A 72089-nucleotide genomic window follows, 5' to 3' on the forward strand; every position below is an offset into this window, starting at 1 on the left:
TAACAACAGTCATTTCTCAAAATATTTTAATGTTCTAATGTATTACATTTTTTAGTATTTTAAATTACATTAATGTTCTACAGAATAAAGAAATTCAAACAGGTTTGGAACCACACAATTTTAATATTTTTGGGTGAACTATCCCTTTAACATGTATAATCTGACAAGAAATAACTGTACAAGGTCGTTGTAACATGCTTGTGTGTGTAAATGTGTGTACAAGAGACAGGAACAATAATAGACAGGATTTTGGAATAAGATGCAGAGCAGCAGGCAGTCTTGGAATTAGAGCAGCGTGTGCCGTGGAAAATACTCAAGATTACTTTCCATTACACAGAGAGTTCTGCTGACCCTAATGGCCCTTCAATCCTAAACATCTATCAAAAGACTTAAAGGGAAGTTAAAGGTGATGTGTGTCATTTTTCAATGCTAGAATATTTTACTTATCGCAGCATAACATACAGTGAAAACTACAGGTGAGCAAACAGGTTGATTCCACTGAAAGATGTAAACACTGTGGAGCTATTAGATCGTTACTCTCTCAGCAACACTCGCCAAACCAATGGTGTGAGTTTGAGGCGGGGCTAGCCATTTATCCGGCCAATGGCAGTTTGCGGAGAGTTGAGGAAATGTTGTGGCTCAGGGGGGTATTCCAGAAAGCAGGTTATGCCACATACTTGGGTAAGTTTATTGATAAGTAAACAGATAACTTCAACTTTCGGTTCCAAAAACTGAATTAACTTCCATGGTATGTAAGTAGCATTCTCTAAACATTCAGAGCATACATTCCCTATTACTGAGGCTTCAATGGGAGTATACTTTTTTTTTTTTTTTTTAACTTCAACTTTTTTAAAGCAATATTAGCTTTTGTTAACAGGACATGTTGATTATAATTTTCTGTAGCATGTTATTTTTTTTTGTAATGTTTTTTTTTATTTAATTTAGATTTTGTTATTTTATTTTTTATTTATTTCTTATTTCTGTAATAAAAATACATAACAATATAATTCTTGAATTATTCTTCTCAGTAATAAAAAGCTGATTAAATATTAAAACATGAGATGATTGGAAAACCTCCCAAAGGTTAGGCAATATAGGAGGTGATATACCCTAAAAATATAAATTGACATTAAACAAAAGAAGTATGGTGCACTTCTTCTTGGCGTCCGTTTCAATGCTGACTCCTGTTGAGAATGTCTTTGTGTGTTCACCATGAACATACTCGGCTGAACTTAATCCCGGACGTGTTATTGGAACCGATAACCACAAGAAAGATTTGGGATTTATATGAAAGTTAACTCTTCTTTCTGGAATACCGCTCAGAAGCTCACTTCACCTTCAAATAATAATATTTAGACCGTGTTTACACTTGGCAGGTTTGGGTCAGTTAAAAGGAAATCTGGTACGATTGCTCTGTTAGTGCGGTTCATTTGAATAAGTGTGAATTCTGACATTTAAACCTTGGGGCACACCAAACAAGCAGATGATGATCCTACCATGAAAATATATATATATTGTATCTCTAGTGTGGTTCAACTGAAATATTAGCGTAACACAGACCAAAGACATCTAAACAGTGTTAAAAATAACAGTGTGAAAGCTAAGCAATCCAGGACTAAATGTATCATTTTCTTTTAATCAAGAGAACCGAACTACCAGTGTAAACACACCCTTAGACAGCAATACCACTGTAAAAATTTAATACTTTTAACCTCTTAAGAACCTCTAGGCAAATGAAAGTACTCCAGATATTGTGTATCATCTTCAATATATGTTTCAAATGCCTCAAAACCTTATGATGAGTTTACTAGAAGAACTACTGGAAGCCTAGATTTCTTCCAGGAACTTACAGTATGGGTTCCTCATGGAACCTTTCTTTTCGAAAAGCTGCCTAGAGAGTCTCCAAAGAGTTTTTACAAGAGTCTTGAAAACCTGTTTGGCTTGACCTGGTTGGAAAAGCATGTGTAGGACTTTCATCAACACACTAATACAGAAAGCATGATGAAGGGATGTATGCATTGGGCTTTTCTTCAGGCTCTCTACCCTATCCCTACTCTGGTCTTTGTCCTTGCCCTCTTCCTCTCTCTCACTTGTCAGTAGTTTTGCTTGGATCTTCCGCTTCCACCTCCTCCTCTGGCTCTGCCTCCACTCCCTCTCCAGGACTGACTTCCACAGATAGGATCTCTTCTCCCTCAACACGGGGAGTCATACGGATGATCATGGTGCTGTCGGTGGTCTCTGATACCATGTCATCCTCATCTGGGATGTGAGGCCGGGGAATGGGTGAACGGCGGTGCATGGGTGACGGAGGGGGTACTGGAGCTGTGGAGGTCCTGCCGGAGGTGGGAGTGGACGGCTGTGAAAGAAAGAGACATACGGGACAGACAAAAGAAGTAAGGGGCCTGACTGGTCAAATATCAACAAACTGTGCTACTTTAGACATGAGGGCCTTTCGCAGAGCAGGAACCTTTTCATAGTACCAGAACTAATTGTGGAATTACCCACTTTTTGGCGTTTTTAGTACCGGACTGCCTTTTTCGAGAACCAAATTGGCTCCTACTCCAGAGCAGGGTCTAACCGGCATAACTGGTACTACCCGTGACGTAAGTAGACATTGATTGGCCAGACGCATTCGAAAACGGCCTCACCCGCCATGATTTAAAACGCCGTGTAACATTTAGTACTGTACATTTAGTTCTGGAACTACATTGGTGCGAAAGGCCCTGTGAAGAACTTTCCCTGCACAAGAACAGAGCACTGTTATCATCAATTATCAAAAGAGATTCTGTTATCAGTTTCAAGGTAGTCACATACTAACTATTCATGTTAAACGAATACTGTTTGTATGTACTATATACCAGGGTGTTGGACTGTTTGTCACACAGTTTTAAAAGTTCCTGAAAGTTTTGTTGTCACAACGTAGTAATTCCCACACACATCTAAACTAAACAACCCAAAAAGCACATACTTTGTGCTCAAAATGAGCCTAAAAAATAAAAAATAAAATCTAATTAGGGATAAGCAAAGATCCACTTACAAAAGCAAAAACATTAAATAACATTTAAAAAATGTAAAATGTAAAAATACACAGTATATTAACAGTTTGTGAAAATGGAAAGATTAAATACAATTTATAAAAGGTTTAAAATAATTGTTAAAATATTATATCATATTTTCTATTATTTATTTTCTATTATTTATTTTATCTATTTGTAAAGTCATAACTTTGTTGTAAAATAATACTGTTTTGATCTGTTTGTTATTTGCAATGGTTCCTAATTGCTATTTTTTATGGTGTGTTTTATGAACTATTTGCATAGTGTGATTTTTGGTGAACTGAATTAAAACCAGTCCAAAAACAATAATGATCAAACTAACATAAAAAAAAAAATAATTAATTAAAAAAACTTCTTTTAATTCACATATAATAACAAGCAGGATGACGATATGATGTTTATCATAATGATATTTTAACTACTGAAATAATTTGGTCACCTTCTATAGTAAATATTCTCTTTTTCAAGCCAATTACTGTCAAGGTGAAGCAAATGTTTGAAGAGGATGTTGCTAACCATAGTTAAACCAGCAAAAGTTAGTTAATAAACCTTTGACAAACCTAAATAACAATATTCAAGTCTTAATTTGACATTTAAAGGGATAGTTCACCCAAAAATGAAAAGTCTGTCATTGATTACTCACCATCATGTTGTTCTAAACCCATAAGACCTACGTTCATTTTCGAAACACAAATTAAGATATTTTTGATGAAATCCGAGAGCTTTCTGGCCCTGCATAGACAGCAACGCAACTACCACGGGTCAAGGCCCAGAAAAGTAGTAATGTCATTGTTAAAATAGTTAATGTGACATCAGTGGTTCAACCGTAATTTTATAAAGCTATGAGAATACTTTCTGTGCGCAAAGAAAACATAAATAACAACTTTAATCAACAATTTCCAGACGCAGGAGCCGGCGTTTCAATTCTAGGGTGAACTATCCCTTTAAGTCTGTCTTCAGAATATGTTTTTGGCCAAAAGCATTATAAAGCCTTCAACACACTACACAATTTTAGCAATCCTATAAGATCATCGCTGGTCACACTATGTGACATGGATCTAATAAACTTGGGTACAACATGCATGTAGACTGTACGATGATGACATTGATATTGACTCATAGGCTACGACGCACGTTTCTATAGAAGAATGAAACGTCATTAGCATGCGCTTGTGGTAAACAAAAAGAGCATAATGAATCACACTTTGACAGTTGTAGTTTTTATGTGTGCTGAAAAAAATGGGAGCAGCGAAAGTAGAAGAAACAAGAGCTTGAGGAAAGCAGTTTTACGTTTTAGCGCCATGTCACAAAATTTCATGTCACATTTTTACTGGTTGGTCAGTAAATGTGGGTCGTATCTGCAAACACACTGTGCGATGAACATGCTGAATTTCTGACACTGCCAGAAAATTATCATAGGCTATTTTTGGTCGCAAGACTGTGACAATGGCCATCTTTGAACCTCTCTCACTGTACGACATAGGATCACCGATTAGGAGCCACGGTCACAGAAATCGCCACGATTGTTTCTCGATGCCAATCTTTTGTCTGGAACAGCCGAAAATCGTGCAGTGTGTCTCGGGCTTAACAGGGGATATAAATACCTCTAGAGTTGCTCCCTTATATGCCTCCTTCAGCTTGGCAAAAGTCTGTCCTGTGCCAACCTCCAGTGCAGCCTTGAATAGTTTGGGCGTCTCCGGCCGCTGAGGGATGACCTCACCCGTGTCTTTAGCCTGGCCCTTCTCATCTGTAGGCTTCTTATCTTTGGTCAACATTTTCCTATGGAAGAAGACAAACTCATTAGGATGACAGGAAATTGAGTTGTAAGCTAACATGTGCATCGCTGAGACTCTAAAACAGGAAGTGGATCTCCATAAGGTTTGAGATGACATCAGATTACACAACATCATTCACCAGACACACGCACACACACACACACACACACACACACACACAGAGTAAATTGGTCTCATGGGTGAATGCATCATGCGACTCATGTCTGACTACATTTAACTTCTTCAGTATCTCAATTACTAACAAAATCAAACACTAATCTCCCAAGTTCCTTGGGAGAGAAAGGAGGGAAAGAGAAGAGAAGGGAGGGAAAAAGAAGGATGTAGAGAGAAAAACAGAAACAGCAGAAAGACAGAAAACATGGGTAATCTATAGAGATCTGTGAGTGTGATACAGAGCTGTAAATGGCTCAGACCACTGTGCTGGATGAAGTGTGTGTGTATGTGTGCAAGGATTGCTGGGGCTCTTGGTTGAGGTTCGAGCTCCGATCCCTCTCACTTGGCCTTCTTGCACAGCAGCTTCTGGGACTCGGGGTAGTGCACTAAGATCTCTGCAAGGTCCTTCTTATCCAGGATGAAGAGGTTAGCAAAACCATGGGCCTTTACGTTAGCTGTTCGTCGGTTCCCACCACCACCCGCCAGCAAACTGATGGAGTGAACACACACACAAAACAACAGTCCAAGTTTGGCTCTTCACACATAAAGCATGATTTATCTTTCTCACACTAGCTATTTTTGCATCTAAAGTTGCAGATATCGCGTTAAACATTTGCGAATGAAGCACCATTTCCATCCCATGTGTTCAAAAGAACAAAATCGTCACTTTCTGGGAAACTGGTGGAAAATGTCAATAATAAATATTAAAGTTGCTGCAGCTGGGGAAGCCTGTAGCTGTCATTTCCTACATAATAAATGAATTCCACCAAACACTGTCATGTTATCTGGCGTTCGGATGACTGATGTTTGGAAACGCAATCATGTGAGAGCTGATTATACCAAATCATTTTGACTTTGGCTCAGATATTTCAAAATGATTAAAATAACATTTGATGGTGTGCGATGGTGTGCTGTGCAGTGTGCTGGTTAGTTCAGTTATCAGTCACATGATCTTTTGAGGCAAAGTCACATGAGTTTTTTGTTACACATTGAAGAATTTATTTGGTAAATGTGTTTCCAGCATTTTTTTTGCATGTCTTCTTATAGTATAAAACCACACATTTTAATGTGCATTTTAAGATTTTATGTGCATTAAGTGAAATATCTCAGTGGTCACCATAACTGTTTGGTTACCAACATTCTTCAAAATATCTCTTCTGACCCAAAGAGGAAAGAAACTTGTACAGGTTTATACAGTTATGCAGGAACAACATGAGGGTGAGTAAATGTTTACAAAAATTACATTTTTAGGTGAACCATCCCTTTAACATGAAAGGTCAAGTTGAGAGTACTGCATTGTGGGATACACAGTATATTTTGGCAAATGTACTAGGTAATGTTATATATATACACAGAAAAATACAGTATACAAATTGCATACTACAAAAATAATATATTAAAGCAGTACTTTTCCTATTAGATCATATATGATTTTATCCAGCTGTCCTCATCAGAATATGAGGTATAAAAAAGAATTATCACTCACCTAATTTCCCCAAACACAGAGCCAGCTCTGAGAGTCACAAACACCGTCATCCCATCAGGTCCTCCAACCACCTGCACCTCTCCAGCTTTGATGATGTACATCTCTCGGCCGATCTCACCCTGACCGGCAGAGCCAAGCGAGACAAGAGTCAATTCAAACCGCGAACAGATAAAAGGCTCTTTCATGGAGGCTATTTGATGTGACCTTTACTAAGACAACCTTCAAATATACTGGACATACAGAACACAGAGATTTTTGCAAGGCAGCAGCAAAGCACGTACAGTAAATCCCCAAAACAGTAAATGACATATTGCTCACTTTTTTACAGACAAAGTCTCCCGGAAGGTACACCACAGATTTCAGCCTCTTGAGCATGTCAAATATCATCTGTCTGTCACATCCCTGGAACGAACAAGAGACAAAGACTTTTCAACAGCTTTTGCAACCTGTTATAGTGTCATAGTGTGTCATTTTAAACAGATGAAACAGGATATTCAAAGAGAAACTGAATGAGTTAACCCATTGTGCACTGATTGGATGGTGAAAAGTGATCTCTATATGACAGATGTTTAGACAGGAGGCATTAAAAAATACCAGCGCTTGGCCATGTCAAGAAAGTTATTAGATTTTGATGAAAAATTACACTGAAACAATGGAAGAACACAGATTGTACATTTTACTCAATCACATTATTTGTGATAACTTAGACGATTGTGATCAAGTACTCGAAAAGGATTTTTGATGTTGGCATAATTCATCTGTAATTCCCAGCATGATTTGCAAATGTTTAAATTAAGTATTTTTTGTTTGTTTTTTAGCACGATGAGAAAAGGGGGAGACTTGATAGTGTTTAAGGTTTAATTATGTTGGGATTTAGAACCGTTTCAATTAATTAAACTGGATTACCAGTTACCTAAACAAATTACGTTTGTATTATTCAACTGATTCACGTGCAATTAAATCATGATTCATTTGGATTAAATCACATAAACACTTTTTTCTCTCTCACTTTTCAGCGCATGGTCTTTAAAATAAATTATCTTTTTACTTTATGAAATTTTTTTTCTATGGAAAATATGAAATCAATGTAAGGTTTGAACCAAACTATATACTGTACGTAATTTGAGAGAGAGAAAAAAAATGTCTGTAACAAATTATTATTATTATTTTTATTATTATTTTTGAGTATTTTTTTGAGTATTTTTTTTGAGTAGTTGGTAGAAAGTATCATTTTTTCCCCATATGGATCGATGCATCGATCAAATGACTAAGGCTATGATGTATCAGGTGTTATGTTTATATTATTTTGGTTATGCTATATAAGTTTAAGAGTTTTAAGTGTGTTTATTTATTTTTTTTATTTTATTTTTTTTTTATTTTTGATTGTATCTGGATTTTGTAAAATAGGCACATAATATTGTAATATTGATTTTAGCTCCCTGAATTGAATCAAATCATATGTTATTGTTGTTGATTTTTTGTCCCTGAATTGAATCAAATCATAATTGTATCACAGTGTGTTTTAAAGTACTGCATCAATTTTATGTCTGGTACATTTGTATTGGTCAGAGCTGGTCCTGTATGGTCATTAGTTGGTCCTAACATGTTAAATCAGCTGAACAAGCAGTCAGTGGAACTTGGTTCAGCATAGCAGATCATCTTGGTCTGGAGCAAGACTGCTTTGTACCAGCAACAAACCAGCCTTAAACTGGAACGATCTGCTTTTCCAGTAGTTTGACTTTCATTCAGACTGTCATTCTGTGTGTGTGTGTTCATGAAAGAAAGAAAAGACACTCACCTGAAAGAGTGCCACTTTACTGACAATGCTGTAGTTGACATCTGCAGCGATGTCCAGACGCATCTTATCTGGCAGCTGTATGAGTAACTCCTGTTCATCTAAAGACAAACGGATCATGAAACAGATAAAACACACTTATCATATGCAAACATCCGATGCAACAGAAATCTGCTTACCCAGCATGCCTTGCGACTTCCAGGTGTAATCGTACCAGATCTTGACACGGTTCTGGACCTCGCGGGGGATCTTGTAGGAGCTCATGTATTTGACAGTGCTGTCCACACAGTGTCTGTAATAGGCCTCACCTGCAGTGGCGGCTCCAAATACGTCTCTCATCTATGAGTGTACACACACACACACACTGCATGAAGTTGTATGATTGCATTGTTTAAAAATGGCATACAAACATGTCTTTGAGTTTTCTGTCGATGATATGGAAAAACAGCCATATTAAACTAGAAGGTGAATTTCACGAACGGCCGAGGCATTTTTCAGATCAAAAACAAGACACAAATAAGAAATTATAAATTGCACAAATTATAAATTGACATATTTCTTATGTCAAATATATATATTTTTAATATATTTGTGTTATTACTTTTTTATTTTTATTAAATTTTTGTTTCATTACATTCTATTCCTACAAGTCTAATTAACCAAAATCTTTTTTCTAATTAACCAAAATCATTTTTTTTTCCTATTCATTAGAAATAGAAAATCTCATTAGTGATTAGTGATTAGTGATTAGTGATTTTAGTATTATTTTATACTTTTTGTTAATATTTAAAAAAATATATTTTTTATATTTTCTGCTATTATTGTTTTTTGTATTTTTTTATTCTTTTTGTTAATATTTAAAAAAATATGTTTTTTGACATTATTATTATTTATTATTTTATATATATATATAAAGTCTTATTTTCTTTATGCAAAATGCAATTTCTTAGCTCTTTCTTTTGATTTTGGGGTAAAATATGACCATGACATGTTTTCGGCAATATATGAGATTCACCCAGAATTTCTCATATCTCGTATGACTCCCACCTGACCAATCATGATGGAGAAAGCAAAGACTCCCACGAAGTAGTTGAGCATCTGGAAGATGATTTCAAAGACAGTGGTGGGGTCAGGCAAACCTCCGATGGTGATCAGAGTCTTCACAGCAAAGTAGTAGCAGCGAATATAACTGTATGCCACAAACACAGCTTTATTACATTATATACACTGTCCACAATACACCACTGAGAAATAGACTGAGACTGATAAGCTCACCTGTTTCCTTTGCCATTATAGACCCATTTGGTAGAACCCAGTCCTTCATAGTCAGAACCCCAATAGAAAATACAGGCATTACAGTGCAGAGAGTACAGCAGGTACGCACTCGTCCGGATCACCCTGCAATGAGTTTCATTTTAGGGTGAACTGTCCCTTTAAGAGGTACCTGCTTTGTGTCATAGTGATCTCTAGTGGTGGCATCTGGTCTTACCTGTAAATATAGGCTTTGCTCATCACAGCTTCCAGACGATCATTAAACTCAAAGAATGCATTGTACTGCAAAAGAAGAACAGAAGAAGTGTGAGTATTGAGGATATGTGTGTGAAAATGCGAAGAGGTTAGGGATGGTGTTTTTTTTTTTTACTTTTAGAAGGCGAGGAAACCGCAAGAGAGATTTGACGCCTGTGAAGAAGTACAGGAGGTCCAGTGGAAAGAGACTGATCACATCCATCTGAAACATCCAACATCAATGGAAGGTTCTGAAACTGATTCACTAACTGACTGAAGTTATTTGTTCTGTGTCAAATCATGATTTTGTAGAATTTTTGTTTACCTTGAATCGCTCTGTTTGCCTGTAGTTGTCTCTCATTGCTTCTTTGTCACACTGAGCCAGACAAAATATAAAATACATCAATAGACATCAACAAAACAAACCTCAAAAAATCCAGATACTAACAAATTTACGAATGAAATTGCAGTATATTGCAACAAAACTTAAATCTTGTGACATTGATTTTAAAGAACGACAGTATGGAAGCCTGTTTAATACAAATAATAAAAACTAATTCTGATGACTTTTTATTTCACAACTCTGACCTGTTTTCTTGCAACTCTTGGTTTATATCTCACAATTTACACTTCTTTTTTTTCTCAATTCCGAGAAAAAAAATCTTGCAATTCTGAGTTTGCCTCAATTCTTAGAAAAAAAGTAGACACGTTGTGAGATATAAACTCAGAATTCTGTTTTTTTTTTTTTTCTGCCAAGGAATAAATAAATAAATAAATAAAAAAGGTTGCAACTTTTTTTTCTCAGTTCTATGCAATTGCGAGTTTATATCTTTTCTTTTTATAATTGCGAATTTATATCTCCCAGTTCTAAGTTTATATCTTGCAATTTGGCACTTTTGTAAGAATTGTGAGATATAAACAAGAAAAAAAAGTCTGAATTGTAAGATAAAATGTCACAAGAATGACTTTTTTTATTTTATTTTTTATTATTATCTGTTGCCAGAAACAGGCTTCCACAATTTCAATCAAAACATTTCACAAAATAAATTTGTGATGCTTGAAACACTAACATAGTAGATATACTGTTCAAAACTACAACAACAAGTGTTGCTAAACTTTCACAAGTTAGTTGAGACTGTGTTCATCGCAGCAGGTGCTTTCACTCACCACAATGTCCCCTCCTCTCACAAACTGCAATCTGGGCTGCATAACGAAGATGTCGACAATATAAATGCCGTCACAAAAGTAGTCCATCAGCAGCCACCAGTGAATGTTCTCAGGCGTCTGGTACGGAAAAGTGCAGCGCACAGGGATCAGCCAAACATTCCAGTTCCACGCGAGTGTCACAAAGAACAGCCACACAACGTAGATCAAGTCTGTGAAAGAAAGAATCAGCAGGCCTACAGTATACAGTATTGATGTCTTCATTTTGATGAGGTCCTACTATACAGTACATGCTTTTAATCTTTTTCCCTGTAATTTTAAGTCTACTTAACACACACAAAAATAGCTGCTCTGAGAGTCACTTCACCAGCATTTCAACATTTAATTTGATAAAAACTATCATCAGATAGGCTACAAAGAAACTCAAAGTTCTTAATGACAACTCATGTCAACTTGAAATGATTACTAAAATGTATTTCTATTGTACAGTAGAATTTACTTCTTGAAGTAATAATAGCAATAATAAAATTAGGAAAACATTTTAAGGAACATTACATTTTCTTCCATTATTATTTTAACAGCAAACCTCTGTTGTGCAGCACTTTGTTTGCCAAAAATAAAAGGAACTGTTACATTTTGATTACATTTTAAAATATTAAATTGACTGATCAATTAAATCAATGTTTTATGCTTTCGTTTCGTTTTGTATAATACATTTGTATTAAATCATAAATCCAGAAAAAATAAAATAGACAACACAGAATTTCTAAACACACACACACACACACACACACACACACACACACACACACACACACACACACACACACACACACACACACACAACTGGCTATTTTTAGTTTCCTGTCTTTTTGGACTAGGAAAGATGTTCAAAACAAGACAAAAATATATTTTATTTAAAAAAAAAAAATCAACTTCTTATTATATGACACTTTTAATAGTAATTAGGTAGTTTGCTTGTATATTTTATACAAGCAATATAAAGCTCACTCATAGAGCTCACTTACTTCAGCTGGTTATAGATCTCACCTGTGAAGGGATCAATGCTGGATGGGAAACGGTACTCCAGTATCACTCTCAGCCAGTCAGGAATCTGGGGCATTTTGAACTGGGGAACTGGGAACTTGTATCCCATAAACTCGTAGATTGTCACCTCCTCTTCAGCCTTCTCCTCATCGTCTTTCTTTTCCTCTGGAGGAGGTGGTGGAGGTGGTGCTTCACCAGGCTTTTTGGCTGGAGCTACAGTTAAAAGATCAAAGGTGAAGAAACGATCTATCCTTGACCTGACATCACTGAATTAATACAGTAAAATAAACTGCAAATAAACGTCTACTCACATGCCGAAGGGCTTTCATCATCAGACTCGTCTGGATCAACCATTCTCTCTTTTGCACGATCTTTGCGATCTTTAAATAGCTTGACCAGCTCCTGCAGACGCTCATTCACAACAATACTTGTCTGACTGGCCAGATGCAGGACGCTCAAGGCCTCTACAGGAAGTGACAACATATCAGATTGATCGCAAGAAGTTTGACATCTCAGTTGAGTCCAAGCAATTATTCGGATTTTAAAAAACTCACTCGTCTACAGCAAGTAGATCAGACTTGTTCAGGTCTTGTTCATCTTCCTCACCAGGAACCGTCTCCTCCTGCATCTTCTGAACAAAAACACACAACATATTAAAGTCTTTACTATAGCAGCTGTAGTTTAACTAAACTAGAGCTTTGTAGTTGAAGAGCAACTTACTCTGAAACCACAGCTTTGCTGAGGGTGGAAAAAACAAAACAACAACAACAACAAAATAAACCTTTCAGAGACACATCCTAAAATATTTAGCCTATAAATCATATTAATAGATCAGATGGATAAACACTGACCTGTGGGCCATCAGATTTGTTACAGGAACAGTGAGGGTCATTGAGTCTAACTCTGAGGGGACAATGATTTTGGGAATGGTCATCTCTCCATCCTCCACTTCCTCTACCTTCAGTGCTGGCTTCACATGGGTGCTTTCTGAGAGTACACACAATGACATTTTAGCACTGAAATCTAAAAAAAAAAAAAAAAAACCTTATGCATGTGAAAAACCATTTAGAGCTCCTTGAATGGCTTTTTTTTATACACCAACTACGATCGACACTCCAGAAAGAAATACATAAAATGCTAAATAATATATATATATATATATATATATATATATATATATATATATATATATATATATATATATATATATATATATATATATATATATATATAAAATGCTAATATATTATATCATTGAATCATGCTGTGGATAATAAATCTTAAAACACGAAAGTTGTACATTCATATTTCACTTTTTTTCCATGATTTCTCAGATCAGGGCTTTATACTTCCCCCCCTAAAGGAGCACAAGGGCGACTAAGTTGAAAAATTTAGGAATTTACTCATAAAAGAAGCACACCAGGCTTCAAACTGTATTTAATATTTATTTAATTTTTTTAAATATAATATAATATAAAGTGTATACATAGATTATTCTAGTAAATATATACACATATACACATACATAAACACACACACACACACACACACACACACACACACACACACACACACACACACACACACACATACAGTGGGTATAGAGAATCACCCCCTTTAAAATACATTTTGTTGCTTTGCAGCCTGAAACGAAGACGGACCAAATTACCAATAATAACCAAGATAAAAAACAAACAAAAAAAAAAAACATTTATGCATAATGCAGGACTTTTAATTATAAACAAGCCTGAAATACACCAGGACTCTTATTTTGAAATGTCTATCATTTAATATTGCTGGCTACAAATTTTAAAAAAGGAGGGACTTGAATTTCATAAAACTTTTTTTAAACAATTTACCCATTTTTTTTTTTTTTTTTTTTTTTTGTTGTGCAGATTTTTTATCTTCAGGATGATGTATTGTTTGTGGTATTATTGTTGTTAGTGGTGAATATGTTGTGGTGTTTTTTTGAAAAAGTAATATTATTTGTTGAGAATAGTAACATTGGTACTTTCATTAGCAACAAATAACTTGCACATAACAGACAGCAAAGCACAGCACAGCACAGCACAGCACAGCACTATCTAGCACATTCAGTTCACCTGAGAGATTGCTGGAGGTTTGGTTTCTTTCTGTAACTGTAGGGCACTTCAAAATCATGTCTATAGGTGTCAAGCATGGGATGATCTGGATTTTAGAGCACTTTGGCTTGGGATGACAGTGGGTCTCTTGGGTGTTTTAAGAATAAAATGCACTAGCTACAGATACTAAGTCCAAGACTACATGCTGCTGCTGAGGAGTTCTACATGGGCTTGAGGATGTTGAGGCGATGGAGAACATTCTGGAAGCAATGGTTGGCTTGTTTTGGAAGCTGGGATATCTCCTGGTATAGCAGCAGGAGATCGGAGGGCATCTTGGGCAGGGGAATATTATTGTTTTTCAGCAGATGTAAGCTGCTCAGACATGTGGAAGCATGGGGTATGCGACGAATCCAGCTCTTTATGCCAGTACAGCTAGCAGGCACTGCAGATAGGCAGACCGCTTCAATTACTGGACATTCACATTACATTGCATTGTTTATGTACAAACTGGATATCAGTAACCAGTCACTGGATACAGTAATGTTCGTTTAGTTTATACTCTGTTTTATACGGCACATCTTTCATTCTTGTATAGCTATAATGTGCATGTATGTGTGTGTTCATGTTCTCACTGACCTCCACATCCTTCTTCAGGAGGTTCCTCTTCCTGTAACAACAGAAGATGAAAAATGACATCATATGGCATACATAAGACAATAAAGACAAATATGACAAACTTAAAAAAAAAAAAAAATTATTGTAAATGTATATAAAATATTTGCCATTTGTAAATGTATATAGATGACTTTTTTGTTTAATCACTAAATAATTTTTTTTTTACGATTTTAAATTTGGGTTTAAAAATATTTTTAATTAGTGATTGCTAATAAATTTCATATAAATGATATGTAAACATTTGGAGTGTAAAGGAGAGTTCTGTGGAGAGTGAATATCAGTAATTATCAAAAAGAGTTAAACTTTCGACTAACCATCGCAACGGGACATCAGAATATTCGTAAGGGGCAGAGCTGCTTTTACTAAAATGCCTATAACTCTTGAACGGAAAGAGATATTTTCACCAAAAAATGCAGATTTTGGCCACTTGGGGGCACTATAACAGGAAAAAAACCCCCATAAAAACAGCTACAACTATGCACCCATTAGTCTGATCGACTTTCTGATCGAAATTTGTATGCCTTGTCTTTGTCCAAAGTGCCACACGGGTTTATGAGGACATTCGTGTATCTCAAAAAAACATGGCCCCCATCAGCAATAAATTTTGAGCACCTATTAGACAAGGTTAACGGAGGCTGATCAGAACAAAACTTAGTGGGCATGTTCGACTCATGGACCTAGAGGTCTGTAAGAATTTGAAAAGAAATCGGCCACTAGGTGGTGCTAACAAGTTTTATGCTTCTGTAATCACGTGGTGTTTCACATATCCACGCAATATTCATATAATTTGATATATCTCCTCATACTGAGCAACTTTGCCTCAAGAACCACTGCTATCAATCAAATCATTCATTAAATATTCTCAATTATATATAAAAAAACTAATTTTGCGAACTAGTCCAAGGTTTTTCACTTACCCTCAATATAACCACAGCATGACTCTCTAGATCAGGGTGTCAAACTTCATTCCTGGAGGGTCGGGGACCTGCAGACTTTTGTTCCAACCCTGCTCCAACACACATACCATGTAGTTTTCAAATAAGCCTGAAGGACTTGATTATTTGGACCAGGTGTGTTTAATTAGGGTTGAATCTAAACTCTGCAGGGCTCCAGACCTCCAGGAATTGAGTTTGACACCCCTGCTCTAGATCAATAATTATAAAAAAAGTTTAACTTTATCCTTTGGGTCGCACCATGTTTTTTTGAATGTGGGGTTGTTTTAATTTTCCCAAAAGCATATAAATCCTTAATGAAAATGAAAAGCATCACTAAACTAGATGACAGATGATTCTAAACAAGCATGCAAAGTTTTATGGAGATCGGACCACAGCTGGCGCCAAAGCAATTAAAAAGGCTTCAAAAACACAATATTTCTATGGTAAATTACATCAAATTGAAAAAAAAAAATAAAAAAAATAAAAGCTGATCCTTTGCATTTGGACAGCTATAACAGGGTCATTTAAAAATATTGTCTTGAACTAGTGTGTCCAAAAACCTATAAATCATAAAAGAAAACTCAAAACTGTGTAAACTCATGCATCGTATGATTCTAAACAAACATACAAAATTTTATGGCGATCGGGCAAAAAGTGGTACTATAATAGATATAAAGAAACACTGTAGTTCAGTTGTTCTCAATTCCACTCCTGGTGTCCCACTGTTCTGCACATTTTGTATGTCTCTCTTATCTAACACCCTTGGTTCACTTCATGGATCACCCTCCTAATGAGCTGATGATCTAAATCAGGTGCGTTAAATAAGGAAGTCATATAAAATGTGCAGAGCACTGTTACCCCAGAATTGGAATTAAGAACCACTATTATAGTTCCATGGTAAATTCCTTGAAATTGCAATTATAACTGCTAGATGGAAGCAGAGGATCACTCATTGACATTCACCACAAATCCAAACATGCGCTTCATGCATGTTTTGTGTACTTGACATTAATTGCATTGCATAAGTCACAATATAATATAAATCACAGCATGATTCCAACAATAAAACATGCGGCTTATATTCTGGAAAATATAGTAATAATGTTTTGGTTGTTTTTGATGAATTAAAAGTTGCCTTGGTGAAAATAAATAAATAAATTCCTTTCAAAAACATTAAAATATCTTCCCAAACATCTGAATAGAACTGTGCTAAAATGTTTTAAGCAATGCTACCTGGTCAGCATCAGGAGGTAAAGATGTGGCTCGCTGAGGCTGAGTGGTCACGGGCGTTGAGACTGGATCTGCTTGTAGTGCCTGATCTGAAACCTCAGACTCATGCGGGGAGGGCTCCGCCGGGCAGACGTCCACCAGGCTCCTGAAAAGGGGTTTGAGCAGAAGTCTAGTCATGGCAAAACAACCAGTTATTCAGAGGCTGGTAAGCCACCTATAAGATCTGTAGGTGTTGACCAGAAAAAAAACACAAAGGAGCTGACAAGAACGCATTATTGGATTATGAAAATGAACCATTCTGAAAGACAATCACATTTGTACTCATCTGAACGGATGTTTTTAAATCCAGCTGCAGTGAAAATTAATTTATGATGTTTTTAGGGTCTTTCATGAAGAGATTACGGTTACAGGAATAGTTCATCCGAAAATGAAAATATGCTGAAAATGTACTCACCCTTAGGCCATCCCAGATGTAATGTAGTTTGTTTCTTCATCAGAACAGATTTTTAGAAATTGAGCATTATAACCCTTGCTCACCATTGGATCCACTGCAGTGAATGGGTGCCATTAGAATTAGAGTCCAAACAGCTGATAAAAACATCACAATAAACCACAAGTAATCCACATGACTTGTGATGCCTTAATGTCTTATGATGGATTTGTTTCTTACAAACACGCAGCTTTTCACTTCACAAGACATTCATTGATGGACTGGAGTGGTGTGGATTACTTGTGAATTTTTGTGATGTTTTGGACTCTCATTCTGACAGCACCCATTCACTGCAGAGGATCCATTGGTAAGTGATAAATTTATCAGATAAAGAAACAAACTGATCTACATCTTGGATGACCTGAGGGTGAGCAAATGTTCAGCAGATTTTAATTTTTTCTTGTTTACCAAATTAATGCCTGGTGAGGACTATGGTAACAAGCAAATGCAACAAACTGTACGATGGTGACAATGCTGGTCTTAACAGTTTGTACTCCTTTCATCTACTTTTGCTTGTAAAGAAGGATAGAGGAGTAATACATCTTCTGGCATGATTAGAATGTCACACAGAGTCAACTTTTAACTAAAAGTAGCAGTGCTACTAACTTGCTGACCAGCTGTTAGCCCAGCAGTGGTTTAGCATGACGAAACTGTACAAGTAAATACTTTTTGTGGCATGTCTTAGATGGTGTTATAGTAGAATATGAGTAGCATCCTAAATAAAAAAGTAATATATTTAAAATAAATTTATTTCTTAAATCAAATCTATTAATACATTTACTGACATATCACTCAAGACTTACTGATATAAAAATTATTAATTAATTAAACTTTACTTGGAGTACTACTTGTGCACAATGCACATTTCTTAATATTATGCCTAAAATGTGTTTAAATATCACTATTGATGAGGATTGTATGATTTTTGAATAATATTGGTTTTCCAATTCAAGATATTTAAAGTACACTTGCAATAGTTCCACTTTAGCAGAATCAGATATACTTCAGTATATCTTTAGTTGGACTACTTCTGCACAATTACAGTGCATTAAGTACAAAATTAGTTGATCCAGTTTAGATGACGTTAAGTATACCAGTTTAGTAAACTAAAAGTACAATTGCAGGGTATTTTTATTAGGTACGTGAATATGTAAATGCACTTGTAGTATAAATAAATGTATTTCAAATACATTTTAGTATATTTACTTTTTCACTAGGGATAAGGGGTAATGTAGGTAAAATCTATGTTTAATGTACACAGAATAATGTAGGCCATTCTAACATACCTTTTCACGTCAGCACTGTTTACAGCAGATGTCAAGTTGGTTGCAAAATGTTGATAAAAAGTGCACATTTCAGTTTAATTCCATGACTTTCTGAATTCAGCACTGCAATATGCAGCAGCAGCAGCAGCAGGTTTGAAACTGTGTTCTACTTCTACATAAGTGCTTCGGCCTAAAAGCTTTTTTGGCATCAGCTGTTCTGGTTTTCAGACAGGATGGTTTATAGTGACGTGGTAAAGCAGGATGAAGCCTAAATTAAGCATCGGACACAATATAATATATGACACAAAATAACACAAAGTACTCAAAAGTGGGACACTTCTATTTTTGTATATTTATTTATTTTTTACAGACTGAAACACTCAAAAGAGGTTTGCTAAATTGCTTATTCTAATTATGATTATTATTTTTATACCATCGGACCAAAGTTTCCAATAATTATTATTTTTTTTTATGTTGTTGAAAGAAATCTCATCAAGGTTGCATTTATTTGACCAAAATAAATCAATATTGTGAAAAATTTCAATTTTTGAATTGTTTCCTATTTGAATATATTCCTGTGATGTAAAGCTGATTTTTCAGCATCATTACTTCAGTCGCCACTGTCACATGTTCCTTCAGAAATCATTCTAATATGCTGATCTACAGTTCAAAAAAATATTTATTATTATTATCAGTGTTGAAAACACTTATTTTTTTATGTATAAAATATTCAGATTTTTTTTTGTGGAAACGGATACATTATCATTCAAATGTTTGGAGTAAAAAATAAAAATAAATGAACACTTTTATTCAGCAAGGACACATTCGATTGATCAAAAGTGTCAGTAAAGACATTGATAATGTTACAAAAGATTTCTGTTTCAAATAAATGCTGTTCTTTGAAACTTTCTATTCAAAGAATCATGAAAATAATGCTTTATGGTTTTCACAGATATATTAAGCGTCACAACTGTTTTCAACATTAATAATAATGATAATAATAAATGTTTCTTGAGCACCAAATCAGCACATTAGAATGATTTCTGAAGGATCATGTGACACTAAAGAACATTTCACTAAAGAAAAACTCTGCTTAGCCTCTGAGGAATAAATTACATTTTAAAATATATTTAAAAAATAGATATTTCACAATATTACAAAAATAGGATTATATAATAGAATAATTACCTTTTCAAAACAACCGTATTGAGATGTTTACTGAATATCAATATATATCTGATATACAATACTGCCCAGACCTAAAGACAATATAAAACATTGCATGAATGTATGAAGGCTTCATTCTTATCTCTAGTTTTGCAGGAACAGTAGAGGCAGTGTGGGGTGTGTAGATATAAACAGCAGCTATAGCATGTGTTGCAGCCTTAATGAAGTATAATGTCGCGCTGAAGGAACCTGCTATCACTGCTCGATTTATCATGTCAACTACCCCAATAGTGTAATGCCCAGGCTGCTAGATCTTTGCTGCTTAGCTCTGAGGATGAAGGCCTTACTCTGTGATCTTACTATCCTCACTCTCCTCCCCACTCTCTTCACCGAGCGGCTGTAACCTGTATGGTGAGCCGGAGAGGACAAACAGCACTTCAGCAGCTGACACGCAGGAGAATAAAGTAACGGTACAGCAGTAAAAAGAAGCAAGCACAAACTCGCATCCAGTCATATTGTGAGTTGTAACATTCACTCTTCTGTGAGGAAAGTTGCAGCACTGAAGGGTTTGAAGCAGAATCCAAAATTAAATTTTTGCCACATATGCGCATGGAAAGTGTAATAATAGCCATGCATTAAAAAAAAAAAAAAAAAAAAAAAAAAAAAAATATATATATATATATATATATATATATATATATATATATATATATATATATATATTTAAATTTATGCATTTAGCAGACGCTTTTGTCCAAAGCGACTTACAGTGTATATATATATATATATATATATATATATATATATATATATATATATATATATATATATATATATATATATATATATATATTAGCAATTTCTAAGTGAAATTTGTTTCTATACCATTTTTTTATTTAATTTTAATTTATTTATTTATTTACATCATATTATATTTTAATTTACATTGTATTATTTCATATTACATCATATAAGATTTCATTTAATTTAATTTAATTTAATTTAATTTTTATTTATTTGAAAAAATAAGCAAGACATGATTTTGTTATTATATTATTTTTTATATATCCACTACGGATCAAAAATTTGGGGTCAGTAAATTTTCATTTATTTATTTATTTATTTCCTGAAAGAAACTATAATATATCTGAAATATCTGTTTCAAATAAATGCTTTCTTTTCATCCAAAAAATCCTAAGAAATGATCATGGTTTCCACAAAAATATGAAGCAGAACAACTGTTTCCAACATTGATGATAATAAATGTTTCTAGAGCATCAAATCAGCGTATTAGACTGATTTCTAAAGAATCACTGAAGACTACAGTAATGATGCTGAACATTCAGCTTTGCATCACTGGAATAAATAATATTTTACAATATATTCAAATAGAAAACATGTATTTAGTTTTAATTTTAATAATACATAACAATATTGCTATTTTTTACTCTATTTTTGATGAACATAATCTTTCAAAAAACATAAAATCGTACTTGCAAAACTTTTGAACAGTAGTGTTATTTTGGTTAAAATGATGAATATGCACATATACTGTATGTAATGAAAAGTGATGTAATGAAGCATATACAGTAGATGAGCAGAAAGCTAATAGAAAAAGACAAAAAGCTAGCTCTAATTCTAGGCCAAAGACTATTATTATTGCTGTTTTTGTTATTCGGTGAGTGTTAATTTTGGACCCTGGCAGAAAGCAAGGAGTGAGAGTGGAAGGGAGGGAAGACACTTACTCCGGATCTTCTTCATTCTCTTCCTCCTGGATATTTGGCAGTCTTTGTAAAACAAACAGTGAACAGGTGAATTCTGAACACTGGAAGTGTGTTTATGTGTGTGTGTGTGACAGAGAGAAAGGGATAGTATGAAAGATATAGAGACACAGCGCACTTGTCGCAAAAAAACATTTGTAGCCACTTTGTGGTTTATCACACCCCAGATCTCAGTCTTAACAAACACAGAACAGGGCAGGAACTCAATTCCTCTCTGAGTTTGTGGTGTGCTTGTGACTTACTGATCCTCATTGTCCAGCTCTTCGGTTTTTGTGTCGATGATGATCTGTGTGGTGTGCTCTTCCTCTAGCTGTCTGACGGCCAATTCTGCAGCCTGCCGGGCCAGATCCTCTGCCATACGAGCCGCTTCCACACACTCCTGCTGAAGTCTACACACACACACACACACACACACACACACACACACACACACACACACACACAGACAGACAGACAGATTCAATAAACTGTTCTATTTCAAATGACGTCATTGAGATTTTTTTTAAATATTCATATTTCAGGGTCTCACATAGTTAAATCCACTACATGGTCACTGGGATCCAAACCACTGGCTCTCACCTCTCCTCTATGTTTGCTATGGCAGTCTCCTCTGCTTCCTTCTTGATGCTCTCAATGAGAGGTGTCCAGCGCTCAGTCTGGGTCTCTGCGTCCTCTTGCTCCTGCATGGCCAGCATGTGCGGCAGGATATTGGGCAGCACTTGCAGCAGAGATGAGCCCTCCTGTGGCACCTGCTCCTCAGCCAGGACGTCCTGCCCCGAGCCCTGCTCCCTCTGCTGGGCCTCCCAGTCTGAGTCCACCTCCTCCAGCACCATATCACACGGGTCCTGCAGGATGCAGACTGTACCGACAACAGGGGGGAAAAAAATCATGCCTCATAGGTCAAAGAGATTAGGCTGAGAAGTTTTTTTTTTTTTTTTTTAATTTTTTTATAGTTATCCTTTTCTAATGAATATTTTTGTATCAATGCATCACAATTGACGTGGTTAAACTGTGCATTATAGCTTTGACGTGACGTGCTATAAACTGTGCATTATAGCATTGATCCCACTGGATCCCAAAGTGGTTTGCCGCACTCCAAGCATGTCCATGCAGATTAGGCTGGTCTGTGTAGGTTTTGGATGGTTTTAGAGGGGTTTTGGAAAAATGTCAGCTGTTTTTTTTTTAATCATTTAATCCTAATAATGCATTGTATGTCTGTATTATGTATTGAAAAGCAACACATTTAGACTCCAATTGCAAAATTTGCACATTTTGTAATCTGTAAGAACTGTCTAAAAATCGGTTTGATGTAACACCTACAGCATATGTCCTAAAGTGTTCAAATTTACTGAAACAGAAATGTATTTTAAAAATGAGTGACATTATTTTAGCTGCAGTCGTACAGTAGTGCTTCTTCCACATACAATTTTGCAAGCATTTTACATATTTCTCCTCTGACCACACAACAAACAATTTGCTTTTTGAAATCATTTATTTATTATTGATTTCATACAGTGGACAAAGTAAGGTAGCTGCCTGTGTTGCTTTAGCAATAGCCTTTCACAATAAAACATAAACATAAATAACATCAATATATATAGCATAAGAATGTTCCACCTTGCTGTAGTGAAGCCTGATATTGTTGAATCACGCACAGTGGCTAACATCCTCGGCATGGCAAATCAGCTCATGGCTTTTGTTTTTCAAAGCACTTATACTAACTCTTGCTTTTTATAGCAGGCAATAGATATTGGCAAATGCATTTAGTGGCATGGGGATTTATGGGGATTTTAATATTGCATATATAACTGTGCTCTTTGACCCTGCAAAAAATATTTTCTTACTCAGCATTTTTTGTCTTGTTTTCCAGTACAAATATCTAAATGTTCTTAACTCAACATACATATGCTTAAGAAGCAAAATGACATGTTATCAAGTCTTGTTTCAGAAAAATGTTTAAGCACAAAAACGTTTATGCTTAAAACAAGAAAAAATATCTGTCAATGGGGTAAGAAAAATACACTTGTTTTCCTTTTGAATTACATTTATTTTTCTTATCCCTCTGTCAGATATTTTTTTCTCAATTTAATCAGACATATTTAAGACTTAATACATTATGTTATTTTGCTTGTGTCTTGACTGAAGAAGGTTTAAGATATTTGTTCTGGAAAATAAGAAAATCGTTAAAAGCAGTGTTAAAGGTGAAACATTTTTATATGTTGAAATACTTTCTCCTGTCACAGTTTAACATTCATAGACAACATTCATAAGTTGATTTCCTCAAAAAGAGTGAACATTGTGGCTCTGTGGTGCTTATGAAATCCAGCACACAAGTTTGGGGCTAAACTATCTGACCAATCAAAAGACGGAAATGTTTAATGTTTAGTGACGCTGACAGCGCAAATGTAGACACAGTAATTAAGCAGTGAATGACATTGTAAACTCTGACTGGGCAACTGTGTGTTTACTGCATGTCTCTGTGAGGTAGCCTAATCATCAAAGCACTAAACAATCATCACAATTAACAAGCCAGCATGCTAATCTGTAATATAGTTAACAGAAATCACCAAAGATTACGTGGAAAAGTACTTTGAACTGTAATTTATCTGTGATAATGTACGAAAGCTTCATTGAATAAGTGTTTTGATGTTTTGAATTTCTTCAAAGTTTTATAGTTGTGTTTAAGGGGCTTTAATGGCCTTCTCCCCTGAAACAGAAGGAGAAGATGAGCTGAGTTAACACCTCCACCTACAAATAAGCAGTGAGAGAATAGCAGTGCCTCTGATATATTCAAATAAATAATCTTGTGTGACAAAACACTCTGTCCTACAAATCTGTCTGCATTCATTATATTTATGTGTGTGAAGATGTGTTAAAAAAAAATTACCATTTTGAACAACATCAGAGCTGTCCTGCAAATAAACAAAGAGGAAATTGATAAATGGAAGACTAACAGTGTCTTTCTTTCTTTTACACACATTATACTACTTTCAAGGGGACGATGTGCTTACAGCTTACCTCTTTTGGTTTCAGTACTGGTTGTGGTATGATGCGTCCGAACCCCTGTACAATCCAGCCAACCATACTTGAAAACAAACGAAATATAGTGCATGTCATTAGACTTAATTATATGTAAAAACATTTTACATTTATCCAAACAGTTAAGCGCTTCAAATATATGTTATGTACCCAAAACACCCCAAAAAAAAAACAAAAAAAAAAACACAATTAAAGAAAAACAAACAAAATGAAGTGAAACAAAATAAAAACAAACAAAATGAAATTAAATGCAAACCCCCCAAAAAACAAAAACAAAACACAAACAAAAACTAAGAAGCAAAACAAACAACAATTAAAGCAAAAACACACCCTTAAAAAAAAACACACACAAAAAACCCACAAAAAACACAAAACAAAAACAAAACAAAAACAAAACAAACAATGAAAACAAAAACAAACATGAAAACACAAAACAAACCCAAAAATGACAAAAAAGAAACAAAAATACCCCCCCCCCCCCCCCCTCAAAAAAAACAACAAAAAACAAAAAAAAAAAACACAAGGCAAAGACCAAAACAAACACAAGACAAAATCACAAACAACAAAACCAAAAAACAATACAACAAACAAAAAAAAACCAATCATAAAACTCAAAACAAAACAATACAAATGCAAAACAAAAACAAAACACACAGAACCAAAACAAACACAAGAAGAAACAAAACAAAACAAAACAAAACAAAACAAATAACAATGTATATTTAACCAAGGTGTCAAAGCTTGGTTGGTTAACATAGCCATAGACATTATAAGCGTAGTTTGGACTCTTACTTTGTGCCTTTGGAATCCTCAGCTACTTTAGGTTGCTCAGGAGCTGCAGGTGCAGATGCAGGTGCAGGTGCAGGTGGGGCTACAGGTGGAGGTGCTGGCGCAGGTGCAGGTGCAGGTGCAGGCGCAGGTGCTGGTGCTGGTGGAGGTGCAGGGGCAGGTGTTGGTGCAGGTGCTAAATAGAAAAAAAAAAGTCACATGCAGATCACTCAGTCGCCAAGGAAGCCCAACCGTGCATTCTTGATTTTTTAAAATGTTACCTGTCTCTTGTTTGCAGGGAGTCACAGGAGCAGAAGCAGCCTTCTGAGCAGGTGCCTCTGTAGGAGCAGGAGGACGAAGATGGACAGGAGAATGTGGAACTACCTTCTCAAAACCATGTTTAATCCATTCTATTACTCTGAAAGAGACAGAGACAGGTCGATTAAAAGAGTTCAACCAGAATGAGAGTTCAGATTAGCTTCTGACAGCTGATTAACATATACCTGGGAGAGAAGGGCACATTAGCAGCGTCTGGGTCCTCATCAGACACAACCTCCACCACAGGAATATGAGGCAGCGGCTCAGCATCTGGTGAGAGTGAGAATCCTGTCACATGTGTTGGGTCCTCTCTCTTCAGCTCTTCATAATGCAAATTCTTTAAGCAAAAGTTTATACTGTTCTATATGAAGTGGCTATCAAGAGGCTGGACTCACCATGAACGTCTTTGACATCATGCACCTGGAAAGAGACGAGAATCACAAAGAACTCTTACTATACGTAGCCCTGATTGAATATTGGTGTGAAAATTAAATGGCCAGGTGCTCTTGATTGGCTTGCATTTCAGTTTTTATCTGTCTATATTATTTCAAGTGTCATTCATTTATAAAAAATGCTTGTGAGAAGGTTTATAAGTATATAACGGTGTTTCTTCAACTTTAGCCACATTTGGCTTTGTAAACTTATAAACTGTAGAAAATAAATGGTCACACTTGTCGCTATTAACAAATGAATAACTACGACTTTTGCCTCAATATACTCCTAATTTGCTGCTTATTAATAGTTAGTAAGGTAGTTGTTAAGTTTAGGTATTGGGTAAGATTAAGGATGTAGAATATGGTCATGTAGAATATGTGCTTTATAAGTACTAATAAACAGCCAATATGTTAATAATAGGCATGCTAATAATAAGCAACTAGTTAATAGTGAGAATTGGTCCCTATTCTATTACATTTATTTATTTTATCTCACATATTTGTACTTATATTTAACACATCATGTGTCTATTTTATCGTTCAATGGTTAGACATAATTTATGTAAAATTTAACCAATATTATTGAAAACATTTTCACACACTAAGTATTGAAATAGATATGATTATTTCACTCATTATTTCACATGGTTTTTAATTTTACCTTATTTATTTATAACATATTTTCAAATTCAAAGTCTGGAGCTGTGATGAGCAAAACAAAATATATATAAAAAGCATTTGAAAAAATAGCAAGAAAGCAATAAATAAATAAATAAAGTTTTATGTGATCTTCATTTAACAAAGCATTAGTTTTGATAAAGGTTAAGGTTGAAGAAACACCATATGTAAGCAAGCATGCCCATTTTAAGCTGCTAGCCATGCAAGCATCTGATGTTTTTGATGCAGCAGGGTTTACCATAGTTATAGCAGGATGGTTATAGAATATAGCAGGAAACTTTAAAATATTTGAAAGGCAATGAAGCTCAAATTATGAGTATTTCTTGATAAGAGGCATTTGTTTTGAAGACTCATTACTGCCCAAAACAGTCCTGAAAATCTCAGTCCTGCAGCAATCATCTTGTGTTTACAACTGCAATTTGTTGTAATACTGTATTCTGTGATGATAACATAGCTGTAAGGAATGAAGCAGAACTAATTCATATTCAGCATTTTGGACTGGTTGTTATAAATGGTTCTTGCTTACATGTATTCAAATCGGCTGATTACTGTGAGCAGACAGAAACGCAGGCGAGGATCAAAGGAAGGTTAGTTGGTGCCCTAGCAGCTCTCATTTTGATGGGATCCACTCTTGTGGTGGAGTTTGTAGACCAGATAACTGGAATGAATATTTCTGTATATCACCTCATACTTAAAGGGGACATATGATTGTTGACATATGACATATGACCCCTTTAAAGTTAACTTGTGGGACAGAGGAGGGAACAGCGAGCATGATCTTGACTGTAGCCTGCTCTAAAAGCACTGTACTTACTGGAGGATCCACTTTAACCACTGGAACAGCAGGCTAAATGGAAATACAATGAAACTCTCACAGAACCTCCTAGAAAACCTAAAGACACCTTTGAGACTGGTGTCTGTGGCCCTGAAGTGCTCCATTAACTATAAAAACTCATTGGAATTAACATTAACATTAACATTAAAATGTAATCTAAAGAAAGTAAATAAATAAATAAACTAATAAATACACTACTTTAAAAATCTTTGTAGAGTCATTGTTTCTAAATTTTAATCTAATAACAAAATCTTCTTTTTTTAATAACAATACATTTTTTGGTAAAAGTAAATCTTGTTTTCATAATAATTCACATTTTAAAATATCAAAATAGTTATATAGCATATAATTAAAATGCTAAATAGCCAAAGAGATAAAAGATTAATTATAATTTAATTTTATTTGAAATGACTGGAATATTAAACACATGAATGATCATTCTTCATAATCTCAAATGTCCATGAACAGCATAAAAATGTTGTCATTAATATGCATTACAAATCATAACATGCCTAACTAATAAGCTTATGTAGTAAACTGTAGCAAATCCAGTAAACTTGTAGGAGGAAATATTATAAATATTGACTTGGTAAATAACCAAATAAATAATCAGTATGCAGAAAGCCTCAGTTTCTTATGGGATTAGTGAATGTGTGCGGTGTGTGTCTATACCTACCTCAGTGACCTCCTCTGGCTCTGTGTGACCCTTATATTTCTCATCTGGCTGTGGAACTACTTTTCCCAGTCCCTGCACAATCCAGCCTATCATTCCAGCCCTGATGGAAGAAGAGATACAGTCAAGTCCATCGACTGCTCTGGGCATAAGTGAGGATGTGAATGCATGTAAATATAAGCTGTAAGCTGCTTTGCAATAAGCCAGCTCTAGATGGCAGCAGGGGAATGTAAAAATAAACAGGTTTGCTCAGCGGTTTGTGAAGCAGTGGCCAATGCTAGTAAAAAATCTTCCATTCCAGTAATGTTCTTGTATTTGTATATATACATATATACATACATACAGTATATATATATATATATATATATATATATATATATATATATATATATATATATATATATATATATATATATATATATATATATATATATTAGGGCTCGATTAATCACATCCAAAATAAAAGTTTTGTGTGTGTATACTGTGTATATTTATTATGTATATATAAATACACACACATGCATGTATATATTTAAGAAGAATATGTTATGTTTCTATATTAAATATATAATATAAGAATATATATAAATATAAAATATAAGAATATAAATATATAAATGTATATACATGTAAATATTTCTAAATACATAATTTATGTGTGTGTATTTATATATACATAATAAATATACCCTGTACACATACATATATTATGTAAACAAAACTTTTATTTTGGATGTGATTAATCGTGATTAATCATTTGACAGCCCTAATATATATATATAGTATATATATATATATATATATACATATATATATATATATATATACATACATATAGTATATATATATATTATATTACATATATATACATTATATATATATATATATATATATATATATATATATATATATATATATATATATATATATATATATACTATATATATATATATATATATATATATATATAATATATAGATATATATATATATATATACATATATATATATATATACATATATATACATATATATATATATATATATATATATATGAGTTGTTAATATGGTAATAAAGCTCAGTGAAATAAATTCTCTTGCGTTCGTAGCATGCAAATACTGTCCATGCTGGTCTGCAACAAAGCTTTGAATGTTTGAGCATGACCTAATATCTGCTATAAGGTACTCACTGGTCTGATGTGCTACTGCGGTCCATGATACAGTGATGGAAAAATGTGTGATACTTATCAAAACATTAATTTAACAGGCACACACACAGATACATATGTGAAATACACAAGTATTCTCACATAATGAAGATGCGGCAAACAACATAAGCATACAAAATAAAACTGAATCCATTTGATCGAAACTATACCTGCTGCTCACTGCATTTCCCTCATGCTGTTCAATCCATGGTAAACAAAAAAAAAAAAAAAAACATTGTTAAATTGCTTGAAATTAGCTCGCAAATAATAAAAAAGGGGTCCATTTTAAAATTCAAAGTAGCAAAGAAAGAAGAAGGAGAAAAAAAAGGGCACGTTATCTTCAGCCATGTCTAAAAATAGTATGCATTGCTTCATCTCAAAGTTATGATGACTAAAGAAGGTGTCTCTTGATAATGATAAATGACATTTATTTGTGTCATGGTACACACATCAAAAAAAGTTCTATCCTCATTAAAACAACAAAAACAGCAACAGTTTAAGTCACAATAATCTGTAAAATATGTACTTTGCACACTGGGACTAAAAAGTATTTTTGCCTTGCAAATATAATTAAGTAAGATCACAAGTGTTGTGTTTCAATGGTAATTAAGCACAGCACATTATCTAAAAAAAATGACTCAAGTTAGGTAATGAAGTACAATTACTCAAGAAACATATTGATTTGCCTGTTGAATACTGTCACCTTAATTTAGGTTGTTCATTCATTTTAAAACCATCATTGTTTTTGTGTCAAGCAAAAACATAGCTCAGATTAATAATTTAGATTTTTAATATAAAATATATATGAAATTAGAAATTATTGTTAGTAATAATTGTTTATTATAGTTAGATTTTAATTTGGTAATTATATTTGGTTTTTATTTTTATTTTTTAATTAATTTTTTTAATAAGTATTTCTTTATGCATTACAATTTCACCAATTAGGCATTTTTGATGTTTTTTTTTTTTTTTTACAATTTCACCAATTAGATATATATATATATATATATATATATATATATAAGTGTTTATATATATATAATATATATATTTTTTTTTTTTTTTTATTTTTTGGATGATATGTATATATATTTGTTTATTTTTAGTACCTTAACTTCACTGTTGGCCAGTTTAGAGGAGTTTACTGGCTGAGGGAGAGCATTGCTGAACCCATGAGAGAGCCAACTCAAAACTCCACTCTGAGAGCTGGAGAGAGAGAGAGAGAGAGAGAGAGAGGGAGAGAGGGGAGTTTTTTCATGATACGTGGTGTGGGGGGAGGTGATTTGTTTTGGCAGGATTACAGCATCTAAAGACACTGAACATATGTCCCACACACACATAAACACAAACATAACATCACCTGTTTTCCTCGGAGACCTCCTCCGTTGGCTTGGAAGGTTCTGTAAAAAACATCATGAAAAATGAATGAACAGTACTCTCAGCTCTGTATTTTTTTCTGTGATTCAGTGTTGGTCATAGTGCACAATTACCTTGTTTTACTTCCTCTTTTTTCGTCACATCCTAAAGAACATTACAGAGACAGTGAAGGGATGCTTAAACTGGGAAAGGTGACTCAATGTACACACATGAACACAAACTCACACTCACTGGTGCTGCAGTGGAAGCATTGGTCTGGTCCTCCTCTGCCAGTTTCCCAGGAGATGCTGGAGGCTGGGGAACAACCTTTATCACCCAGCTAAACATGCTGTCAAATACAGATCAACACAGCAGGTGTCAAAGTCAAATAAGGATGCTTAAGATATCGTAAAAAAGAACCATCCAAAATGCAATATACATTTTCAAGTAGCATGCCAGTAGTTTTACATAGAAGCCTGTTTCTGCCATCACTGAATAAAAAACAAAATAAGGTAATTGCAACATTTTATTTATACAATTATTTTGTTAGCAGAATTGTGAGATATAAACTCACAGTTGGGAGTTATAAAGTCAGAACAATTTAAAACAGTGATTCGAGTCCCTGTTCTATGTTCAATACAAGAAGATGCTACTGCCATTGCATGCTGCTTCCAAAATTATTATCTTCTGAAAGGCTTTTGAATGTACTAAATAGTATTAAATAAATCATTTTGCACATTTGAGCTTGCTGATTTGTCTTTGAGGTGATATGTTTTAGAGAAAAGGTGTATGATTAAAGTTAACACAAATAAGTTGAATGTGCTTACAGCACCTGTCATAATTTGAAACCAGTCTTACTGTTTCTCGCTCTTGGTCACAGGGGTTTTGCGCCAGTGGGATCATGGCAGTTTGTCACTGTTAATCACTGGTAAATGCATCTGACCCTAATCTCTCCTACCTTGAACACCTGTGGATACAGACCAGGCCAGCTGTACCTGTCTGCCCACACTGCTCCACTTTTACAAAAAGATGGACGCATGGAGAGCATTTTGTTTTGCGGTGGTCTTAATGGTGGGCTCTGTTAACTCAATTTGCCCACTCTAAACCTTCCATTCCAGGTCAGACACTGCGCTGTACAACATCAGACATGCAATCTGCTTTGAATGAATTCAAACCAAGACTATACACTCCCACAACTGCAGTTTTTCAATCGTCATTCACTTAAAACTCCTCTAGTCCTGTTTGGTCCAATGATCAGATTCTGTTTTAGCAGCAATCCAATAGAAACACAACTTCACAAATACACAGAGCCAAACAAAGAAAAACAGTTGCATGATTATGAGTGAAATGCAGGATGCAAAAGAGTCTTGGAGCAGATGGTGAAAACACTGAGCCATGGAGGAGATTCATGGACTGGTGATTTACTGCTAGTCAAACCAGCTGTCAGGAGGTTCATACGGGTTGACATTTGAGGATGGGTGAGGAAATGAGCTGTGACCCACTTCAACTCAAGTATTCTCGAAAAACTGAGTTACATTTCTGGATATTTATGGCATGGAAATTCAGTTGAGCCAAATTCTGGTAAATATTACGATAATACTATCATATGTAAAATATAAATATTAATATTTTGGTTAATATAATTATATGAAATATTATTAAATATCATCATATAATTAATTTTATTTTATTTCTAATTAATAGAAAACGTTTTACAATGAAGCTTCCATTTTTTAACATTAGTTATTTGTTAATTAACAGTTAAATACTTCTAAAAAAAGCTTTTAATTGCAGTTAATGTACGTTTCAACATTTTCTAATATATTATTAAAACCAAGAGTTGTTATTTATGTGTTTGAACTAACATGAACTTACAATGAACTAACATTAACAAAGATGAATAAATATTGTAAAAAAAAAATAAAAAATAAAAAAGAATACTGTATTGCTCATTGTTAGTTGATGCATTAACTAATGTTAACCAATGGGACCTTATTGTAAAGCATTCCCAAAATAATCTGTCTTTCTTTACCTTAACTGTTTTTAAAACTGGCCTGGTTGTGATGACCCACACAAATACACTAAAAAAGATTGGTGTAGAAATCATTTTCACTCACTCAGTGCTAGTAAATTTCACAATTATTTAGATTACAAATTAAATTAATTACACAGAAAAGGCAAGTGAAGCATTGAATTAAACATGGAATTTGAGGTAGAAAGATATATAATATAATTGTATTGTAAAACGTACTCCAATAATCGTTTATTTATATATTTGAAAATAATTTTTTTTTACAGTGTAGAGGAAAATCAACCATAAAACAGTAAACAAAATCCCATTCTAAAAACAAAAACAAAAAACAATGCTTAGAAAATAAAAATGTGTGCCTATCAAATGGACATTAATATGAATATTTCAGAGTCTTGGCAGACTCAGTATTTACCTGCAGTGTTCAGCAGAAGACGGTCATCCCAGAGAGAGGCTGAGGCTGAAGGACGGCCAGGTGGGAAGTGGAGGGATTATCCATGAGAAAGCACAGCTAACGGGATTAGGCTTTCTCTGGGACGGATGCAGAGGGAGGACCTGGACTTGGACTTTATTAGCTTCACACAATCCTTCTTGGAGCTCAGCCTGTATAGAACCACAGAGGGGTGCGTCCAGGACAGAGACTCAAATAGTAGCCAGTGTAGTGCAAATATAAATGGTGCTTTATAGCATGACGTGGGCTGGTTTGGTTGTCTCATTTAAGATTTACTTCAATGCATTATAATTATTAACATTTTCAAACCTGCACAATACGAGTAAATCCCTTGCATATGCAACCACATTTCACATCATGCTACTAAATATTGTCTATATTTAGCCATTGGCTAGTAAATTGTTATATTTAACTTGCTAGTGATTAGTAGTAGCAGAAGTAGAAGTCCTATTTTATATATTGCTAAAAAGTGGATATATTGTTGAAGTTATCATGCTTTCCAATTGTATCACATATGAATGTAACTTCTTAATCTTTAATCTCTATAAATTTCTTCTTAAAATATTATATAAAAGGTATAAAAAATATAATATTATTTGTGGGTGTCAAAAGCCTGTCATACAAAATATAAAATGAGTTGCCAGTGTGTGACTGTAGATGGTTGATTTTCTATAAAATATAACTGGAGATTAAATTGCATTTAATTGCAATTACCATTATTTTGGAGTAAAGTAGTAAAGTAAAAAACTGAAACTCAAAGTGAAAAAAAGGATTACTAAGACAGTTTTCACTCAGAATGTAAGTATAATTACAGAAATAGCAAAAATGTACTTCAATAACGTTAGTTTTATTTACTACTTTAAAAAAATAGTTTTATAGTGTTCCATTTATTCATGAAGTACCATTTCATCCTTAGATACAATATTATAATTTTTTTTTTTTGTAATTATCCTCATTTGTTTAAATGGTTCAATGTCACATTTTTTTCAAATGTGATTTTTTTTTCTTTCTAAAAGTTCAATATTTCTAATGCATATATATTACAGATTACAGATCATTTCACTTATAAGTTAAGTTCAGGGATAATTTCTTAGCTCATTAGTTTTATCTCCGTTATTGCAGTTTTATCTCCGTTATTGTAGTATCACTGATATTCTATTATATATTGTTAATATTTTGAATTAGATTTCATTTTTATATAGTTTCCATTTTAAATTTAGCATGTTGCATGTTTTTGTCATTTTTTATTATTTATAGTTATTTTAGTACTTAGGCTTAAACTAAATCAAACTGAGAATTGTTTCTTTGGCAGCTAGCTGAAATATAATAACTTAAGTTTATATTTCAGCTAATGCTTATTTTAAGTAATGTAAATGTTTTTCATTACTTTAGTTTATCATAATAACCTTGCATGTACTTAATTTCTTCTTGCCTAAAGGACAACCTGTCTCATTTCACCCCTATGAGATTCATTTCATTGGTGCAGTTATGGTTTAATGTGCTTGAAAGGTTAAGTTTGTGAGCATGATTCAGTGAGATAATATTGCTCCGGGAAGACATCCCATGGTCATAAGACAAAAATACTAATGTCCTAATTTATCCGGTCTCCGGGGGCCCCTCAAAACTTTAGAAACAAGCTCTGATATTATGAACGATTCCAGTGTGTTTGCCGCTGCCCTTCAGGTGCGGTGTCTGTCTCAGTCTGTTGCCATCACCTCCCAATTTGCCATCTGGCACATATTCATCAGTGAGATAAGATGCCGTCTCTCTGCTCATGTTTAAAAATTCTCAAAGCCTGAGATGAGTCAGTTTCACCTCTGCTCACAACCCTCTCGAGTCCCTCCTTCCCATATGTCAGCCACCCTGCCACTTATTACAGCCGCCACATCACATCCCTGAGAGGAGGAAACTTCCCACAACGTCTGGATGCTGCGGAGCTGATTATCTGCCCATCATTTCAGACAACCAAAATCTTGGAAAATCAATTTTCATTAATGATTCACTGGAAAAGACAATATAGTTAAAGGAATAGTTCACCTAGTGACACTTGAGCTTTAAGGCATGACATGAAGTTTTGATGCCAAAAGTAGCCATACAGGTGTGTAACAGTACAACAAGCACAGGTGTGTGTGATTGGCAGGCTAAAGCACAGCGTCTTTATGGCCTGAGGGATTATGTGTAAGTTTGGCTAGCAGGACAAACCACACTGAAATTCAGTGTCAGCAAAACAGAGGATTGATCATCCCTGTGTGCTGACAGCTCTGACACAGTGTTCTCAATATTCTCTGCCGTCTCTTGGTCTCAGTGTGCTTCAGAAACCTCTAAAAGCACTTTTTAACAGTAAAGCTAACATAACTCATTTAAATGAACAGTTTCAAGCTGTCAGCTTACAGGGATAGTTCACCCTGAAATGAAAATTATGCCATCATTTTCTCACCCTCATGTCATTCCAAACCTGAATGACTTTCTTTTCTCCGTGTACGAGCTGTTCTTTTCCAGCTACTCTTTTTCCATTTCTTTTTTCACCGTATGGAAAAATAGCAGCTTGGACATTTTGTTTTCCAATGAAATAAAAAATGTAATTTGGGTTTGGAACAACATGGAAATGATGAGGTACTTGGAAAGAAAATACCAAACATGCATTTGTTTTTGAAAAATGCAGGTGTTTGTTTTCCTCATGTGAGACTGTTATAACGCTTGCTTCCACTCTACAAATAAACACATGCACAATCTTCTTAAGTGATCAGAGGCTGTAATCCAAACAGATTTAAGTCTGTGAGAAGGGGAAAAGACATGCCACAAATGTGAGACGGGTCCCTTAAAACATTAACAGGTAGACAATGCAGCTGAATTTATCAGCCAGTGAACAGGAAAAATGAGGAGAGTGTTGGGTAATCATAAAGCAGCAGGAGAGCCGCTGCCAGAAGAGTCAATTCAGAAATGATCATGCCAGCAGTATGTGTTATTCCCTCTGACAGCTTCGCACAGATTTGAAGGGTAAAAGTTCAACAGGTAGTTTAAGAGTGTTCCAGTAAACACACATTCAGTGTGTAAGTAAAGCTGCAAACCTTGTGAAAATACTTAAATGGATAGCTCACACAAAATGAATATTGTGTCATCATTTACTCACCCTGATGTCATTCCAAAATGGACAGTGTTTTTTCTATTTTTTTTATTTTTTATGTAATGTTTTCTTGAAGCTTTAGGGGAAAAAAATAAAAAATTACAAACAAATAAATAAATGTGTTTTTTGAGTATCATATATCATCATATCAGACTTTTATAGCTCATAAAGTATGAGAATATGCATATAGTGGAGCTTGAAGAGGAAAAAACACAAAATGAAGAAAAATACAGTTTAGTGCAGATGCTTATTATTGTGATGTTTTTATCAGCTGTTTGTTTTTATCATTCTGATGGCACCCATTCACTGCAGAGGATCCAATGGTGAGCAAGTGATGTTACACTTTATTTTTCCAAATCTGTTACAATTAAGAAATAAACTCTTGGTATGAGCATGAGTAAATATTTTAGCAAATTGTCATTTTGGGGTGAACTATTCCTTTAAACATTTATTGAATCTCACGTAACACAGAAAACTTTTTAAAATGTAGTTTTTGGAGTTTGGACATTTATTACTCAGAGTTGATCAATTCCCCATGCCATAACTACCCTCAGTCTTTTCAGTCTCTCTCCATCATACACTCTAAATCAGATCATCAGCTACTGATTTCCTGTCATATATCTCATTACCTGTAGCTCACAAAGTAAACAGACTTGTGCCACCTTCAGCCCATCTGCATTTTCCACCCACATTCTCAGTCTCAGGGTGAATTTAGTGCACTAAGTTGCCATTAGGCTTGTGGCGTTGCTTTAATGAGAGATGGTTAGGTATAGTTATGCTATACAGCTTCTTGGTACAGCAGGCAGAATGTGATTTGTAATGGCTACAAAATGACTTTTTCATAACCCCCACTTTTTATGCAAACGCCTCCAGAGCTTCCGCAGACATTAATACTTCATATATGCTATGTTCTTCCTTTGCAAGAACACTTCAGGCAGTATGAAGATAAAAATGTGTGGAGAAAAATAACTTGTCAGTAGCCTTCTACTTTGTTTTGAGTGACATGAACCTGCTGGTGTTCCTCATACTAGCTGATCCGTTAACACTTTATTTTACGGTCCAGTCCAGCTGTCATGGGTGCAGTATTGAGTGGAGCGTGGAGCAAGGAAGGGAGGGAGATGAGGAGTACATCAATCCAGAGGAGTTTAATTAAACCAAGGAACAAGGAAAACTCACTTAGTACATGTAGACATTCACAATACTGGACACTGAACTGAAAACAGGGAACACTATTTAAGCACATGACAGGAGGAGGGGAAGACAAGACACACCTGGGATATTTGTTGTAGTCCAAACAGGTCGTTCATTGTGGTTTTTGAAAAGTGATTTCTGTTAAATAAAATGTCTCCTTTTGAACTGGACTTTGAGCTTTGCAACTTTGAAGATCTTTTTTTTGCTCAAACAGCAACATTACAAACTAACTAAAGTTGAAAAAGTGAAAAAGCATAATAGCACCCCTTTAAACCAAGGAACAAGGAAAACTCACTTAGTACATACACGTAGACATTCACAATACCAGACGCTGAACTGAAAACAGGGAACACTATTTAAGCACATGACAGGAGGAGGGGAAGACAAGACACACCTGGGATCAATGGAAATTAGACACAGGAAACACCTGGGATGAAATGATTAAACAACAGGAGGAGCAAAACACAGATAAAACATGGACCAGAGTCTGACACTAGCATGCATATTACTAGCACATTGGCTGTTTATTAGTACCTATAAAGCACATATTATTGTCTTATTCTGAATGACCATATTTTAGATCCTATAACCCTATAGCCAGACTTAAAAATAACTTACTAATAATTAATAAGCAGAAAATTTGAGTTTATTGAGGCAAAAGTCATAAACAAACAAACATAAATTTAGCTGAAATGTGATTTACAGTAGCAGAAAACTACTATGAGCAGTTATTTTTTATGGAAACTGCTTGAAAAAAATAATATCTGCATTTTTTTCTTATAAATAACGAAAAACTGAATTAACTTTTAGTCTACATTATTCAGTTATTTTCTGTATCATCAAGAGCTTTCTGTCTACATTATTCTGTTATTTTTTGTATCATTTGATATTTGAGGCTGAACTATTTTTTTCAAACGCAAGTCCTCTGAGAACAGATCTGAATGTGTCAAACACCTTCATATAAAGTAGAAATGCCTGTCTTGGCTGTTTTCACATGGTCCCTATGTAATGCTAATGAGCGACTGAGGCTGTGAAACACTCACATGTCTAATTAAGATGCGGCACTAATGCACCTTTTTCTGAGTGCTAAATGCACTAAAATTAGATGGCAGAAACATTCAACGCCAACTGGAATCATCTTCCTATTACATGGGTGGGATTTTAATGAGAGTTTCATATAATCCAATTACCACTGAAATGAATTCATTCACAAATCCCCAAGTGCTGGAGGGGTATATGCGTGCATATTGGTGATCTTAATGAGCTTTCAAAATGATGGTATATCTCTCTTGATTAGTTGAGATTAGTATGGGATTCAATTCCACTTCCAATAACACCATATAAACACAGTAATTCCTTCTTTTCTAGACCCCCACACTTTTATTGACTTCACTCTAAATTTGAAAGTGTTCCTCAGCTTGTGCTCCCATGGGGAAAGCCGGACACTCAATAGAAAACAGTGTTAAATAAAATCAATCAATAAAAAGAAAACGGTTAATAAAATCACAAGATCAATTTATGTAAAGGCTGCATTCTGAATCAAATTTTTTTCTACATAATGTACTGTTTCTCTTCTATGCCCTGCCTTTCTGAAACACGTAGATTTTTACAAAGCTAATCATTCTGAAAAGCGAGGTGTGCTCTGATTGGCCAGCTATCCAGTGCGTTGTGATTGGCCGAATACCTCAAGCTTGTTACGGAAATGTTACGCCCCTCACCATACTGAGAGGCGCCTCCCTGCATGACCAGACAAAAACATTAAATCTGTTACAAACGAGGCATTTGTTGCATCCAGTGGGGACATAATTACTAATTATAATGACTTATACTGTCTTTTTACGCACTGCGTTGCATAACCAGCCGCGTAAACATAAAACCATGTCTGCATTTGTGATCGGAGAAACAACAAACAACAAGCCTACTCTACACTGCTTAAAACTTGCATTTGAATCATCAGTGGCCAGTTATTTAAATATGTAAACGTACTTACAGTCTATGAGTCAGAACAGCTGGCATTGTAGTCCATTCTCCCAGGATCAGGAAACAGTTCTCCATAAAATTGCACACATCTGAATATTTGGATTGAACTGTTCTGGAACAGTGTTGTAAAAACAACTTAACCACTGATTTCTAGTTGTGTCCTCTTTTGGAAGACCAAACAAAGTAGTTTCACTTTCACAATGAAACACAGCATCACACACGGCAGGCTTGAGTGAGCGGCGGTGGGCGGTGAAGGCCGATCTGGTGATCCACAGTGCCAAGTTGATGCATTTCCTCAGCGATCAGCACGGATCAGCTCTAGGCATGACCAAGTGGATATCATCCTCTTTTGGAAGGCCAAACAAAGTAATTTTGTTTTCACAAGGAAACACACAGCTTCTCCACGACATGGCGGCAGCGGCAACAGCAAGAATAAAAGTTACACTTTCTTTCTTTACGTGAACATTTGGGTGGCGTTATGCAAATCTTCCCACTTAGTGACGTAGAGATGTGGGGGCGTGTTAGAACGAGCCGTTTTAGGGGGGTTTGGTTGACTCTTAACTTTGATAAAGAATATCTCTTTGGATCTGAGACTTTAGTCTTTGCAACTTTACAGATCTTCTTTGTGCACCAAGAGCTTGTAACACTCCAAAGAGAAAGGAAAAATTGAAATCGCATCATATGACCCCTTTAATAATAAAATTATCACGCTAGAATAATAGGATAAGAATATTATTATGTCTAGTCTCTTTATCATCTCAGTGATATTTTATTGCTTTTTAAGCATGCGCAATAAGAAACTTTTGGAAAACGCCTGAACACGTTAATGTGGATGAAGAGCACTTTGAAACAAAAACACTTTTTTTCAGATGTATCTGGATTAATGTAGATGTAGCCTCAGTTGTTCATGGAGCTCGTTCTTATCAATCTGATGATCTGATTTACGTATATTAAATATGTAATACATTCAAAATGTGCAAAGTGGTGGATACCCAGAATCAGTATTGCAAACCACTGCTCTGAAGTATTTGTACTTTTTTGCCAATTACATTTCAAACTTGGTTGGCTGGTTACAAATCCCCACCATTACTCATGCACAACCACACACATGCGTTGGTAGCAAATCTGACCATTTTATTTATGATTTCTCTTTCAGCCAACAATAATAGTCCCACTATGCCAACTGTGGCACACTTTGAGTACAGCTAAGAAACACACAGTTATATTACGAAAAAATGTAATATAAACAATGAAAGTCTGGAATATACTGTGTATTATAGCAAATCCAAAGTGTTTTTAATAACTCCTCTCAATTGCCATTCTAGCTTTTTCAGTTCCCTCTCATGGCTTGAGTGATTCTGATGTGACAAAACACACTTCTCGCTCATGGGAAGTTTTGAAGATTTCTGTCCTCTCCACTTTGATTAGTTTTCTTATATTTTCCACACATATTCCTGTTAGGAGCACTGCAGAATTATAGGTGAAGTGGTATCGGCACTGAAGAGCATGACTGGAACTTGTGTTACTGATTATGCACAATTATCAACCTAAACTGGGGCAAATCAACCCAGATTCCTTAACTAAAAGACTGAGCTCAACATTTGGGTTGAAAAAATAACCCACAGTGTGTGCTGTCTTGATAGTGTAGACAGCTTTAGAGCACTACAATCAATCATTTCACAAAAAAATAAAATAAATAAAAAATTAAAAATTCATTTACATAGACATCACTAGAACAAAAAGTTGGAAACAGGATGCTTTCACTCACAGAACTCACTGAAAGAAACATAAATCAAGGCCTGTGTTTTACATTCTCTTTCACAAAACATTAAGTGACTAAGTGATGTGAGGGAGAAGGAACACTTTACGTGAGCTTCAAAGGATAACATTTTAGACTTTCCCTTTTAGACATCCCATTTTGGACATCTTTCTTCCCTGTGCTCTTAGCATTGATGAAAAACATTTTAAACATTTACTCTAAGAATCCTGGTCTTCAAAGACTTGTCTTTTTATGTGTGGGAACACAGATCTTGCATGTTAATCCAACAAGAAAATGCCAGATCTGATCTGTTTTTTTGTAGTCAACTTCAGTGGATTCATTTGGGTTTTTTTAAAAGGTGCGCGCACACAGGCACACACGCACACACACACACACACACACACACACACACACACACACGATGGGTTTCCACATTTTATGGGGACATTGCATAGGCGTAATGGTTTTTATACTGTACAGACTGTATTTTCTAAACCTACCCCTCACAGGAAACTTTCAGCATTTTTTAATTTTCAAAACACTTCTATATGATTTATAAGCTTGTTTCCTCATGGGGAAAAAACACCAAAGCATAGCCTTGACTGAGAAGTTGACTGTTTATTTTTCTTTTTTTTATATCAACTCCATGATATTTTTAGAGTTAGAGTTTGCTTACTGTATTTGTGTTTGCATAAAAAGGAGACTTAAATTATCAAAATTTTCCCAACTCTGATTAGCATACACGAGTCATACTCTTACAGACAGAATGGCTTGAAGAGCAATTTTCCTTTCTGTGTTGACATATTTCCAGATGAAACAGGAAGTTTGGGCAGGGCATGCGGAAGGGCGTTGTTGTTTTTTTTTTTTTTTTTTTAAATGCTTTAGTGATATTACGGCGATAAACCCTGATTTGCTACTTGCTTTAGGGCAGGGTTATTCAAATCTTACCCTCGAGGGCCAGTGCACTGCAGAGTTTAGCTCCAACCCTGATCAAACTCACCTACCTGTGATTTTCTAATGATCCCGAAGACACTGATTAGCATGCTCAGGTGTGTTTGATCAGGGTTGGAGCTAAACTCTGCAGTGCACTGGCCCTCGAGGGTAAGATTTGAATAACCCTGCTTTAGGGACTTCCTCATTTTTGAAAACATTTGATAGGATGAAAATCCAACCGAGTCTCACTGGAAAAATGTGTCTGTTGCGACATTTCTACAAAATTGCTTCTTGCATTTTGCAGGAGACTTTCAAAAGGAAATAGCACTAAAAGCATGTTTAGTTGATCTGAAACAGAAGAATGTGAATCAGAATATGTTTTATTACATTTTTTTGGTGTTGTTATTGTACATACCATGGCAGTTCAGAAATGAAATGATGGTGAGTGGCGCTAAATGTGTAATGCCAAAAAAAAAAAAATATATATATATCAACTTTAATCAACTTTTAGGAGTATACTGGCATATTAGATGACCTCAAAACAATCAAACAAACATGGACTAAATATTTCATGAAGTCTTTAAATCTTCAAAACAAAACAAAAATAACAACCACTCTGTTTACTAAATTCCACTTTGCAGCGATTTTTGTGAGAAAGTACCTGCGGGCACCAGACCGTAATCTTCCTCTCTTCCCTCTGCTCTCATTCTGCACTTTCCTCACCAAATCAGATGAATTATTAAAAGTTACGGTTCATTCAGGCGAGCAACGGCATGGCTTTCTGCATGAGTGAGCGTGATGGACTTGTGCATTTAATACAGCGTCTGTACACAGGGGGCACCAACGGCCAGGGAATGGAACACAGATGAGACCGCTCACCTCTGCATTTTCCCTGTCAACACTGCCAAACTGCCTCAAACAAATTCAGTCAGCACACTGTCATGAGAGAGTGAGACCGCTCACCTCTGCATTTTCCCTGTCAACACTGCCAAACTGCCTCAAACAAATTCAGTGCTTTTAAAGAAAGTGCACACACACAGCAGTGAATAACACACCGTGAACACACACACCCGGAGCAGTGGGCAGCCATTTATGCTGTGGCGCCCCAGGGAGCAGTTGGGGGTTCGGTGCCTTGCTCAAGGGCACGTCAGTCGTGGTATTGAGGGTGGAGAGAGCGCTGTACATGCACTCCCCCCACCTACAATTCCTGCCGGCCCGAGACTCGAACTCACAACCCATGGATTGCGAGTCCGACTCTCTAACCATTAGGCCACGACTTCCCACCTATATAGCATCACGACTTCCCACCCCATAAAGCATCAAACAATATCAAAACTGCCTGTCTGTCAACACAGAGCTGCTTTACCTCACTCAGTCCTCCCAGCACTGAGCAAACCGTCAATGAACTACAGAGAGATAAGCATTAGAAAAGGAGATATGTGAAGGAAAAAACGTGAAGTAATGGTTTGAGAAAATGAATGGTGACAAGTATGCTAATCATTTGTTGCTGACTTTTGTTTTTAATACAACTCTAAATTCTGCCATTGTTTACTCTAAATAAAAATAAATGGATGGCATTTAATTGTGAATGATGTCAAATGTGGACATGTGGTCAATACTCTTTCAAAATGTTCTTTTGTTTTCCACAGAAATAACTATTTAATTTGGAATGATGGTTGTGAGAGTAAATAGATCATTTTTTTATTTGTTCCTTTATTTGTGTTGGAACAACACGCGTTTTTATATTTTATGCATTTATATACTATATTTTATATAAATATTTAATGTACATCTTTCAACTCCTGTTACTTTTATGTAAAGCCTCTAAACCATGCAACGTAAAGGTTTTAAAATGTATAATAAATCGTTTGTTATAATATATAATATATTATAATCATTTTAGTTAAAGTTTTAGTAATGTTGAAATATATTTTATTGTTTTTTTTTCTATTTTTTTTAATATTCTGGATTATATTTTAATTTAAATTAAATTAAATTAAATTTAACTTAATTAAAAAAGTATGTATAATTAAATGAAATCATGAAACTTATGATATCCACTTTGTTTATTTTTAATAGAATTCTGTTTTCCATTTTTAAATTCTGTTTTAATGGTATAAATGAATTTTAACAATCATAAAGCATATAATCAATATAATTCATAATAATCAACTGAATTCATTATTATTTCCATTTTTAAATTCTGTTTTAATATATATATATATATATATATCTATATATATATATATATATATATATACACAGTAGTCAACATTTGAAATGGATCAAAACCTTTCATCAAAGTTGTCCTAAAACCTAAAGCCAAAATGCGTTCTTTTAGGGCAACTTTGATGGACTTTTTTGATCCACCTCAAATGTTGACTATACAGTATATACGTAGTAACTATATATGTGTCACAACCTGAATGAGAAGAACAAGGAGGGTAAGTGAAATGTGCTCTTTATTACACAATCCTTCAGTAATCCAAACATCAACTGGTGAGAATAAACGTAGGCAGTCTTTAGATGAGCATGAACAGGACAAACAGTTGGGAGTATGTGGGTGGCATGGTTGGTGGATCCGTGACAGTAGGAGGAGGTACTTCAGGTTCTGTAGAAGAAGGGAGAAGAAGGTTAACGTAAAGTTTGAGCAGAGATACATGGAAGGAAACTGAGATTTTGTAACAATCAGGGAGTTTGAGTTCATAGATCACTTCATTTATCTGCCTCATGATGGGAAATGGACTGATATAATGGGGACTCAGCTTCCTGTTGGGCAGTCTGAGATGAATGTCCCGAGTGGAGAGCCAAACTCAGTCGCCAGGTTGATACAGGGGAGTGGCGTTACGAAGGACATCCACTTGGGTCTTGTGTCTCTGAACTTCCCGTTGGAAATGGACGTGGGCTAAGTCCCATACACTCTCGCTCTCCCAGGACCAGTAGTCTACCGTGGGGACTTCTGATGGCTCTCCGAGATTGGTAACAGAGTATGCGCTGAAAAAGTGTTAATCCTGTTGTTTCCTGTCTAAGGGAATTTTGTGCGTACTCTGCCCAGGGGAGATACTGGCTCCAACTGTCCTGATGTTCATGACAGTAGGTTCGGAGATACTGCCCAATGTCCTGGATCTTGCGTTCTGTCTGGCCATTGGTCTGAGGGTGGTATCCCGAAGGCAAACTGACAGTAACTCCAAGCAGATGGAAAAATCCACGCCAGACCCTGGAAATAAACTGAGGCCCTCTGTCTGATACAATATCTTCAGGAATACAGAAGTTTCTGAAAATGTGATGGAAGAGAGCTTCAGCAGTCTCTAGCACATGAGTAGATCAAGATGTCATCTATGTAGATCAGGACAAACTTTTTGAGTGTATCCCTGAAGATCTCATTCATAAAGTTTTAAAATATAGAGTTTGAAAGGCCATACAGCATCAATCAGTATTCGTAGTGTCCTGAGGGGGTTTGGAATGCAGTTTTCCATTTATCATCTTTACGGATACGGATGAGATTGTAGGCACTGCGGAAATCCAATTTGGAAAAGATACAAGCTCCACAGAGTTCTTCTAAGGCCGCAGAGATCAGAGGAAGAGGATAGGCAAACAGTCTGTGAATTGAGAGTTTGATAATCTATACATGGACATAAGCCCCCATCCTTCTTGGCCACAAAGAAGAAGCTGAATGCAGCTGGAGAGGTGGACGGACAGATGAACCCCTGGTTAAGGGCCTCTTTAATGTACTCCTCCATGGCGGTCCTTTCGGTGATTTGGCCCCAGGCAGCAGGTCTATTGTGCAGGCCCATGGCCGGTGTGGTGGGAGGCGAATAGCTGCAGACTTGCTGAACATGTCCTGGAATGCCCTGTATTCCCCTGGGATCTTCACTGCATTCTGTGAATCTGGACTTTCAACTGAAGTAGAACATATAATTGCTCGGATGAAATCACAAGGTATCTCGGGAAGCTCTTTTATGCACTCTTTAATACAGCACTCGCTCCACTTGAATATTTCTCCTGAGTACCAGTGGATCGAAGGCTGATATTGAGCGAGCCATGGGCGTCCAAGGATGATATCCACCGATGACTCCTCCAGCACCAGGAAAGAAATTGTTTGGTATGTAGGCTTCTGAAGAACAGCCTCTGGTGTTTGATAACACACCAAGCCCTTGCCCAGCGGTTTTCCCTGGATGGAGGTGATTTGATAACGGGTTGCGTTCTTGTACCATGGGAGATAAATTTGGAGGAAATTAGAGGATATGAAGTTTCCTGAGGACCCGGAATCAATGAGGACTTTTTGCTTACCGTAGACGGAAGAGCTTGTCGTGCACGGAGATTGCAGAATTTGAGATACCAGAAACTTCTCTGAAATGATCTACAAAACCATCCAGGGAGTGAGTTACTGGACTTCGAGACTCCTGCATAGACTGTGCCCATTGAAGCGCCCGTCTCGACAACAAGGATATGAAAAAGGCAATCTTCGCTTTCTCACTAACAAATTGATGCGGTTGCATTTTGAAATACAGGAAATTGTATTTCAACTGAATATGTTGCGGGTTTTGCCATGGGACATGTGGAGGCAGATGAAGTGATTGGAAGTGATGAATGGAGTGGCTCTACCAGTTCAGTGAAGGGATTTGAGGCGGCTGGATCCTGTGTTTCCATCTTGTTCTGTTGAGGGGTGGTCTTCTATCACAACCGGAATGAGAAGAACAAGGAGGGTATGTGAAATGTGTTCTTTATTGCACAATCCTTCAGTAAACCAAACATCAACTGGTGAGAATAAACATAGGCAGTTTTTAGATAAGCATGAACAGGACAAACAGTCTTCTCTTAGCTGGGCTGATCAGATCAGAGCAGAGCACACAAGTCCAATCATGGGAATATCCAAATGGAAGAAATTAATCCAACGTATTATCCAAACAGGTAAATCCATGAAGCAAACAGGTAGGTAAGCAACCTTGAGACCAGCCAGTGAGTGAACGGAGTGAACAGTCTTTTATGTGGTGAAGGGAAGTGGCAGAAGGAGGTGGTGATTAATAGTCAGGTGATTGTGATCGAGTGTACGTGGGTGGTGTGGTTGGTGGATCCATGTCAATATGTAATAACCTATACATATTTTAAGTTTAGTTGATGTTAATCTTATTTCAAGTAACTATTTATTTGTTTGTTTATGGTTTCGTTTTTTAAATTAACTATAATACCCCTGCTTTAGACTACATTACAGCTAAAAAAAGCACATTTTTGTATGGAAGAATTAATATAACCATGTTCCCAGAAAAAATCCTAATGCTTTGCCCCATAGACTTCCATTGTAACTTCATTAATGTAAACACTTTTTTTTTTTTGCTTTTACAAACTGATGGAGTTTAAATTATTTTTTAATCTAATGACAGTATGGCAGATGCTGGGGATGGAGTTGTTTTAAATCCGGCATGTTCCTTTAATTACTGTGATGTACTGTAAATCATTTCTCAGCGAGTGTCGTGCGCGATTATAATTCCCTTCCAGCAATGGGGTTTGGGGAATTCTCACTTCTGCCTTACTGTGCAGTTTCATTCTATTGTTTTGCTTTTTTAATGTTTGTCAGATGCATAATTGAACATCTAGAGCTACAGAAAGATCAGATTAAAGGGGCTCATCAATCACACTATCATTGATGAATGACTCACTAATTCTCTTTGATTTCTCCCCTCTCTTTCTCTCTCCTCATTCTGTCCATCTCTTGGCAGATTCAATTAACGATTCACCTGTCTGTTTCAGGGATTACATGTGTTTAAAGAAATAACAAGGTCGGTTGTGAAAGGAGTTTTATGGGAGACTCAACTGTTTGGATAAGAGCTGAGTTTAATCAGAGAAGAATGACAGCGAGAAAAAAAAGGCTGTGTTAAAGAAAAATTGGATTGAGGAATACTATTCATGGAAGTTACGAAGCTCAAATGTCTTATTAAATGTCATGTTGCCCATAACCTTGATTTTATTAAAGGGATCATATGATGTTGCTAAAAAGAACATTATTTTGTGTATTTGGTGTAATGCTATGTGTTTATGCGGTTTAAGGTAAAAAAAAACACATTATTTTCCACATAATGTACATTATTGTTGCTCCTCTATGCCCGGCCTTTCTGAAACGTGTCGATTTTTACAAAGCTCAAAGCTCATCAATGTTACGCCCCTTAACATAATGTGATGCCGTCTCACGAAACGATGAGACAAAACCAATAAAACTCATTACAAATGAGGCATTTGTTGCATCCAGTAGAGACATAATTACTGATTATAATGACTTATACTGTGATTTTATGCATTGCGTTGTGTATCGCACTGCACAAACATAAAACCATGTCTGCATTTGTGATTGGAGAAATGACAAACAACAAGTGCTACTCTACACTGCTTAAAACTTGTGTTTGAATCATCAGTGGCAAATTCTTTAAATATAAAAATTTACTTACAGGCTGTAGTCAGAAGCACCAGGCTGTCCTTGCAAAGTTGGAACTGCCCCACTTTATAGCACAGACCCATTGTAGGCTACTCGGTAGGTTCAGGAAACAGTCCTCCATAAAATGTGTCAAACAGCGTCACACACTGCGGGCTTGAGTGAGGAGCGGTCGGCGGACTTGAGAACGGTGCAGCTGGCGGATTCAACAAAGGAGCGGGCTGGACGACCCTGGTCTGGACTCCGCTTCATCCATGGTGAGCGCCGATCCAGCGATCCACAGCGCAAAGTTGATGTATTTCCTCAGCGACCTGCACGGATCAGCTCTAGGCATGACGAATTAGATATCGTCCTCTTTTGGAAGGCCAAACTAAGTAGTTTCGCTTTCACAATGAAACACACAGCATCTCCACAACATGGTGGTGGCGACAACAACAACACAACAGCAAGAATAAAAGTTACACCTTCTTTCTTTGCATGAACATTTGGGTGGTGTTATGCCAATCTTCCCACACAGTGAGGTAGACATGTGGGGGTGTGTTTAAATGAGGCGGTTTAGAAGGGCATGGACAAGTCTTAACTTTTATAAAGAATATCTCTTTGGATTTGAGTCTCTGCACCAGGACCCTCTGCTCCATGGCCCAAATCCATTACTACACCACGATGTCTGCTTCACAGGCCTAGCCCTCCATCCCACCTCCTGGACAACTTCTATTCCATCACCCTCCTGGTGCTTTTGTTTTATGTTGGGTTTTGGGTGGGTGTTATGTTAGGGCATCTGGATATGCTTTAGAGAAGGGATATGTCAAGCTTGTTTATGGGTTTTGTTTCTTGTTTAGGATTTCCTGTCTTTAATTTGGTATTTTCTTGGCATAGTTCCTGTTTGTTATATGCTTCCCTTGCTCCTCATGTCATCCTTCTATTGGTTCCTTTGTTGTATGTGTCATGTTCTGATTGGTTGTCTAGTTCATGTGTCTTGTTGTCTTTGGTTGTATTCTGTCATGTGACCCCTATTTTTTATATATTTACTGTATATATATATATATATATATATATATATATACACACAGTACAAACCCGATTCCAAAAAAGTTGGGACACTGTACAAATTGTGAGTAAAAAAGGAATGGAATAATTTACAAATCTCATAAACTTATATTTTATTCACAATAGAATACTGTAGATAACATATCAAATGTTGAAAGTGAGACATTTTGAAATGTCATGCCAAATATTGGCTCATTTTGGATTTCATGAGAGCTACACATTCCAAAAAAGTTGAGACAGGTAGCAATAAGAGGCCGGAAAAGTTAAATGTACATATAAGGAACAGCTGGAGGACCAATTTGCAACTTATTAGGTCAATTGGCAACATGATTGGGTATAAAAAGAGCCTCTCAGAGTGGCAGTGTCTCTCAGAAGTCAAGATGGCCAGAGGATCACCAATTCCCCCGATGCTGTGGCGAAAAATAGTGGAGCAATATCAGAAAGGAGTTTCTCAGAGAAAAATAGCAAAGAGTTTGAAGTTATCATCATCTACAGTGCATAATATCATCCAAAGATACAGAGAATCTGGAACAATCTCTGTGCGTTAGGGTCAAGGCCGGAAAACCATACTGGATGCCCGTGATCTTCGGGCGCTTAGACGGCACTGCATCACATTCAGGAATGCTACTGTAATGGAAATCACAACATGGGCTCAGGAATACTTCCAGAAAACATTGTCAGTGAACACAATCCACCGTGCCATATATATATATATATTGAAGATGGCTTGAAGAACACAGATAAACCACATTTTGTCACAATCATGTGTTTATTTTCTTCATGGTTGATCAGTTTAAACATTTCTATCTTGTTTTTATTCAGCTACAGTAATAGATGGATATCTCTGTCCATATGAGAGATTTCCTGGAGCGTCATCAGTTCTATTACTTCTGTGATTCTGTAACTGGCTTTCAGTATGAATAAAACAGACATTACATTAACTGTGTGGTCACAACCCCCTATTTTGGGTAAAAAAATAGCAAAGATAATACTTCTTTCTAAAGAAACAGGAGTTGTTGGTTTTTTTGGTTCTTTAAGTGGATGCATATGAATTATCATCATTGATATTATCTCAATAAGTACCAGAAAATATTGTGATATAGTTTTAAGTCTATATCGTCCATCAAGCGTAAAACCCTACTTTTAATTTTTTCAACCAAAATTTGATCATTAACCATAGAAATGGTTAAGCTTGTTAAGCTTATTTTCCTCATACCTGCATTGATTCTTGCAATGCCTTTTTATCGGAATATCTTCCTAAACTCTACTCAAAACTCATGTTGTTCCAGAATCAATACTTTGATGAAAAAAAAAGTCTTTGATCCAGGGACACATCATAATTCACAAATGTTTAACAGACACACAGTGAGGTAAGCCATCAAAAAACACATTTTCAAAGAATATTTATGTAATCTATATCTTACAAAGTTCCTTATATTTTAAAATGAAATCTTCTGGACTGTCTCATCAGGATGAGCCAGAACAGCCTGAGGCTAAAGAAAGATAGAAAGTTCTCAGGAGAGATGGTGGATAAATATATAGATGGAGAGAAAGAGAGAGAGAGAGAGAGAAAGTGTGTTTTTCATGCCCAAATGGAGAGACGGAGGCAGCTGGAGTGTTATTGCTGGCTCTCAAATCTTCCAGATGCTAAACACTATCAACTCTAATCGCCAGGAGATTTGGCAAATAAAAACGAAGAGCACAACAAATCAAAGCCTATTTGAGGAAACACTGCCTCCCACGTCACCATAACACAAAGTCAATATGTACTATTGCTCCCAAATTACTGACAAATAAATGTGGACTGGAGGAGAGAATGCAGAGCAGTTATTTGGCCATTATGGTGGCAGGTTAGACTCTCTCTTGTGGTAATAATGAACTCCATCAATCCCCATCCATTACCCACCGAGTGGCTGGCACCCTCTAGACGACAGCTCTGTGGTGTCCATAAATCACAGAGAGAGTATCCTAACCGAGGCCAATTACAATATACAGTATTCAGTGACAAGGTGTAAATATCCCTCTACAAAACCGCACTGTGGCAGTACTACATAGATGGTATCAGATTGCAGTGGGACTTTGATGTTTTAGGGTATGTTTACATGACAACAATGTACTAAAAATGGCAAAGTTTGTCCTTTGCATTTTTGAAAACTTTCGTGTACAGACATCAATGTTGTCAAAATGGTCCCTGTTCACACGGATCCGCAAAACTGTAGTTAACATGGAGAAGACAGCGGTATCACTTTTAAAATCTTGTGTAAACTCCCTTAGATTGACTGTTGTGATGATACAGTACATCCACATCACTAGGTGTCAGTATAAGTCCAACACAATAGCTATAACAGACAGTAGGATAGGCACTGTGTTCCAAACAGGATAAATCCAAAGCCACTAGAAGGCAAGCCAGTAACCTTTAGCCAAAAAATTTTAATGGCTAATGCTAACTCTTCCAGTTTGCCAGTACCTGGGAAAGGAGACCAGAGGCCATTTTTTTTTTTTTTTTTTTTTTTGAATGGATGTCAATGGAGGAGAGGCTTTACTACACTGAATAAACAGCTTTTTAGAGGAAACAGCTTATCATTTAAAGAATCAAGAGCATATCGACTAATCTTCAATATGTTTGACACTAAACAATACTTCTGGATTTAACTATTTTTAGAGTTTACACCGAAATAAATGCTGTTTTATAAGAGAAGTCACTGACTGTTTTGCGACAGGTGGGATACAGCTTGCGGCAATTTTCATTCATTCCTATGTATCCATACACTGCGATTGGGTGTCGCACAACTATGACTGAAATTCAGTGACATCAAGGCTGTAATGTGATTTGTTATTAAGGCACAAGTGTTCCAAGTTGACCATTACGCTTTCTCCAATAGTAAATAATACTGACCCTCTCATCTCCCTAGTAAGACAATCTCCGATAAATCTGCCTCTGAAGGCACTTCAGAGTGAGAACCATCATGGCTGCCATATTGGAAGGGTCATTCAACCGGCCACTTCAAAGGGCCATTCAGAAGGAAAGATTTTGTAGGGTAGAACCATAGACTGTAAAAAAAGATGGACAATGCATCTTCACTTCCTTCCACTATAGAAAAGTGAAGCCAAAACATCCCAGTATTGCTACTGTCATCTTGCGAAAATGACATCATTTGGAGCCTGAGTCTGCGCAGTATTGATTGATTTGGAGCCGAGTCTGTGTAGTAGTGATCGTGAGGTGGAGCCGTGGCATCAAAGTCCAGCCCAAACGCCCACAGTTCCAATCACAAGCTTACAATCATGACACTGCACTCCATTTTTATAACATCAAATAATGAACTAAAAGCAAACTTAATCGAAAAAGGAACACTGCGTGATAAATAATAGTTATAATGATGTAAATTAATTTGTGGAAAATTTTTGTGAAATGTTTTTTGCTCTTTTTTTTTTGTTTGTTTTTTTTGCTCAGGTCCCATTCATTTACATGGACAGGGTCGGGGTTTATGACCTATCCTGCAGAACTGATGGACACTTTGCTCCCATGATTATTTGCACAGGTTTAATTGTGTGATGATGACGCCTTCTTAATTGGCTCAGCAAGAAGATGCAGAAGTCAGTTCCAAAAAAATAGTTTGGTGGTCCCCTACACCTTTCATCACTTTGAAGTCCTCTATCTGAAGTGTAAAGCCTTTGAAGAGATCAGGGCATAGAAACAAGCCCTTCAGTATGGAACACAGCAATATATAGAGCGATGCAGTGATGACGTTTAGAGGGTATGCAATGATGGTCATCGTGATTTTGCCAAGTAAGACATGTTCCTGGAGCAACATCTTTTGTTGATCCTGGATCAACATTACTGTCCAAAAATATAGACTAAATCCAATCCCTACCCCTAAACCTAACCCTACCCATAATTTATTCCTAAAATTAGTGTGAAATGATAGCTGATTAACAAGGGTGTAGAAGCACCTAACCCTGATTGTAAACCTAAAACAGATATTTCCTGTTATCCCTCAGTTCTGATTGGTTGATTGGAATGTTGTTCCAGGATCAACAAGGATGTTTCAATGATTTCAACGCCGGGGAAATACATGAAGCAAATTTGCCTGTGAATGCTTTATTTAAATACAGAATAGGTTGATCTAAATCCTGGTGATCACTTATACCAATGTTAAATATGTATTGTTTTATCGTCCAGCCCAAAAACTTATATAGTGTTTTTTTTTTTTTTTTTTTAAAAACATCCAGTTATGCAGAATAGAAAATTATACAGATTTCATTGATGAGTTGTCAACAAAATATATAACAATACAACATATAGGGTGATTTTACAGCAAAATTAAACATATTGACATAAAATGATAACTGCAAATTCGTCTTTCACTGCCTGGAGTCCTTTTGTTTCTGTGAACTGCAGAGATCCATTTGCTTCTCTTTTCTGTAGCTTTCGGCAGTCTGTAAAAATAAACCTCAGATTTCTTGTCAAATCTATTTGTGCAGTCAATCGCAAAGCTCTTCCTCATTTTAGATGTGTTTAGTGTGTGCTGTCGCAGCATGCACGCTGGAAACCAATACTGCCATTCAGTCTTTTTGCCTCTCGGTGGTTAGAACCGCTGTCTCTCCATCAGATGGTGACGTCACGTGCATACCCTCTGTTTTTGCAGACCGGGGTGTCAAACTCAATTCCTGGAGGGCCGGAGCCCTGCGGAGTTTAGATTCAACCCTAATTAAACACATCTGCTCCAAATAATCAAGTCCTTCAGGCTTATTCGAAAACGAAATGGTATGTGTGTTGGAGCAGGGTTGGAACAAACCTCTGCAGAGCTCTGGCCCTCCAGGAACTGAGTTTGACACCCCTGTTGTAGACAAGCCCATAAATTATCATCACCCTGATTCCATTAACAAAAACCCAACAGGATTTTTCCATAGACTTATGCATTATTTCAGAAAATAAGATAAAAAAAGTTTATTATTGTTACACATTCTTTTCATCATGATAATCTTCACAAATGAACACAACTTTTATGAATTTTAAAGCCTCAATACAATCGGCAGAAGAAAAAAGATAAATGTAGGCTATAAATGAACTACAACACAGTCACTTGACTTCACTGTCACCAACACTAAGCTTCCGACAATTCTTTCAGTTTTTATTTAAAAAAAATTCTTTAGTTTGCAAGAGTGTGATTATAAACACAATGAGGCTGTGAAAGCAACCAGTGAGTAGATGAGTTTTTCTGTTTAATGTCACAGACAACCTTTCTAGTCGCACTTAGCCACTTGCCTTTTTCACGAAAAGTGAAAGCTTCAAAACAATAATGTATGAAAATATCTTGAGCTTGTGTTACCCAGACCTTATTTCAGGCATTTATCCAAAAACCCATTCAAAATAACTGGTCGCTGTGGTTTTGCCAAGTAAGACATGTTCCTGGATCAACATCTTTTGTTGATCCTGGATCAATATTACTGTCCAAAAATATAGACTTAACCCAAGCCCTACCCCAAAACCTAACCCTACCCATAATTTATTCCTAAAATCAGTGTGAAATGATAGCTGATTAACATGGTGGTAGAAGCACCTAACCCCAATCTTAAGCCTAAAACAGATATTTCATGAAAAGTTATTCCTCAATTCTGATTGGTTGATTGGAATGTTGTTCCAGGATCAACAAGGATGTTGATCCAGGAACATGTTGTACTTGGTGAAATAAGCTGTTATTTGCTATTAAGAGCTGTTAAATAATAACACTACCAAAACAAAATACCCTGCTGTCTCCTGTCCAGCGATTTATTACTGAGCGTCTGCTAATTGAATTGCGTTTAATTATCCTGGTTAATGCACATTTGCACGCTGATGAGGGCTGGGTCGTATAGATAAAGAATAATTCCCAGATAAACGCTGATATCACTGCATGCCTTGTGAGATTAACACTAATCTTACTGAGGTCTCTGTGTATTAGCTGTGCAGTTAAACATAATGCAAGTATATCAACAGGGTCACGGATGCCAAACGCCATAATGAAGTACAAATCTCCAGGATTTTGCCTCCCAATATCCTTTTTCCTTAACAACAACAAATAGTAAAGCAGCAGTTATCAGGGTTCATCTCCAATAGCTCATGTAGATAATTTGTAGATTCAGTTGCCATATATCTTTTCAAATACACTGAATTTTTACTGCAAAATCAACAATCTTGAATCGCTACTGATACTGTAAGCAGGGACATGTCTACGTGGTGGCCAGGGGTGGCACTGCCACCCCACCCCACCCCCCCACACCCCGAAATTTGGCTGGCCACCAAATTATATTTAATTTTAGGTGGTTTCTATAGCGTGATATTTGACAGATATCGAGAGCGCATAATGTTACGTGATCCATGTAATGCGCGAGCACGAATCTCCACTCGCAAGTGGATTTCCTTCACTCACACAAAACTGGATGTGTGCTTTTAAATATACATTGTTCTTCTATGAATTGGCTCTGTTTTTGCTCAGAGATTACGTGTATGCTCAAACGTTCTTGCATCACTGAAGACTAGAAGCGCTTTTTTTCTAATTCAGATGATGAGTAGGCTTATCTCATTAAATGGAAGCAAGCTGATTATAGTCAGCCTTCTTTAGTTATTTATTTTATTAATAGCCTACTTATTTTAGTTAGGTGCTTAACTTATAAATATGAATTTATTTAATTGTTTTATTAAGTGCATTTGTTTTTTGTTGTTTTCACATATTTTCTCCTGTCTATTGCTTTGGTCATCATTGTGTCAATCACTGCTACTTCGAGAGTGAATCCCACATAAATATGCAGATGTCATTCCCGAAACTTTGCAACGTGTGTGTGGCTGAAAAACAAAGTTCTACATTTTAAATGGATCATAGACTAAAAAGCTTGCAAAGAGTGCTCTTTACCACTAAAAAAACTGTCACTCTTTGTTTAGTCAAACCATAACCCCCCAAGTTAGGGTTGAAATAAAACAGCTTACAAAAAATACATGCTATTCTAAAAGACATCAGGAAATATTCAACCATTCACTGGTAAAAAATTACCATACGCTGTGAAAAATAATTTGTAAAGTTGTAAATAAATAATATTGGAGTATATTTTACAAGACACTATTTCTGTCATTCTACTTTGAAGTTTCATGTTTAATTCTAGATGTGTCTTGCAAACTCTCTGCAATTATTTCTGAAATTTACTAGCAGTTTCTGATTGAAAATTGTTCCTGCATCAACTTTTTTTCAGTTTACCACCAAGTCTGAGATCTGTACGACTTGCAATTTTTTAACACCCTTTGTTTATGTACTCAGTAAATGTACCTAACCTGCACAGTTCACAAAGAAAGTAAATAAGGTCCATTTTGATTTGATTTTAATGACGAAATAGAAGATGGGGAGTATTTTGGAAACCGGCTTGAGAACATTTGATACGCCTTTACTTTGCATTTGTTTGGCGACTCTAGTGGTGCAGAAATTACACACACCACCTTTAAGTCAAGCTGTAAAAAGTCATCATGTCAAAAGTGTCAAGGAATCTGTGGTAATTTATTGATTGACAGGTGGAGGTTGGAATGCAGGCACCCTTTATAAGTCCCTGACATCAATAAGCGTGTGTGTCCTGGGCATGCCTGACATTAAGGAGGAGAGGCAAGGAAACGAGGACATTGAAGACCAGAGAACAGAGAGGAAATGATGAGTGTGAGGACAAGAAACCATTAAGAAACCATTAAGTGATGTTTTTGATGTTTTTTTTTTTTTTTTTAAGAGAGGAATTTTACATTGGAGTTCATACATGCCACAGTTTATATTTAGCATCAAATAAAACTTCATCCTATTTACTAATTGTGTGTTATAGATCTTATTGTGAACAATTAATTCATGCATGTGTTTTTGAAATGTTTGAAATTGTAATGTTTGATCAAAAGGTCATTACTGGAACTTTTGTTGAAAACCACAGACTTCTCTCTGGTGATGTATGCAGGTCTTCTCCTATGATTTAGTCTGTGCCAAGCTCACATTCATTTGTTTCCAGTTTTGCTTTAAGTTCTGCCCTACATTTTTATTTATTTTTTATTTTTTGATAATCTTTTGTACTTGGATGTATGTCGCAAAACAGAAGGAAAAATATGTTGCTACTTTTTTATTTTTTTATTTTGGAGCTTGTCGGTTTGGAATGATTAAAAATTTGAATTGGAATTTTTGATATTTATTTATTTATTTTTGCACAAAGTTAGCACTAAAACACTCATTTAGATTAAACACTTATTAAATGCAGATAATTCATATTTTGTAGTGGTGCTCATAAAACAACAACAACAACACATAAACTCCTTTTCTATAACTCTTATAATACTCATTTTACATAGGAAATGAAAGAATTCTTGTTCATTTGTTTTAGTTAACATCTCTACAGAGGACATTCTTTAATATGTGAATAAAATACTTTCACTTGTCATATTGTGACAAGATATTAACCTCATGAAACAGTATCAAGTACTCACCTCTGGTGAATATGATGAACATCAGTGGACCTTTTGGGTTTACTGAACCCTATAATAATCATTGCTCATAGTTTAGTTTGGGCTGCTCGGATGGGCAGAAAGTTTAATTCTTGACAGGTCAGCCAATGAGGATCCAGCTTCAATTGCTCCACTGTGAGTTCTGAGCAATTGACAGACCAGACCGATCAAACCCAGCCCAGTGAGGGTGTGTAACACATGCAAAAACAATCAAGTGACCTGCAGGTTCAAGAAAGCATTTGTCCTTTAGAAATAGCAGGACTAGGAATGTATGAATGGCACAGACAGACAAATCTAGCTGATACAGGTAGCAGTTGTTTAACCAACCCATTTATTAGAGGGACAATCACTATGAAACAACCCAGGGTTAAAGAATGGCACAAATGGAATATAATCGTCAGCCAATCAGATAACAGCTTGTCAGATCAAAAAAGGTATTTTTTCTGTGTAGTGTCAAACAGTCAGTGAGCAGACTGTGAATTTAAAGAAAATCTAGTTACATAACAAATAAAGAACTGTGATTTTCATTCACTCTTGCCATGTTTGCCTTATTCATGAATTATAATAGTTACTTAATTACTCCATTCCCAAAAAGAATGGATATTGATTAACCCACTAAAAAAGAATTCCTTTTGAAATATGTCATGTTTGTGTTTTCCAGCTGTCAAATGGCATTGATATTATGTTTGTGTACACAAGAGAAAGCTAAATTAATAAATAATTAAAATATCACTGCAGAGATTACATATTTTTGTAGACCAACACGGAAATTAGCGTCACCCTCAACAAAAACCCAAGAGGAATTTTCAATTGGTTTTCGATTATTATAAATTGGCTTTGGATTATTATAAAAGTTTATAATTCTTAAACATTTCACGATAATATTCACAATGAATGCAACTTTTATGAATTTTGAAGCAAAAATACAATTGCCAATAGCTGAACGTAGACTATAAATTAACTTTCACTTTCAATTTAATGGTAACAAAAAATAAATAAATAAAAAAAATTCACAGTGGGGTATTGCTGATGTATTTGATGTCGTAGTATAAAGCATGAAAATATAAAACCCACTGACTCCAGCACGATGGAAACTGAAGTGGTAAAATACTCATTTGTTTTGGGGTTTTAGCCTACAAAAATACGCCATCCCTGCACCACTATATTATAATTAAGAAGTTAAATTTGCAAGTTACTGTGCAGTTTCCTATAGTTGTCCTGTTTCTATTTTTTCTCTTACTATTTTCTGCATGTTTTATGAGATTTACCTCCCACACACACACACACAATACTTCCAAACCTTGACCTGTCCGCTTCCTCCCACTCTCTCAAACTCAGTTCAAGTTCACTGCTCTCCTCCCACACACACTCACACACACACACACACACACACACTGTACTGACTACCACATGAGTAACAAGCACACTGCACTGAGCTATGCATAGAAGATGAGCAAGATAATGTAAGTTCCTGTACTTGAGTGCTTATTTATTCAGGTTAACAATCTCAGTGGTGTGGTCAACTAACCTCCAATCACTTTCTACAAGACACATGAAAGCTACCCAAGAGCTGCCTGAAAGACTTAACATGCCTTTGTTGCATGAATGACCTTTAAAAGAAGTATTTTGTTGATAATGCTGTTGTTATTGTTGTTATCTGATGATTATTAAATGTCATTGTTGGTGCTTCTCTAGTTCTTATCAGTATTTGGACACTGTGACATTTGTCTTTTGCTTTGCTCCTGAACTCCTACCCGTAAATCTTATCTCTGATAGCTCGGTCTCAATTAGCATGAGCATTATTCTCTGGCATTTTGCACTTCTTATCAAACTTTAGGCAGCCTGAATCAACATGGTTTCCCCCATCCAAACATGATATGTCAGATATTTTTGACATCTCTAAAATTAAAAGACCCTGCTTAAAATCTGCTTGCAAAGTTGCTGGCAGGTCTAACAGATGGGTTCCTTTCTTTTCTATTATTGAGTACAAAAAGGCAGAGAAAAGATTTAAAGATTTTTGTGATTCTGGGTCAGACAGAGCATTTTGATTTGTTTTCTGGGTCTAGATATCAAAAATACAGTTCCTTATGCTTTGAGCTTCAGATTTGTGCAAGAATTACTTAAAGAAACAGTTCTGAAAATTACCTTTGTGCAGGTTGTTTAGAGTGTACTGACATTTTGCGCATAGGTGTTGGATGTAATTCTCTATTCATTTAATTGAAACTGATTATTAAAAATAAATATCAAGAGTAGGTTATAATAAAACAATCTGTCTGATGCAACACTGCCTTACCAGCTGTCATGATTGGGTTGCTGAAGTAATATACACAATGAGGAAATAGGAAATCAAAATGTATTTATATGAAATCAACCAAGAATACAGAAGGACACAACTGCTAAAACACTGACAAAATCAGACCAAGAACTGAAATACAAAAACCCTCCGTCCCAATGTGCATACTATCCACCCTATCTGCCATAAGTTATATTAAAAATGACTAATATCACATAGAATTTAGCATGGATAGTGTCCACACTGGGATACAGGCAGGGAGTATATACAGGTCCTTCTCAAAAAATTAGCATATTGTGAAAAAGTTCATTATTTTCCATAATTTAATGATAAAAATTAAACTTTCATATATTTTAGATTCATTGCACACCAACTGAAATATTTCAGGTCTTTTATTGTTTTAATACTGAATATTGCTGGCATACAGCTCCTGAAAACCCAAAATTCCTATCTCAAAAACATTAGCATATCATGAAAAGGTTCTCTAAACGAGCTATTAACCTAATCATCTGAATCAACTAATTAACTCTAAACACCTGCAAAAGATTCCTGAGGCTTTTAAAAACTCCCAGCCTGGTTCATTACTCAAAACCGCAGTCATGGGTAAGACTGCCGACCTGACTGCTGTCCAGAAGGCCATCATTGACACCCTCAAGCGAGAGGGTAAGACACAGAAAGAAATTTCTGAACGAATAGGCTGTTCCCAGAGTGCTGTATCAAGGCACCTCAGTGGGAAGTCTGTGGGAAGGAAAAAAGTGTGGCAAAAAACGCTGCACAACGAGAAGAGGTGACCGGACCCTGCGGAAGATTGTGGAGAAGGACCGATTCCAGACCTTGGGGGACCTGCGGAAGCAGTGGACTGAGTCTGGAGTAGAAACATCCAGAGCCACCGTGCACAGGCGTGTGCTTTTAAACCAGAAACAGCTGCAGAAGCGCCTGACCTGGGCTGTTGCTCAGTGGTCCAAAGTACTTTTTTCGGATGAAAGCAAATTTTTGCATGTCATTCGGAAATCAGGTGCCAGAGTCTGGAGGAAGACTGGGGAGCCAAGAAATGCCAAAATGCCTGAAGTCCCAGTGTCAGTACCCACAGTCAGTGATGGTCTGGGGTGCCATGTCAGCTGCTGGTGTTGGTCCACTGTGTTTTATCAAGGGCTTGGTCAATGCAGCTAGCTATCAGGAGATTTTGGAGCACTTCATGCTTCCATCTGCTGAAAAGCTTTATGGAGATGAAGATTTCGTTTTTCAGCACGACATGGCACCTGCTCACAGTGCCAAAACCCACTGGTAAATGGTTTACTGACCATGGTATTACTGTGCTCAATTGGCCTGCCAACTCTCCTGACCTGAACCCCATAGAGAATCTGTGGGATATGGTGTGAAGAGAAAGTTGAGAGACGCAAGACCTAACACTCTGGATGAGCTCTTAAGGCCGCTATCGAAGCATCCTGGGCCTCCATAACACCTCAGCAGTGCCACAGGCTGATTGCCTCCATGCCACGCAGCATTAAAGCAGTCATTTCTGCAAAAGGATTCCCGACCAAGTATTGATTGCATAACTTAACATAATTATTTGAAGGTTGACTTTTTTTTTTATTAAAAACACTTTTCTTTTATTGGTCGGATGAAATATGCTAATTTTTTGGAGACAGGAATTTTGGGTTTTCATGAGCTGTATGCCAAAATCATCAGATATTAAAACAATAAAAGACCTGAAATATTTCAGTTGGTGTGCAATGAATCTAAAATATATGAAAGTTTAATTTTTATCATTACATTATGGAAAATTATGAACTTTTTCACAATATGCTAATTTTTTGAGAAGGACCTGTATATATACACAGACTAACTGATGGAACTAATGAGTAAATGAACAGCAGGTGAACGGAATGATTAACTAACAGGTAACCATAGAAACGAACAAGAACTCAGACAGACACAACATAAGGAACTAAACAAAACTGAACTAAACCCAACATAACTGTGACACCAGCACTATAATAAAACAAATATATAGAAGTGTAACTTTGGTAACATTTTAGAGCATAATAAAATAGAATAACTCTCACATTCCCTACATAACCACACCATGCAGGATCCAACCGCCTTTTGGTCCTGACTTAGGGAATACATTTTGGAATTCAGAATTATTATACATATCACACAGGTTCCGAACATCAAGGACAATGGAAACATTTCAAACTTTATTGTAACTAGTGGAATGTGTAGACACAGACTTCACAGTCTGCACACAGCTAGTGTGGACGTCCTGGAGGAATGGGACATTCTTCATCATGCATTTATCTGATGCTGAGACAGGAGAGGAATAAGAAATCAGTACTGGAGAGAGATGTTCCTTTAGGAAGCCATGATACCGGCCCTATCTGACATGACTGGAGTCAATAGCATTTCTCACTGGTCACCCTTTGGAAATGGAATTGCTTTTATCATCAACTTAAAGGTCTGAATAGGAGAGATATAAAAGTTTTATTGTTTATACTGAGATACATATACTAAGATACATATTTTTGACCCTTGTGAATATGAATGTCAATGCAATGTAATTTTTAATGTCTGAAATAGTTTGAAAGCATTAATAAATGCACTCTTATAACCTTGCAATGATAGGATTTAAAGTTATTGCTATTCTTACAAGGTACTGTTGCATTTTGCAGTTATTTCCAACAGTTTGACCCTATGAAATGAATGCATTACAGCAAGTAACAGAAGCGCAACTGCAAGCATGCTGTTTTTGTTTCCTTAGGAAAGGGTCCTTCGTGTCAAAGGGTTGCTTGTGGTCCAGAGATTGCTCTGGGCTCCCACTCAGCCATGTCAGAAGGCATTTTTCAGACTTTAACCACCCCAACAGAGAGCAAGAAAAACAATGATTCACACCGAACAACAGCTTATGGCCTGGAAGGCTTGTGTGGGGCATTATGGCCTTTTTGGTGTATGAAGAACTGTTGTTAAACATATAATATAATTTAACTCTTTATGAACACTTGGGTGTAGGGGAGGTACATAACCAATTAGAACTGAGCTACGGGGGTGACTAATATTTTCTCACCTATAGTTTCTTTCCTAAATACAAAAAGTTTTCAAAATAAGTCTCTTCTGCTCACCAAGACTGCATCTATTTTTTCAAAATACTGTAAAAACAGCAATAATCTCAAACATTATTACAATTTAAAATAACTGTTATCTATTTGAATATATTTTAAAATGTAATTCATTCCTCTGATGCAAAGCTGCATTTTCAGCATCATTACTCCAGTCTTCAGAGTCACACAGTCCTTCAGAGATCAATCTAATATGCTGATTTGAAGCTCATTTATTATTGGCGCTCAATTATTTATAATGGTTCTTCTTATAATCATTTTTGGAAATTTGTTTTGCTGCTCAATATTTTTGTCAAAAACGATACATTGGAGGATTCTTTTGTTTAAATGTTAATTGAATAGCATTTATTTATTTTTGTGACACTAAAGTGCCCCTATTATGCCATTTTTAAGGTTTCTGGTATTGTTTTGGGAGTCTCCTACAATAGGTTTACATGTATGCAAGGTAAAACAACCCTTTAATTTTCTCAAAATATGCATATAATATCACCTCATTTTCCAACTATTCTCAAATGATTTGTTTGAAGCAGTTCTAAGATTCAGTCTCTCTAAACCCCATCCTTTCCATGAGCCTACTCTGCTCTGATGGATCTGATGGCTCAGTCTGTTGTGATTGGTCTACTGCGTACAGTTTGTGTCGGAAATGATACGCCCATAGTTCTGTATTTTGAACGAGCGATAGAAAATATAAACATCTATTATTTATCATACTTACAGTCTGTGATTTAGCAGAGCCTGCCGCCCATTCTGTTTGCCCCGGGAGTTTTCATCGATCATTGTTACTGCTGTTTACATCCCACCACAAGCTGACACCGGCTTGGTTTTGTCTAAGCTCCACGATGTGCTTAGCGGCTACATCAACAAACATCCTGACGCTGCTCTTATCATTGCGGGGGATTTTAACAAAGCCAACCTTAGGCAGGTAATGCCGAACTTATACCAACATGTATCCTGTCCAACCAGAGGACTGAATACACTGGATCAATGCTACTCTCAGTTTAAGAATGCCTACAAAGCTTGCTCACTACCAGCTTTCGGCAGATTGGACCATGCCACCATTTTCCTCACACCGGAATATAAACAAAGGCTCATTCAAGAACCCCTGGTGCAGAGGCTAGTGACGCGTTGGTCCGCCCACTCTGTAGCCATGCTACAGTCGACTCTTGATGACGTAGACTGGGACATGTTCCGAACGAGTTCCTCTGACGTCAGCGAGTTCACGGATGTAGCATTAAGCTTTGTAAACACGCAAACCGAGCAAGCTACGGATACAATAACTATAAGGACCTTCTCAAATCAGAAACTGTGGGTGGACAGAACAATCCGTGCTGCTGTAAACAAACGCACTGCTGCATACAATGCCAGGCTCTCATGGGGGAACATGAGTGAGTACAAAAGATCATGCTATGTTCTCCGACGGGCGGTAAGAGCCGCCAAACACTGATACAGGGAACATTTCCAGCTAAATGACTCCCGACACATGTGGCAAGGACTAAGAACCATCTGTGCCTTTGGAAACAAATCCTTTGCAGCTGTGAGAGCAGAACCATCGCTGGCTGACGAGTTAAACTCTTTCTACGGCCGCTTTGAATGCAACCGTGGCAACGCGAGTCTGCCGATCAGCACGTCAGGAAGCGGCAGTCAGAGCAGCGATAATCATGTTATCACCCTGTCTGACGAGGTTCGGAGGGCCCTAAAGCGAGTGAAAGTCAGGAAAGCAGCAAGTCCTGATGGGATTTCTGGCCATGTTCTGAGGTCCTGTGCTGATCAGCTCGCTGGTTTGTTTACATCTATTTTTAATGAGTCCCTTGCTACCTCGGTGGTTCCCACCTCCTTCAAAAAACTGTCATCATCCCTGTGCCTAAGAACAATAACCCCTCTTGCCTGAATGACTATCGTCCAGTTGCCCTCACGTCAACAGTCATGAAGGTCTTTGAGAAACTTATAAAGAACAATATTTGCTCCTCCATCCCTGATACTTTGGACCCTCTTCAGTTTGCCTATCACCCCAATAGTTCCACTAAAGATGCCATCTCTCACATCCTGCACTCTTCTCTCACACACATTAACAGCAGCAATGGGAACTATGTAAGTCTGCTATTCATTGACTCTAGCTCAGCTTTCAATACTATAGTCCCCATCACTAGCTTCTAAACCCATGGACCTCGGCCTGAATTCTTCGCTATGCAACTGGATTCTTGATTTCCTCACGGGCAGACCTCAGGTGGTGAAAGTAGGCCAGTACACCTCCAACTCCATCACCCTGAATGTGGAAGCTCCACAGGACTGTGTCCTGAGTCCCCTGCTCTACTCTCTCGACACACATGACTGCGTGTCTTCCCACAGCTCCACATCTATTATCAAATGTGCTGATGATACTGTGGTTCTGGGCCTCATTTCCAACAACAACTTTGAATGAGGTAGAGAAACTCACATCATGGTGCCAGGACAATTGTCTATATGAATGTGAGTAAAACTAAAGAGCTGATTGTGGACTTCAGGAAGAGACAGCAGCAGCCCTATACTCCTCTTATGATCAGCGGGACGCCTGTGGAGAGGGTGAGCAGCTTTAAGTACCTTGGTGTAAACATCTCAGAGGACCTGACTTGGACTACCCACATTCAAACTCAGGTTAAGAAAGCCAGGCAAAGACTGTACCATCTGCGTCAGCTGAGAAAATTCAGGGTCTCACCAGCAATCCTGAATACTTTCTATTCAGGGGCCATAGAAAGTGTATTGGCTCAGTGTATCTCAGTGTGGTATGGGAACAATTCCAGTCAAGACTGCAAAGCCCTGCAGAGAGTTGTGTGCTTAGCTGAGCGCATCTCAGGGTCTGCTCTTCCCTCTCTGCAGTATATCTACCTCAAACGCTGCAAAAGCAGAGCTGTTAAAATCATTAATGACACAAATCACCCTGGTATCTCTCTTTTCATTTTGCTACCATCTGGTAAGCGCTTCCGTAGCCTGATGGCAAAAACTGAGAGACTTAGGAGGAGCTTCTTCCCCCAGGCCATCAGGCTCCTAAACTCAAACTCAGTCTCTTAACCTCTACATGACTTCACTTAATTATCAGTAAGATACTGAATATACTGCGAGTGACACTTGCATACAGCAATTTCTATATATTTTTTTATTTACTCTATTGCTTCTATGTAAATACCATGTACAACCTGTTTGCACATTCTCCTCTTGTACATTCCTGCTCATCTTAGTATTTATTAAGTCTACAGTATACTCTCCTGCATATTTTATTTTATAAGCATTTTATTTTATTCTTATTTTTTTATCTTTTTCCATATAATTTTTTTTTTTTTTTTTTATAATTTTCTTGTGTTTGTATTCTTTAATAAATGCACTGTCCATGGAGCGGACCTGACTTACATTTCACTGCTGGTCATATGCTCTCCATATAACCATATATGTGACAAATAAAAATCTTGAATCTTGAATCATCTTGAATCTTGAATCTTGGTCCAAATAAACTGGGTACTGAGCCATCTTTCAAGTACTATGGAAGGCAGTTAGGGCCAAAATGTATGATACTAACTAGTTAACATGTAATGTATGCGTTAATCCGCAGTTACGTGTTAACATTACATTTTGTGCTAGCACAAATCGTATTGAACTGTGGAGCTTTAGAACCAACTACTGGTGTGGTGTTCTGCTCGAGAACATAGAACCAACAGACTAGGATTGTAAATGGCAGAATTTATTCAAAAATGTACTTTGAACAATGACTTTAAAAATGAATAATGAGCATATATAGGTTACAACTACACACATAATAATATAATAATTATAATACTATAATAATACTATAATAATTACATCATAATATATGTATATAAATAAATAAATAAATAAATAAATAAATAAATAAAAAATAATTAATTAATTAATTAATTAAATGAATTGTTCAGAGGTCAGAAAAAATGTGCAAAGAAGTGCACAGGTACAAGTGCAAAACGTTTTCGGGTATTAAACCCTCCTCAGTGCCATGTGCTACCAAGCAACACCTGCACTCATTTAAACATGTATTACCGTAATACCCATATATCTCAAATCTATAACAAAATACAACAGACATATTTATAAATCATCCCAAATGATCCATACAACCACATCAACAAAAATCTTCATTCATACCAAGAGGATGTAGGCTTTTAAAATCAAAAATCCACCTACATTACTTTTGCAGAAGAAGAACGTAGACTTCTGCATAAGGAATGTAGGTGGATTTTTGATCTTAAAAGCCTACATCCTCTTGGTATGAATGAACATGAGGAACTTGCAATGTTCCTGACGGCCAACACATGTTCACTTAAGAATTCCTGTGAAAAACATCTATGCAGAATTTAAATGCACCATGGAAACAGGAATTGGCAGTTAAGACCAGTTTGGTTTTCAGTAAAAAAAAAAAGAAAAAAAAAAGATATATATATATATTGTTGTCGATATATATGTTTTTGCTTGCTTGTTTGTTTGTTTTTAATGAGTTTTTAACAATAAGTTACTATTTTATTTTCAGTTTTGTTGCTGTTGTTTTTTACTGAATTGAACTAAATTCACCATTTAGTTTAGTCAGTGTTTTATATTCAAATATTTTCAATGAGTTTCACACAATAAATATGCCCAAACATTTTATTCTGTTATGGTTTTATTGAGTAGTCTTATAAATATTACAGATATCAAGTAAACTGCATGTGAGATGAAACCAAAACATCTAAGCACATCTGTAACCACTAGAGGAAAAAACAGATTGGACATGCACTAGATAGGATACTAAATGGGACATATAAAATTTCTAGGAAATAAAATGACCAAAATAAAAAAATAAAAAATAAAATAAAAAAATAAGAAAACCTGCATGCATTAAGGCCCACACTAAGAATGATAACTATAAAGATAATTATATTAGCAATATCATCTGTTTATTCTAAATGCATGCTCGTCCGCCTCTTTAAATTCTCGAGTTAGTTATAGCAGGATTGATTCTGATTGGCTGTCAATGTTTTTATTGTTCATCAGCTGGAAAAAATTGTTCTGAAAGTGATTCCAACAATATAGTTTCTCTGTGCCTTTTTTTGTTATAGCTGTAATGTGGACTCTGCTGTTCTAGAATATTGAGAACGATTTTTAGGACTATATCTTTATCGTTATCATTATAGTTATCTTCCTTGGTGTGAACAGGCCTTTAGACATAAAAACAAACCTGAAATGAATGAGTAATAGAAATGGAAAAAGGAGAGAGGTACAAACTGTACAAAAAACACAAATACTGTAAAAAAGAAAGAAAGCTTATTACAGGGAGTCACGGAACCTAATGACCTCTTGCAAGAAGTCCACTTCAAGTGTGTCTCTTTGTTCTCCCAAGGGATCAACAAGGGATCAAGCGGGCATTGTCCAGGGCATATTCACTCAAGGGGACCTCAGCACTGTCTGGCCAGTTGAAAACTGGTAGCTGAGGTGAGTAGGGCACTTCTGCTTCAAGCTGAGCTGGCTGCTCATCAGCACCAAACACTCCTTGGATTCCAGTCAGATTTTGGGCCTGTAGGCGAAGACAGCCATGCACAAAGATCTGATTTGGTGACATGTACCTTGCAGTTCTCAGGCAGTGATGATTACACTGGTTAACAAAAAGATTCAAGTACCGGTTTATTCAGGAAAAGTAAATATATTGGAGCGCCTAAAGATGCTTCTCATTGTTGCAATCTACCACTTCATCATCTTCCAAAAGGGTGTAAAAAACAACTCAAAACATACCACCAGGTTGTTGTTGCTGCCGAACATCTGTCACAAACTTGCCAATTAAGATTAGCAGTTCGTCGGATAATTCTGATTCAAAAACTCTCCCTCTCCCACTCAAGGCTCCATGCCATTTCCATTCTAGATAAAATTTATTAAGAAAACAAGGCAATCAATGGATAGCCTACTTGAATTAAAATGAAATACAATTTTAATCTTCAGTTGGCTTGCAGGTTAACTTGTCAATGATAAACTCCAGAGGCCGTGTTCACAAAACATTTTATCTTACCACTAAGAGTTCTTCTAAACAGCAGTACAGAGTTTCCTCTTAAAACCTATTCACAAAGCTGATGAGACCAACTTGTACTAAAGAATGTGGAGAAAGTTAAGAGAAAGGATGGGGTTGACCTCTTTGCTATAGATGATGTCGCAATGTTAACACGTAATTGCGTTTCAACAATTGAGTATTACTATCATACATTTTGGCCCTAACGGCTTTCCATATAGTACAATCATTTTGTGAATCCCGCGTTGAACTTCACGAGATCAGAGAAGGAGCCGTCAGTAAAATGACATGTTTGAGGGCGGGTCAAGTTGTTCGTGGCTAGCCAACTTAGAACGTTACTCACCCCCTATGTAATTTTGACTCTTATTTATTTAACTTGGAAAATGTCAACATTAAGAATAACTGGAACAGGAATTTACTTTCAAAAAGCACTAAAGACTTTGCCTTCTCACTTGCCACTGATTTAAAGGTGGTCTCACTAGCTATGTTTGCATCCATCTATTTTTATGCACATTTTGGGTTATCACATAAAAAACCTCTGAATTGAAACACCAAGATGCGCATAAATTCTAAAAATTAGCATAAAAACTTATGTGCTCAACTGTGTTTTTTTTCTGATAAGAAAACATGCGCATAAACTATGATGGAAACATATTTACAGTAAATTCCTCAATGTACATCAAAAAAGTATGCGCAAATGTTTGCACAATGGAATGGCATAACTGGACTAACCAGCGCCTGAGCCAACGTCTGTCGTCAAAGTTGTTCCGGATAATTACCTCCCAGGACTGAACAGTTATACTGCCATAGTAAGACTGCCTTCCAAAAGACCTCCTTTTGGCCAAATTCAAAGGCAATCCCATAAAAAACTGCAGCTAGCTGGAAAAATAAAATAAAAAATAACAAATCTAAAATTCATTCTTTACTTAATTTTTTGTTAATAGATTACTAAAAAAAGCTCTGTTCAAACTGTTCAATCTGTTCAACTGTCAAAAAACAAACAAACAAACAAACAAAAAAAAAAGTTGTGTAAAACTCTGATTGGGTGATTTAAACTCCTGAAATCTGGCAACCAGAACCATGAAAGCTTGCTGAGGCATGTTACCCATGCAAAATCGAAATGACAAGTTTTCAGGATAAAGAACCAGTGGCCAAATATCGCAGACGATTATGCTTAATAATTATGCATGATTAAAATATGATTAATCATGCATCATGCAATCATGCAGCCCTATCTGAACTCCTTTATAGTTGCTTTACAGCAGAATCTCAATTGGCTCCATAATTGAGTTTCCATAATTTATTCTGCTTTTTTCCTGTTTATCACCGTGAAGCTGCTTTTACACAATCTGTATTGTATAAAGCACTATAGAAATAAAGGTGGTTGGACTTATACTGTTTCATGCTTATTAAAATAACATGCTATCACCAAACTCTATCAAAAAAATCAATTGTCCAGTCCAGTCCCCTGTGCATTTTGCACAAGGAGTGCAATTTGTATGCCTCACAGAGCTGCTGCATGTAGAGTGCTCCAAATCTATCACTTACAAGGTTCCATTTTAGTTGTCTTACAGTAGAAGGCAGCTGTCTATGTAGTCAGCAGAAGTGAGGCAGCTTGATAGCTTTTGGATCAGTGCTGTGTCTGGGCTTAAGACTTGTTTATGCTTATTTCCATTTAATATGAGGCAGCTACACTCACACATTTTGCAACAAAAGTCATCTAATCCCGATGTGATTTTAATCTCCCGCCACATTGGCAGGCTTGAATGGATTATCAATGCCCCAGTGCATCATGTGAATGTCTCACTCCAAGCAGAGAGTTTCTGCCTCCTGCTGACATTTTTCCATCAATAAAAATTAACATTTAATTCTCAGGCGCTCTGAGCTGAAACCGTGACTGTGCCAGCATTTAATGGGGCACCAGCAATATTAGCCCTCAAAACCACTGGATCGATAGTAGTTATTACTATTATTATTACCCCTGCTGATACTATTACTGTAATTGGTATTATATTTTATGGCCACCATTAAACAGGATGTCAAAGATATTATCAGTTGCATGTTTAATAGCGTGTAGGATGAGTGGAATGATGTCATATTACTAGACTGATATGCATAAGGTTAAGGGGTTTTTATGCTTTTGCGAGTGAGCCTATTTATTTTGCTTACTTTTGTTCAAAGGCACACCATATAGTAGTGGCAAGCAAAGTGACATGCCAAAAAAAAAACCCCAACAAAATAAAAAAAACACAACAACTAGCACTTTAATTTACAGTACA

General features: G+C 36.2%; 1 protein-coding gene across 1 annotated transcript; it reads right to left on the reverse strand.

Moving 5' to 3' along the window:
• Window positions 1-1003: 1003 nt before the first annotated feature.
• Window positions 1004-33530, reverse strand: LOC109082034 (cyclic nucleotide-gated cation channel beta-3-like). The gene is given in 41 exon segments (XM_042774878.1): window positions 1004-2356; window positions 4661-4835; window positions 5349-5495; window positions 6492-6610; window positions 6810-6893; window positions 8290-8387; window positions 8466-8625; window positions 9334-9475; window positions 9562-9684; window positions 9776-9840; window positions 9929-10015; window positions 10118-10168; window positions 10960-11168; window positions 12007-12216; window positions 12315-12445; window positions 12447-12467; window positions 12558-12634; window positions 12720-12741; window positions 12855-12990; window positions 14721-14751; window positions 16928-17069; window positions 18701-18715; window positions 20194-20250; window positions 21592-21633; window positions 21870-22016; window positions 22207-22486; window positions 24515-24539; window positions 24646-24712; window positions 25459-25630; window positions 25716-25852; window positions 25938-26022; window positions 26148-26172; window positions 27679-27711; window positions 28376-28475; window positions 29562-29576; window positions 29750-29775; window positions 30689-30785; window positions 30940-30979; window positions 31070-31100; window positions 31182-31284; window positions 33380-33530. Coding segments are annotated over 40 exon segments (3996 nt in total). The 5' UTR covers window position 31284; window positions 33380-33530; the 3' UTR covers window positions 1004-2086.
• Window positions 33531-72089: the final 38559 nt, after the last annotated feature.

The sequence above is a fragment of the Cyprinus carpio genome, chromosome A18, assembly GCF_018340385.1.
Source record: "Cyprinus carpio isolate SPL01 chromosome A18, ASM1834038v1, whole genome shotgun sequence".
In the NCBI taxonomy this organism is placed as follows: Eukaryota; Metazoa; Chordata; class Actinopteri; order Cypriniformes; family Cyprinidae; genus Cyprinus; species Cyprinus carpio.